The sequence below is a fragment of the Bombina bombina genome, chromosome 5, assembly GCF_027579735.1.
Source record: "Bombina bombina isolate aBomBom1 chromosome 5, aBomBom1.pri, whole genome shotgun sequence".
NCBI classification, from domain to species: domain Eukaryota; kingdom Metazoa; phylum Chordata; class Amphibia; order Anura; family Bombinatoridae; genus Bombina; species Bombina bombina.
The window spans coordinates 313200254-313272342 of record NC_069503.1 but is presented as its reverse complement, the minus strand read 5'-3'; positions in this window follow the sequence as shown (position 1 = coordinate 313272342).

Genomic DNA, 72089 nt, shown 5'->3' with positions numbered 1-72089 from the left:
CATTAATAAATAGTCCCCATAGAATTAACATTGGAGATTTGGAACAGTTTATCAAAGAATTATGCGCATGGATTTGTCTACAAGTTAGTATTTGAATAGATTGTGTTGGGAGGACATGATGTTACATTGGATGGAATTTTGTCTGATTAAAAGTTTTTGAGATTTTTGAGTTGTTTAAAACTAAAAGATGATGTCAAAAGCATAATTTTGCACGTACATATTTTGTTAATTTGTCTGTTTGCTAACTTTGGGTAATGTGAGAACAGCTTTGCATTATATATGTTTTATAAGATTTTAATAAATAATGTCATTAAGTGTCGAATAATGTGATTAGGGGACATACAGGCTATTGGGGGTTATAATTTAAACTTGAGGGATCCTTTTGTGTTAGTACAGAAACAAACCATTTTTTTTCTTACACTGTTACCACAGTTATCACCTGACTATATAGACAAAATTCATATTTTCATTTAAGAGAGAAACTTGTCTCCTATAAAATAAACTTTATTATGAGTCTTGAGACAGATTTTTGAGACAGGTCTTTTTTATTTGTTCTATAATGTCCCATCCCTAACTAATTGATTTTAGTTTCCTTTTTTTAATGTTTAAGGGCTTGTGGCTTTCCAATAGGCTGAGAGCGTTTTGAACAACCTCCCCCATCCAGCTTCCTTTACTGCCTGTCACTTCCTGGTCCCATCCCCTCTGTGATTTCACCTTGAACATTCATAGGAACAGAACCTGCATTTCCATGCAGCGTTTGGAGTGCACCCACTACGCCACCAACTATCATGGCCTGCAGTGATGGAGATCGTCAATGAAAAGAATATGCACTTACAGGCAGAGATTTGCATGAGGAACCATTCTCATCATGGTCATGGAAACTGTTAAATCCCCACAGGAAATTCAGTGTTTAAGTGTTTTAAAAGTTCATACCTTCATATATTTAATATCAACGAATATAATTATAGATTATTTCTGTACAGAAATAACCAAATAATTATTTTAGGAGGTAGAAGGAGGAAGTAGTTTTATTTAGTAAACATTATTAAAGCCTACCTGTTATTTATGGTTTTTATATGATTTTTATGGTTGTCATATTGCTCATAATTAATCATTAAACCTATTTGTTATCTATATCCATATATCCTTTCATTTGCAGGAAAAACACATGGAGCAATGTATGACAATAGATTATACTCTCACATAAATTCTTCTATTTTTTGGAAACATTACCAGGGGGTATGCTGCAAAGTATAGTGAATATTTTCTCAAAGGATATTTTTTTTCTCAGTTAATGTGTATAGAAAATGTTTTTATTTAGTTGTTGTTATATTGTTTATTTGTTGTTTATGTAAATATATTCAACATCATTAGAGATGTGCATGGACAAAAAATTTGTTCCGGACTAATCATTCATTTCAGATTTTTAAAAACTTTTGTTTTTTACACTTTTACTGCAGATTCTTTCTATATTTTTTTATCTTAGGCTATACTTAGCTATAGATTTTTTAAATTTTCTATTATTTATTATTGTTCAATACAATGTTCAATACAATGTACAAACAATGATGATAAGTTACGCAGAGTCACACAGCACAGTAGGCAAGTAGGCAGTCTGGCACACACAGTCACACACACAATAAATGAACTAAATCAATCAATGGCAATCTTACACATGGTTGAATTAGCACATGATTAAAATAGTACTAGTAGTAGTCGAACATTGTGTGGTTAGGTCACTGCTTGAGAGACACACACTGCATATATTTATGTTGTAGTATCTAAGAATGTATACTAGTATGCTAGTTCAATAGACTACTACAAAAAGTAACAAAATATTGTAAAAGTAACTGTAATAATTGGTCCACTACTGCTACTACTAAGTTACTATCATCTTTTTTTTTTTTTTTTATAAATTTTTATTGAGTGATAAGTAGATACAACATCGATAGCACTACATCAATCTTTCAATTGCTTCACATAGCAGGTATGATCCTGGTACACAGTCCAGGAGAAAAACAAGGGGAAACAGGGAAACAAAATAAAGGGAAACATAAAAGAACATAAGGCAAAACTTGTGCACTCATAAGCATTTTCCTAAACATTAAGTTCACAGTGTATTTCCTCAAGCCATAATATCAAAGATCACTTAAAACAGTTATATATATCATTTTACTACATCGAATTGCACTCCTCTCCAGGGTGAGAACCGAACTACACTAAGAAGGCATGGCTTTAATCGGGGTAAATGTAATACTACGGGTCATGTAGTGACCTGTATTCTTCCCACAAGAAGGAAATGGACAAGTAATCATCCAACCTTTTAGATATCACAAAATGGTACTTTTCTAGTAATATAGTGGTGGATACTAAGGATCTCCATTTCTCCACTGTAGGGGGTCTGTTTGTTTCCAGTGTTGTGGGATCAATCTTTTGGCGCTATTGATCAGTATATATAGTAGTTGAAGTCTAAGTTTGCATCTAACTTTTGGGAATTTATTAAATAATATTGTCACCGGGTCTAAAGGTATTGTAATGCCAAGAATCTTATTGGTTTCTTCTATAATTACTACCCAAAAGGAGTGTATCTTGGGACATAGCCACCATATGTGCACAAAAGTGCCCGGTTGCTCACATTGTCTCCAGCAGACGGGTGAAGTGCCCTTAAATATTGTAGCCAGCCTAGAAGGTGTGAAGTACCATCGACATTGAAGCTTAACATTCATTTCACGTATTAATACTGAGGAGGTGTATCTGTTCATGTTTTGAAATATCTGTAACCATTCCTCCTGTGATAAGTGGAGCTGCAGGTCCTCCTCCCACCTAGCTGTGTACGAGGGAAGTTTTCTAGAGTTGTGTGTCAATAGTAATTTGTATGTCAGAGATAGTAAGCCTTTTTTAGGAAATTCCATGTAACACATATTTTCAAAAGCAGTAAGTTGCCTTAAGATATTTTCTTTCTCTTTATGACTAGTGATAAAATGAGTGAGTTGATGATAATGAAACCACTGTCCAAATACCTCATATTGATATTCTTGAAGGTCTGATCTAGGTTTCACTGTCCTATTGTGTAGTACATGATAACACATTGTAGATTTGCATAATGTTGTGACTACAGTTAGGGAGCTAGGGGCCCAAAAAGGCAGACTTGGATTGTGCAGTAAGGGGGTGAGTGGCGATGTGGAGGAGGATATAAGTGGTATTTTCGTAAAGTGTTTGTCCCATAGTTTATATGTCTTTAGTGTTAACTTGGAAGTGCCCTGGGCAACTCGTCTATTCTAAGGGGTGAGCCAACAATAGCTTCCCAGCTGTGTTGCTCCTGCTAGAGCGTGTTCCAAAGAAACCCATTCTTTACTTTGTAAATTTTTGCTCCAGTCGGCTTTTTGGGTAAGAAACACTGCCCATCTGTAAAGTTGCAGGCAGGGTACACCCAGCCCCCCATTTTCTTTTGAGCGATACATCGTAGTTTTAGCTATCCTCTGTCGTTTATTGTTCCAGATAAACGAGTTAATAATCTTTTGTAATATATTTATTTGCGAGTTTGGAATGTATATAGGGAGTGTTTGGAAAGTGTAAAGTATTTTTGGCAGTATCGACATATTAACTGCATGTATCCTTCCTATCCAAGAGAGGGTTTTATTTTGCCAGGAGTTCAGCTCTTGCTGTATACTTTTGATAAGGGGCTGATAGTTAAGTGAGGCCAAAAGGTGTGGTTTACTAGTTAGATTAATTCCTAAATATTTTGTAGAAATTTTTTGGTATTTAAATTTATGGGCTAGCACTATGGTGTGGATATCAGTTTGGGAAAGGCCAATACTTAGAAATTCTGATTTGTTGACATTTACTTTGAAATTTGAATATGTTCCATAATGAGTGAGTTCTTCCATTACAGCTTGTATAGAGCTGCATGGTGATGACAATGTAAGGAACACATCGTCAGCATAAAGGGTGACTTTGTATTCCTGTGAACCTATGCATATACCTTTAATATTCGTATTTTGTCTGATTCTGGTAGCCAAAATCTCCATAGCCAGTACAAATAGTAGCTGCGAAAGTGGGTACCCCTGTCTTGTACCGTTACTTATCGGGAATGGAGAGGAGAGAGCATTATTTAGTACCACTTTGGTGCTAGGGTGACTATAGAGAGCAAATATCTTAGTAATGTATGTGTCTGGAAATCCAAATTTGTCTAGTGTTAGCCGAAGGAAAGCCCAATGTAGCCTATCGAAGGCTTTTTCCGCATCCATAGATGCAAACATAGAAGGTAGGTGATGTGTGGATGCATAGTCTATCAGGGTCATTATTTTAGTGGTGTTATCTCGGGCCTCTCGGCCTGGAGTGAACCCGGCCTGGTTGATATCTATCAATGATGGGAGGACTTTATTCAAAAGGTGAGCTAAGATTTTGTTGTAAATTTTTGCATCCACATTCAGTAGTGATATGGGTCTAAAGTGAGATGCGCAATCAGGGGATTTTCCCGGTTTAGGAAGAACTGTTATGTGGGCTTCCAACATAGACTTAGGGAAGGATCCAGTGTGTTCTGCATGATTAAAGGTATTTAACAAATGGGGGAGTAGGATTGATTGAAAGGTTTGATAATATCTGGTAGTCAGCCCATCGGGACCGGGGCATTTACCTGCATTCAGATTTTTAATAGCTGAAGCTATCTCCGAAGGCGTTATTTGTGACTTCAAATTCTCAATTTGGTCATCAGTAAGCTGTGGGAGATTACAGGAGTCTAAGTATTTCCGTATGTCGCTTTCCTCTCTATCTATCTCTGGCCTAGATTTAGAGTTGGGCGGTAGCCGTCAAAACCAGCGTTAGAGGCTCCTAACGCTGGTTTTTACCACCCGCTGGTATTTGGAGTCAGTCAGGAAAGGGTCTAACGCTCACTTTTCCATACCTCAGATCCCCCTACGCCATTTGCATATCCTATCTTTTCAATGGGATCTTTCTAACGCCGGTATTTAGAGTCTTGGCTGAAGTGAGCGTTAGAAATCTAACGACAAAACTCCAGCCGCAGAAAAAAGTCAGTAGTTAAGAGCTTTCTGGGCTAACGCCGGTTTATAAAGCTCTTAACTACTGTGCTCTAAAGTACACTAACACCCATAAACTACCTATGTACCCCTAAACCGAGGCCCCCCCACATCGCCGCCACTCTATTAAAAATGTTTAACCCCTAATCTGCCGACCGCACACCGCTGCCACCTACGTTATCCCTATGAACCCCTAATCTGCTGCCCCTAACACAGCCGACCCCTATATTATATTTATTAACCCCTAATCTGATGCCCCCAACGTCGCCGCCACCTACCTACAATTATTAACCCCTAATCTGCCGACCGGAGCTCACTGCTACTATAATAAATTTATTAACCCCTAATCCGCCTCACTCCCACCTCAATAACCCTATAATAAATTGTATTAACCATTAATCTGCCCTCCCTAACATCGCCGACACCTAACTTCAAGTATTAACCCCTAATCTGCCAACCGGAGCTCACCGCTACTATAATACATTTTTTAACCCCTAAAGCTAATTCTAACCCTATCCCTAACACCCCCCTAAATTAAATATAATTTTATTCTAACGAAATAAATTAACTCTTATTAAATAAATGATTCCTTTTTTAAAGCTAAATACTTACCTGTAAAATAAACCCTAATATAGCTACAATATAAATTATAATAATATTGTAGCTATTTTAGGATTAATATTTATTTTATAGGCAACTTTGTATTTATTTTAACCAGGTACAATAGCTATTAAATAGTTAATAACTATTTAATAGTTACCTAGTTAAAATAATTACAAATTACCTGTAAAATAAATCCTAACCTAATTTACAATTAAACCTAACACTACACTATCAATAAATTAATTAAATAAACTACCTACAATTATCTACAATTAAACCTAACACTACACTATCAATAAATTAGTTAAATACAATACCTACAAATAAATATATTTAAATAAACTAACTAAAGTACAAAAAATAAAAAAGAACTAAGTTACAAAAAAATAAAAAAATATTTACAAACATTAGAAAAATATTACAACAATTTTAAACTAATTACACCTACTCTAAGCCCCCTAATAAAATAACAAAGACCCCCAAAATAAAAAAATGCCCTACCCTTTTCTAAAATTAAATTGAAAAGCTCTTTTACCTTACCAGCCCTGAAAAGGGCCCTTTGCGGGGCATGCCCCAAAGAATTCAGCTCTTTTGCCTGTAAAAAAAAAACATACAATACCCCCCCCAATATTACAACCCACCACCCACATACCCCTAATCTAACACAAACCCCCCTTAAATAAACCTAACACTAAGCCCCTGAAGATCACCCTACCTTGTCATCACCACACCGGGTCCCGATCTGTCCAGAAGAACCTCCGAAATCTTCATCCAAGCCCAAGGGGGGGGCTGAAGAGTGACGTCCATCCTCCGCCTGAAGTCTGGATCCAAGCGGCGGCTGAAGAAATCCATCATCGGGCTGAAGTCTTGATCCAAGCGGGCGCTGAAGAAGTCCATCATCGGGATGAAGTCTTCTATGAAGCGGCATCTTCAATCTTCTTTCTTCCAGAGCCATCATCTTCCAGCCGACGTGGACCCATCCTTTTCTACCGACGCTTACTCGCCGAATGACGGTTCCTTTAAATGACGTCATCCAAGATGGCGTCCGTCGAATTCCGATTGGCTGTTAGGATTCTATCAGCCAATCGAATTAAGGTAGGGAAATTCTGATTGGCTGATGGAATCAGCCAATCAGATTCAAGTTCAATCCGATTGGCTGATCCATTCAGCCAATCAGATTGAGCTTGCATTCTATTGGCTGATCGGAATCGGGATGTTAGGGTTAGAATTAGCTTTAGGGGTTAAAAAATTTATTAGAGTAGCGGTGAGCTTCGGTCAGCAGATTAGGGGTTAATACTTGAAGTTAGGTGTCGGCGATGTTATGGAGGGCAGATTAGGGGTTAATTCTATTTATTATAGGGTTATTGAGGCGGAAGTGAGGCGGATTAGGGGTTAATACATTTATTATAGTAGCGGGCGAGATCCGGTCAGCAGATTAGGGGTTAATAAGTGTAGGTAGGTGGAGGCGACGTTGGGGGCGGCAGATTAGGGGTTAATAAATATGATATAGGGGTTGGCGGTGTTAGGGGCAGCGGATTAGGGGTACATAGGGATAATGTAGGTTGCGGCGGTGTACGGAGCGGCAGATTAGGGGTTAATAATAATATGCAGGGGTCAGCGATAGCGGGGGTGGCAGATTAGGGGTTAATAAGTGTAAGGTTAGGGGTGTTTAGACTCGGGGTACATGTTAGGGTGTTAGGTGCAGACATAGGAAGTGTTCCCCATAGGAAACAATGTAGCTGTGTAAAGAGCTGAACGCTGCTTTTTTGCAGGTGTTAGGTTTTTTTCAGCTCAAACAGCCCCATTGTTTCCTATGGGGGAATCGTGCACGAGCACGTTTTTGAAGCTGTCCGTGTCCGTAAGCACCGCTGGAATTTAGAGTTGCAGTGGCGGTAAATATGCTCTACGCTCCCTTTTTGGAGCCTAACGCAGCCCTTCTGTGAACTCTAAATACCAGCGGTATTTAAAAGGTGCGGGAGAAGAAAAGCCAGCGTAGCTAACGCACCCCTTTAGCCGCAGAACTCTAAATCTAGCCGTAAGTGTTTCTATCGATATTATATAAAGCATGATAATAATTATGGAATTGTTGCAAAATCTTAGGGGTTGTCTGAACCCTTGTATTGTCTTTTCCGCTTGAGTGTTCTAGCTAAAAATTTGCCTGCCCTATTCTCTTCATAGAAAAATAATTGTTTAATTCGCAAATGGGTTTTTTGTTGTTCAATTGACAAGAAGTCATTGAGCTGATTGCGGATGTTTTTTATGTCTGTTAAAATATGGTTATTGGTGGGGTCTTTTTTGTGGGCATATTCAGCTTGAGTCAATTTAGTGGTAAGTGAGTTGTATAGTTGTTTGGCTATTTTTCTAATGTGGGACAGTTCAATAAGTTCTCCCCAGATTGTACATTTGTGAGCTTCCCACAGGGTGAATGGACTGTCTACAGAATGCATGTTTTTCTCAAAGTACTCAGTCAGGGATTTAGTTATCTTTTCTAAATTTAGGGGGTTATAAAGGAGGAAATCATCTAATCTCCAAATATAAGGGGTTTGTCGAGTGCCAGGCCATTTAATGTTCCCTTCCACTGTAGAGTGGTCTGACCAAGAGCATGGCGTTATTTTAGAGGTGTGAACTAGTGAAAGACCTTCCTGATTGGTCACAATATAGTCTATTCTGCTATAGGAAAGGTTTGGAGGGGAAAAAAAGGTGTAGTCCTTTTTGTCAGGGTACACAAATCTCCATACATCGTACAGATTATTGTCTTTGAAGGCCTTCCAAAGGAAGTTGGCAGTTCTTTTAGAGGACATCGGTTTTGCATTAGAAGTGTCTATGTACGGAGAGAGAGAGAGAGAGAGAGAGAGAGCAGAGAAGGAGAGAACTGAGAAGGAGAGAACTGAGAAAGAATTAGGGGATAAGGAAATATAAGGATTCAGGAATTATTAAGACAAGTTGGGATAAATAGATGGAATTTGAACGAAAAGCAAGACAGGTTAGTATGGATTAGTAAATTAGTACAAAGTGTGCAAAATGTGTTTTTATTTTGGTTCACACATATATATATATATATTGGTTCAAGCTTGAGTGTCTCAAGATAGTTGAAGCCATTTTGTGCCATGAGAAGATAACAGTTGGGAGAACCAGCTCCATTGATTATATTTACAATCCGGTTAAAAATATTTTAGAATTCTTTAACGTTCAAGCGGCAAAGTTGTGGTGCTCCTATGTTGGTGGAACAGGAGAAACTTTAATGGAGCAGCTGGCTGAGTTTCAGAAATCATTATCTATTGAAAACAAGTGCAAGATTGTGATCAACCCATAAAACACTAAATAGGACTGTCTAAAACCTCTCTAACCAAGCTACCCACAGGAAACCTATCAATTTTGAGGGAAAAGAAGATACACATAATTGACACTGATCAAAACATCTGTATTTCATACTTCTAAAAAGGACATCACACACCCTTAGCTTGACGGGAGCTCCATACTCCAGGAAGTTCACTACTATTGATACACCGGAGGTTTCTCCCTCACCAAGGCGGCAGATTACATCATAATTTTGTGGTTCTCTCTAGTAAGTGGGATACCTATCAGGTTTGTTTCTTTGGGGCATATGTATCAAGCTCCGTATGGAGCTTGATGCCCCGTGTTTCTTTGCATTTACTTCCATCTGTTACCACCAACTGTTTTAATAGATTAGTATTATGGATCTGTAATAAGAGACTCATGGAACATTTATTGGTCACTCCTTTTAGCGCTCAAATATCCCTTTTTATACTCACATTTCTTTGAAGTGAGTTCAGGTATTTCATGTTTGATTTATCTCCACTACAAAACTCCTTTGATAGCTGCTTTTTGGTTTCCTCTACTTGTGGTCTATAGGACAAACTATAAAGTGCTGCTTACCACCCTCCTGAAGTATTTTAAGTGGGTGGCATTCTACTTCCTCACATTACACACACACACACACACACACACACACATATATATATATATATATATATATATGTATGTGTGTGTGTTCATGTGTGTGTGTGGGATTGTGGGTATATCTGAACATGATATGTAGTATGTGCTGTTGTGTCTTCTGCATCTTTATGTAAATGTATGTGTAGTATGTGTTAAGAAAAAAGAAAACAAACAGTATAAACATAATTGTTTTACAAGGGGATCTACAAAAATTAGAAGAATGGGCAGGTAAATGGAAAATTAGATATCATCATGAAAAATGCAAGTTTCTACATTTTGGAAGAAAAGATAAGCAGGCAACCTATTATTTAAATGGGACTTATCAAAACAGAGGTGGAAAAAGGATTTGGGAGTAGTAATAAATAACGAGCTAAAGATGGGTGCGCAATGCAGGACAGTGGCTTCTAAGGCTAATAATATATGAGCATGTATTAAAAGAGGCATTGATGCCAGGGAGAAAAGCATAATTATGTCAATATATAAATCCATTTTAAGACCTCACCTTGAGTATAGAGAGGAGTTCTGGGGACCGATCTCATAAAAAGACATTGCAGACTTAGAAAAAGTTCAGAGAAGGGCCACAAAGTTAATACAGGGAATTGATCATTTAAGATATGAGGAGAGGTTAGCCAAACTGGATTTTTTTTCTCAACAAAAAGGCACTTGAGCGGTGACATGAATACTTTATATAAATATATTCAAGGCCCATATACAGAGATGGCAGTAGCTCTGTTTATTACAAAAAAATTGTTTGTGACAAGAGGTCACAATTTAAGGCTGGAGGAAAGGAGATTTAATCTCTTGCAACATAAACATTTTTTTTATTGGAAGAGCAATCAAATTGTGGAACTCAATACCTAAGGAGGTAGTAAATGCCAGTACCTTAGATATATTTAAGAATTGTTTAGATACATTTCTGGCTAGAAACAGAATTGAGGGATATGATTGCTTGTGTTAAATGGATCACCTTTTTAAAAGGATTAATGTAAGCTCAACTGGAGCTTTTATTGTAAGTATATTAAGATTTGTATAGGTTGAACTCAATGGACTTCTGTCTTTTTTCAACCTCATCTACAATGTTACTATGCAACTCAATGTAAGCTACATAAAAATTACCTTTATTCATGTGTTTTTGGTGTGCTCTAAGGAAAACAATCCAACATTTTGGAAGAGGGACCATTATTAGTTATTTGAAGAGTTTATCTGTGTTCAAGTATACTATTACAGGAACTATATTGGATGAAACATTGAAATTATATCATCCCACCAAGTATGAACTGTATCACAAATATACCTATAAAATAACCTTTAGTAAATTTTCCCAATAAACATGTCTTTATATAAAGTATATAGTTACCTTGCTAAGTTAGTTCAAAAACAGTTGGATTTTCTATTTATTTTCAAGGATATTATTAGAAAAAATAAAAAATCTACAGCTCTTAAAGTGCCTATAAACTCAAAATGTAAACCCCCAAAAATGTGTAATTACACATCTTAAAACAAATTGTAATGCATCTTCATTATTTTTATAATCTAACTCTAAAGAGAAGTAATTGTTTATTATGTGGAATGCAGAAGTGTAAGTGTTACCATATAATATCCTACACAGAGATTAATGTATGCCCTTCCTATTGGGCACAAATGAGATAAGATACTTTAGAGGCTTATCAAGGGGTTATCAATGGTTTTACATGCTTTTAAAATATTAGTATTGTGTCAAGTTTTTTGCAATGTGGAATTTGACTGCTAAAATATACTATGCATATATAAATAAATACTTTAATGACCCTTTAAGCCAAATACAGCTGTGATAAAAGTAAAATAAAAAATTATTTATGTGCTACAAGTCATTGCTTTTAAAGATCATTTTCAGTTCTTTTTCTTTGACCCACCAACACAAATCATCTATATTTTTTCAAACTTTAGAGAAAAACTTTTGGCTTGCAGAAATACCCAGAAAAGGCAAACTCTGTTATACAGAATGCAAAATAAAGTTATTTTGTGAGCCATTATTTCCAAAATATTTTAAACACTTAGGGCTCCATGTACTAAGCAGTCAGCGAGCTACCCGCAACAAATCTCGCGTCAAAACTCGCAAACTGATATGTACAAAGTCGTCAACTATGTTCAAACTTGCATCTTTAAAATTGCGAGCGTACTTATCCGCCAAACCTCGCTACCTCTCCATTTTTCACTGTAATTAGACACATTTGACTACCAACTCGCCAAAAACGAATGTACTAAAAAATCTATTTGTCCGCTCGCTACAATTTCCGCTCCCACCTCGTTATTTTTGCCTCGCCACCTTTTAGGTGGCAGGCAAGGTACAAAACAATAGGAATAGTCAATCTAGACGCCAGTCTAGACATATATAAAAGGCAGTAATATCAGCATTGTACATACAGCATAACTGGCGTCTAATTTGTCTCTCATTTCCATGCACATAAATTGCGCCCAATTTGTCGACTGTAATTAAAGAGTAATCTATATTTTAAATTTGTATTGTATAGTTGTCAATCTTTATAATTATTGTTATATTAATATTTATATATTATCAGATCCAGATGAAGCCATATCCAAATTGTAAATAAATATTACAAAAATAACGCTCTGTAATCACTCTTCAAAATTTTTTAACAATAATAAAGTTGTTTAGATAAGTTGAACTTTTATAGGAACAAAATTCTATTCCCATGACTACTAAGATGTTCGTGACACCTTGCATGTCACGTGTTAATAATTGGCCAGACAATTCAACTGAAAGTTAAGTACATCAGCTTAGTCGCGGCGAGCGAGGCGTCAAATTTATCAATAATCCGGCACTGCTCGTGGCGGGCTAGACTTTATTTATTGGGGGATTATTAGTACATAGCGACAGCGGACACCATTTCGCCCGCGGGGAGTAACGGCGAGTTTATCCGCGTCTACAATGACGGATGAATTGACGGCTTAGTACATGGAGCCCTTAAAGGGACAGTTCACCCAAACATTTTCTCCCAATTAAATTGTTCCCAATGATCCATTTTACCTGTTGGAGTGTATTAAATTGTTTACAAGTAGCTCCTTTAGCCCTATTTTAGCCTTTGAAATAGCTGATTTAGCATGTGGTTTCCCAACCGATACTGAAAGTTTTGATACTGGAGTCTCAGCTATTGAATAGCCTAAGTAAACACAGCCAGTAGAAGAAATTACACTCACAGTGGAGTGCAGGATAGTAAAGTCATAAAATGATAATTTTCCATTGTTCTCTCTATGTATTGAGCTTTAGTTTTCCAGACAAATATAAGATAAGGAAGCAAGTGTGTGTACACAAAGTGATAAAATAATGAGATATGGTATTACCAGAATCTCAACCCATTGTAATAGGCTGTGGTTTAAAAACACAAAACCAGCTACTTCATATACACAAATAAACCTGAAAATGCAATTTCTCATACAGTTTATACTCTGCAGCTGGTATAACAAGTCATTGAAAATACATTGATATACAAACAATTTTACAGTGTACTGTTCCTTTAATGGTTCCACATTTAGCATTATTTCACACTCCCAAAACATCATATCTTAGGATTCCTTATATATATTTTCTAATAAATACTAATTGAAATTTAGAAGTTAAATGTAGTTTTTGTTATTTTGTAATACAAATAAGGGGCAAGATTATGAGTGGAGCGTTAATTACCATTCCCGCTTGTTCGCTAACACTGCTCGATGTTTGCTCTTTGTGCAAGTCGGGTAGTGCTTAAATTACAAGTTGAAAGTAAATGTTTATTGCTTGAGCGCTAACCCGACTCGTGCAAAGAACAGAAAGTAGAATATTGCAATCACATTAATGTACTCTCCCATGGACTTCAATGGAGTGAGAACAGTGGGGAAAAACACACCCATACTGGCAAGCTAACCTGAATCATCATAAGCCCGTTACTCTAAAAAAAACCAAACCACTACATAGCCCACCATAAAGTAACCCACTACACTTATAATTCCTAAACCACCACCCCCCACACATTTCAAACGACCCTTCTACGCTAGTAACCACTAAACTCCCATACCCCTCACATTGTAAACTACCCTTCTACACTATTAACCCCTAAACCACCACACACCCCACCGCAAAGATAAACACTAACATGTAAAGCCCCTAACCTACCTTTACAAACAGAAGGAAAAAAAAGTTTATCTGAAAAGTAGAAAAACCAAACTAACCTTACCTTTACAAAAAAAAAAAATACCATTACTTAAAAAATCAACCTAACATTACTTAAATAATAAAAGATATGAAGATGGAGACCGGCCGGAATGAAGATAAACCACCGCTGGGATGAATATAAGAAGATCACCGCTGGGATGAAAATGGAGCGCCGCAGCCCTGATTCATCTTTGGCAAGTACCATCTTCGGGGTTTAGTAATAGTTTTTTTTAAGATGGGTTTTTTTTTCAGGTGGGTGGGCAGTTAATGGTTGAGGTTTTTGTGTTTCTTTTAAGAGAAAGAGGTAAGGCACTTTAGGGCAATACCCTACAAAAGTCCCTTTTAAGGGCTTTAGTTGCAGTTTAGGGTTAGTATAGTTCTTTTTCTATTTTTATGTGGGAGTTTTTTATTGGCGTCTTAGAATAGTCATAACGTGTTTGTTATTTTTTGTAATGATAGGTTTTTTATTCTTTGAAAGTTTTTGTAGGTTGTTTTTATTTTTTAATGGTAGATTTATTATTTTTCAAATAATGTTAGATTTTTTTAAGTAATAGTAGGTTTTTTATTATTTAAGTAATGTTAGGTTGTTTTTTTTAAAGGTAAGGTTAGTTTTCTTTAATTTTTCCGGTATTTTTTTTATTATTTTTTTAAGGTAGTTAGTTTTTTGTAAAGGTAGTCTGTTTTGGGGTATCTTAGGGGGTGTTAGGTTAGGTGGTTTAGATGTTAGTGGGTTAATTTGCAGTGAGGGGTGTAAGGTTTAGGGGTTAATAGTTTAGAATGTTACTTAGCATTGTAGGGGTGAGGCAGTTTAGAAGTTAATATTGTAGATGGGTAGTTTGAGATGTGGGGTTGTGGTGGATTAGGGTTAATAGTGTAGTTTAGTGTAACTGTTTCTTCTGGACAAACTCTTTTGTGACCTTTAAATTCACATAAAAGTTTGAGCGGTAAATGCCATTGCAGTCGAGCGATAACATTTACTTTCAATACTTTTCAACTTGTAATTCGAGCGCACATTACTACTGAACGTTTCCCATAGAAAATATGGTGAGCATAAATTACTGCTAAAAAAATTGTGGTAATTTCAATAGCTTGCCGCTTGTAATATGGATTTGAGTGTAAGGAACACCGTGATTGCATTTAAGCTACTCGCGCTAACGATAACTCTCCACTCTACTAAAATTGAATACAAATAATGTTTATATATGTATGCATACATGTGTATTTATGTGTTTATTTGTGTATATATGTATACTGTGTACATATATATATACATATAAACATAAACATATATAAACATATAAACATAAATACAAATGTATGCACACATATACGTATATATATATATATACTGTATATACACATATACATTATATATATATACAGTATATATATATATATATATATATATATATATATATATATATATATATATATATATATATATATATACACACACACACATACAAACACATGTACATGTATGTATGTAGCCATTATAGCCCTTTCCATTCAAATGCCTTGTCATATACTAAAATTAAGAATATAATATTTATATGCTTAATTTTTATTAGATATAGTATGTATGTAACACTTTATTTTAATACATTAATGTTGTGTTTAATGCAACTTTTTATTCAGTCCTAACCCTTTACATGAGGTCTTCAGTCTCGCTAACCCCACAAGAGCAAATTTATTTTGTGCTTGAGTTTACTTTCAACTTTTAATGCATGAGCAAGTAAATGTGGGCACTATATTTAATTATTGTGTGCACCACTTATAATCTAGTCCATTATAGACAAAATGTACTATCCCTGCAGGTGCACAGATTTGCAAGTATTGAAAAATGGTAAAATGCTCTCCAGAAGCCTAAAGAAAATTGTGTTATCAGAGATATATCATCGTAAATACCACACAGATCTATTTGATCTACAAACAAGGTAGCAAGCACTTGTGAAGAGAGTAAATTGGCCAAAGAAGGAAAGAAAGTGTGCTATGTAAGAGAATCTGGCCACAGTTACCCATATTTTAATTAAACACCTGGCCATAGGTAGGTTTGTAACAAAGTCTACTTTAGCTAGGTCCATAATATTGCCCAATTGTAATGTCAAGCTGTAGTAATCATCAGTCCAGGTGTGAACTTAGAGAAATCGTGGTTATTCAGGTACACACTGAATGAGACCCTAGTGATAGATTTCCAGGGTCCTTTGGGAATGACAATGGGCAAATAAGACATGAGCTTTATTCTGGTCCTTTTGTTTTGACCACAGTTATTGCAGTCTACATTTATATCAAAATCCACAACTAAGAAGTTACAGGAGACAGTAGCATCTATGAAGGCAGAAATCATTTCTGTAAGATAGTCAATTTAGGATTCAAGATATTGCAAGTGTGTTGGGTGTGCACTTTACATCTAGCCTTGACTAGTTCCATAATATTGCCTAATTGTAATGTCAAGCTGTAGCAATCATCAGTCCAGGTGTGGACTTAGAGACTGTGTAGTGATTCAGGTACACACTGGATGAGGCCCTAGTGATGGATGTCCAGGGTCCTTTGGGAAATAGACAATGGACAAAGAAGACATGAGCTTTATTCTGGTCCTTCTTTAGTATTAGAGACCAGAGTAGGTCACCACATTTAAGAGTGAAGACTTTGTAAGACTTCTTGATGCCATAGTGCTAGAAAGTAAAACTTCCATGAGCCTAAAACAATATATCTTTATAAAGAGATTGTGGAACCTAGAAGAGGCAAATAGGAGGAGAACAAGCTGAAAGTAAATGTTGTTGGGTCTTTTGAAGTTGCTTAATTATAGTAGTTTAAAATTGAGCAGTAACTTTGTCAGAAGGTATGATTTTAACTTCCCGTGAGCTTCCTCTTTAAAAAGGGAATTGATGGGATAAAGCATCCATCTTAACATTTTTAGACCCAGGAATACAGGATGAAGTGAAAGCAGTGAAGAATAAATTAAATTTAATTGTCAAAATTCTGGAAAATTGCTGCGGCAATAACAAATCCATAAGGAATAACTAGGTAACTCATTGTTCCCAATTGTGTTAAATGCAGCTTTCCACTCTTCACCATTTCAACTCCAACTGAATACACGATAGAGGGTAATAATTATTTACATTCATTTTATTTAATTTTATTTAAAGCCACAAAAAATAAACAATCTAGCCCCTGGTGATGAGAAGGGTATAATAGAACTATGCTGGAAATATCCAAAACATATTAAATTATGGTATAAATATATTTATTTTACTTTACTTTGTAAAGGTTTTCAGTTGAAGATAATATCATTTTGGTGTATTATCATTGTTTTTTACTAGTTTATAAATAGCTATTGCATATTCCTAGCTTTTAGAGGCAATCGGCTAGATTTAGAGTTTTGTCGGTAAAGACACGCGTAGCTAACGCAGCTTTTTTTCCCAACGCACCCTTCCAACAACGCTGGTATTTAGAGTTGTCTGAATGGCTGCGTTAGGCTCCAAAAAGGGTGCGTTGAGCCGAATGAACCGCCACTTCAACCCTCAATACCAGCGTTACTTAAGGTAGCGGTAAGCTGGCAAAACGTGCTCGTGCATGATTCCCCCATAGGAAACAATGGGGCAGTTTTGGATGAAAAAAAACACCTGCAAAAAAGCAGTGTTAAGCTCCCAACGCAGCCCCATTGTTTCCTATGGGGAAACACTTTCTAAGTCTGCACCTAACACCCTAACATGAACCCCTAACCTTACACTTATTAACCCCTAATCTGCCACCCCCGCTATCGCTGACACCTGCATTATACTATTAACCCCTAATCTGCCGCTCCGGACAACTCTGCAACCTACATTATACCTATGTACCCCTAATCTGCTGCCCGTAACATCGCCAACCCATATATTATATTTTTTAACCCCTAATCTGCTCCCCCAATGTTGCCGCTACCTTACCTACACTTATTAACCCCTAATCTGCCGACCGAACCTCACCGCTACTCTAATAAAGTTATTAACCACTAAACCGCCACCCTCCCGCCTCGCAAACCCTATAATAAATAGTATTAACCCCTAATCTGCCCCCCCCAAAGTCACTGCCACCTAACTTCAAGTATTAACCCCTAATCTGCTGACCGGACCTCGCCGCTACTCTAATAAATGTATTAACCCCTAAAGCTAAGTCTAACCCTAACCCTAACACCCCCCTAAATTAAATATAATTTTAATCTAACGAAATAAATTAAATCTTATTAACTAAAGTATTCCTATTTAAAACTAAATACTTACCTGTAAAATAAACCCTAATATAGCTACAATATAACGAATAATTATATTGTAGCTATTTTAGGATTTATATTTATTTTACAGGCAACTTTGTATTTATTTTAACTAGTTACAATAGCTATTAAATAGTTATTAACTATTTAATAGCTACCTAGTAAAAATAATTACAAAATTACCTGTAAAATAAATCCTAACCTAAGTTACAATTAAACCTAACACTACACTATCAATAAATTAATTAAATAAATTACCTACAATTACATACAATTAAATAAACTAAACTAAATTACAAAAAAAAAAAACCCCCACTAAATTACAAAAAATAAAAAAATAATACACGAATATTAGGCTAATTACACCTACTCTAAGCCCCCTAATAAAATAAAAAAGCCCCCCAAAATAATAAAGGTCCCTACCCTATTCTAAATTAAAAAGTAACCAGCTCTTATACCAGCCCTTAAAAGGGCTTTTTGCGGGGCATGCCCCTAAGTAATCAACTCTTTTGCCTGTAAAAAAAAATACAACCAACCCCCCCCCAACATTAAAACCCACCACCCACATAACCCTACTCTAACCCAAACCCCCCTTAAATAAACCTAACACTACCCCCCTGAAGATCTCCCTACCTTGAGTCGTGTTCACCCAGCCGGGCACCGATGGACCAAAAGAGGACATCCGGAGCGGCAGAAGTCTTCATCCTATACGGGCAGAAGAGGACATCCGGACCAGCAGACATCTTCATCCAAGCGGCATCTTCTATCTTCATCCATCCGGAGCAGAGCGGAGCCATCTTCTTCCAGCCGACGCGGATCCATCCTCTTTAACCGATGCCTACTCGCCGAATGAAGGTTCCTTTAAATTACGTCATCCAAGATGGCATCCCTCGAATTCCGATTGGCTGATAGAATCCTATCAGCCAATTGGAATTAAGGTAGGAAAAATCTGATTCAAGTTCAATCCGATTGGCTGATCCAATCAGCCAATCAGATTGAGCTCGCATTCTATTGGCTGTTCCGATCAGCCAATAGAATGCGAGCTCAATATGATTGGCTGATTGGATTTTTCCTACCTTAATTACAAAAAATAATATATATTTTTTTTTTTTGTAATTTAGTGTTTGTTTCTTTTTGCAATTTAGTTTAGTTTATTTAATTGTATGTAATTGTAGGTAATTTATTTAATTAATTTATTGATAGTGTAGTGTTAGGTTTAATTGTAACTTAGGTTAGGATTTATTTTACAGGTAATTTTGTAATTATTTTAACTAGGTAGCTCTTAAATAGTTAATAACTATTTAATAGCTATTGTACCTAGTTAAAATAAATACAAAGTTGCCTGCAAAATAAATATAAATCCTAAATAGCTACAATATAATTATTCATTATATTGTAGCTATATTAGGGTTTATTTTACAGGTAAGTATTTAGTTTTAAATAGGAATACTTTAGTTAATAAGATTTAATTTATTTTGTTAGATTAAAATTATATTTAACTTAGGGGGGTGTTAGGGTTAGACTTAGCTTTAGTGGTTAATACATTTATTAGAGTAGCGGCGAGGTCCGGTCGGCAGATTAGGGGTTAATACTTGAAGTTAGGTGGCGGCGACATTTGGGGGGCAGATTAGGGGTTAATACTATTTATTATAGGGTTTGCGAGGCAGGAGACATTTTTCTTTCATGATTCAGTTAGAACATATAAGTTTAAGCATTTCTCCAATTTACTTACCTATTTTTTTATAAAAATTTACTTACCTATTTTCCATGTTTTCTTGGTATCCTTTGTTGCAAAGCAAGAAGGTTAGTTCTGGAGTGTGCATGTGTCTTCAGTACTATATAGCAGCAGTTTTATAACAATGTTATACATTAACAAAAGCACTAGATGGCAGCACTATTTCCTCTAATGTAGAGTTTCAGAAATGTGCACGCTACTTATCTAGATATCTCTTCAACAAAGAGTAACATGAGAGAAAAAGCACATTTGATAATAGAAGTAAATCAGAAACTTTTTTCAAATTGTATTATCTATCTGAAAAGTGAAAGAAAAAAATCTGTGTTTCATGTCCCTTTTATGCCCATCTTGCATTTTAATGAAAACCCTAAAAATGTTTCTCCCTTCTGTGACAAATATATGTGGTAATATGAGAGAGATCTATATTAGATGCATCTTCTCAGTAATTTACTCACAGATTAATCTTTTACCAGCAAAAGGGTAATGTTTTTAATATAACAAAAAGTAAAATATATGCTATCCATTGAAAAGAAAATAATTATAGATTTGTAATACAAATCAGACATTCATTTTTTAACAATGTAATTTTAAATTAAATTATATTTTGATTTTACTAACATCAATAAAAAATTTTTTTGCATATTGATTTTGTTATTTATGGCATTTGCATTTATAAATTATGCATTTATCAAAAAGCTAATCCTGTCGAGTAACTAATCAAGAGATATGTAGTGCAAATATAAAATATGTGATTAAAAGAAGGTACGGAAAATCTTATGCAAAGAACTGAGGACCATAATAATATTGCCACTGAATGGAGATGTGAGGACTTCAAGCTCACTTTAATTAGGTCACTGAATGAAATCCCTAAGGACCGACAAGAATTGAGCAGCTAATAATCAGTTTGTTCTTTACTGATTACCAGCTAATCATGTCCCAAACACAACCTTAGTCTTCCTTTAATTATGAATATATTTGCAAGTCTTTCCTAATCATCTAACTTCAAGAGTTTTAACAACCAGCATCTTTAAGAGCCCACCTATAGTTCATGTACCAAATATTTATATCTGATTTTTTTAATTTAGTAAGCATGTTTTGCCAGAGTAAATGTTAATTAGAACTGTGTAATTCATGTACTGGAAAATGGTAGTGCAGATCACAGCTAGGTCTAACTATGGTTTTCATGGATTTGTTGTACAAATACAATTTCTTTAAGTCTAAGTAGGAAAAAACAGCTAACAAAACAGCAATAAAAAAATAAAATCACACTATAAATGCCTTCCTGCAGAGGCCCCAGTCTCCTTGTAGGACTGTGATAGAACATAATGGACACTGTACTAATAAAGTTAAAAAAAAGGGGGGAAAATGATGAACAATACATATTGCAGTTATTTCTATTAAGTATAAGCCCATACATTTTTTTTATTACAACTATGAAATAGACTGTTTCATGTCCTTTGATGTTATAAAAACCTACAAAATTACATTTATGCATATAAATGCAATTTTGACAGAAAATAAGAACCAACAACTTATCTAACCTGTCTTTATATATTGCTCTAATGTGTGCTTGATTAATTAAGGATAGCTGTATGCACATTATAGGCTTTATACAGCTACCTATTGTATCTCCTTTTCCAAAACATCAGAATATCTGGACAAAAACATGTATTATTTAGCAAAGTGGCAAGACTCTCAGCCAATTAAACTGCCTGTCTGCATTTGGGACAAGCTACCTGCAGTTATCATTACACACATTTTTACTTGTGCCACCTACTATTCCTGCTTTTTTCACAACAAATTGCACAAAAGCATGACTTGACAATTATCAAAGATGAGTCAGTCCAATATGATTTATGTCAACCACCTCTGAGTTAATAAACAGCTTCAGAAACAGTCCTTGGCTTCTTGTGTCATAGTTTAAAAGTGTGGTGAGAATACATTTTCTATTAATAAAGAAAAAATCTGTTTATTGGTATTTGAACTACTAAGCTTGAAACAGACGAAAACAAGTTTTCAATGGGTCAAGGATAAAGAATTTGAAAAGTGCAAATATCCTGTAAAAGACTACTATCAACTTGTTATCTGGTTGATTATTGCTGATTTCTCCCCATACAAGGTATTTTGGTGTTATAACATAAGTGCATTCCACACTTGTGTTAAGTTGGTTTGCAAATTAATTTCAGAAGGGTTGGAAAGGCTTAGAATTTTAAACCTCCATACAAGGCACATTATTTTTGTAGCCACAGGACCCCTTGAAAAGTTTCTTAAATATTGTTAATCTTACATCCTTTGCTGTGGCCAATAAAGGACAGATATAAATGAACTTTGTTGTTTTTCAATAAAACAGCAAGCATTGTGGCTAACACAGTTGTCAGAAGCAAGTCTATGGGCTCCATGTACGAAGCAGAGAGCCTGCTTCCTACAATGTAAGAAGCAGAGATCATTAGACTGCTGCTTCTTACACTATTTGCCACCTTAGAGGTGGCAAAGAGAAATCACTAAGAGCTCGCTCTCGGTGATTGACAGTCCCTTCACTCACGCAAATGAAGGGGCGGGCATAAAACACTCATCAGAGTGTGTAATGATACATACTGACCAGTGGACGAACAGATCCTCTGCCTGTATGCAAGTTGAGAAGCTGTCCACCCGCCTTTTAATACATTGGGCCCTAAGTAGTGGTCTCTCTCACTTGAATTTGTACCACTGGCGCATCTAACATTTAGAGGATTTTGTTGGTGTGGCTTCACAAAAGGGAGAGCACTACAACTAATTGGCTCTCTTCTATTAAAGGATATTATAAATGTGGTTGTACTCCTTGCAAAAGTTGTTCATACCCCAACAAAAGTCTAACTTTTACTTAAACCCAAACTAATAAAGTGTAAGACATTAAAAAAAGAATTGATTGTACATCAACACATGTTATATAAGTTATTACATGTAAGCTTTGTTTTCACCAGTATGTAGGAGTCACAACACGTCCCCTCAAAGACAGAATTAGGGAACACCTAAATTTTATCTATGAAAAGATATCAAGAACTCCTGTAGCTGAGCATTTCCACCTACATGGACAAGGCACCATGAATTTCTCTTGAATGAACATCAAACACATAGAGAAAGATTCATCGGGAGGGGAAATACTTAAGAGGTTATAAAGGAGGAAGGTGTACTGGATTTTCGCACTAAAAACAAGAGTACCAAAAGGTATCAATCATAATATATGATGTGAATCTGTTTGTAGATTAGACACAGGATAGATAATATACAGATAATAATAGGTAATCAGTATACAACTTACTCCATTATATACATATATATTTACATGATATATTATCCATTATCTATCATAATATATATTTACATGATATATTATCCATTACCTATCATAATTCAATAATCACATTGCCTTATTCCAATACACCACATATCATCTAACATAACCTAATAACAATAATGTCCCACACATGATTAAGAATTACGTTAACATACTCTGTACCTCATTAAATAGATATATAAATGAATGCAGTTCAATAGAATACATTATGATAAATCAGGCCTAATTTAAGTTTCCGTAGCCTTTACAAATTAGGTATGTAAATTTGGAACAAATGAGACTATGGGGTATATTAATGTGCGAGCGGACATGATACAATGTAGCGTATCATTCCCGCCGCATATTGATATATGCCGACAGCATACGCTGTCGGCATTTATCATTGCACCAGCAGTTCTTGTGAATTGCTAGTGCAATGCCGCCCCCTGCAGATTCCAGGGGGTGTCAATCAACCCCAGCGTATTCGATAAGGTTGATTTCTGTCCGCTGCCTCAGAGCAGGCAGACAAGTTATGGAGCAGCAGTCTTTAGACTAACATGTTGTTGGGTTTGTGCACATGAAAACAAAGTTATTTTAAGGTGTCTATTTGCAATATGACATATATAATATAAAAAAAATAATAATAACACAGGCCTGCAACATTGACGGTCATGAACACTTTTTTCAAAAGTTATGGTGTGGTTTTATATAAATTTGTGGTGCTAAATGCAAAAATGACCTAAGATTTGCTCCATCGCGTACACTTTTTTTCAAAACGGGCTTTGACTAATTTATGTTGGATTATGAGACTGAATGAAATTAGTAGTGCAAACTTAACACATAAAATCTATTTTTTGGCCAGTTCTGAATATATTTATTTTCCAAAAAATATACAAGTTTGTTATTTACATCTTAACAAGTCAAAAGGCTTAGAAGTCTCTTTTTCTTTTGCCAGTGATGCTGTGTCTGTTGCTTTTCTCTTCATCATCAGCATCTAATCCTGCATTACTAGGCAAATCTTCCAATGTTTCTGGTGGCAGCGAAACTGGAATTTCTAGACTATGAGGAACAGACCATATAGCTGATGATAGATTTTGATAGACAATGGTTTTTCTTATTTTTTGAGTTATAGCATTTAGCATCACAAGAAGTCGTCACAGTGATTTTTTGGCTCCCTCCATATTGGTGTTTCAAATCTGAATGCTTTCTTTTTGCCTTTTGACCACTTCCTTAGATTCTCTATGCAAATAAAACAAACATTGTGGGGAGCATATGGTTTGTCTTGATCTCCTAGTTTTTACTCCAAAGTACACATTTCTAAAGGTGTTGCGTTACTTTCATGTTTTTTGATCACCAACCAAATGTGACAATTTATATCTGAACTGTTGACATATCCATGGCTAGCCATATTTCACAATAAATTAAAGTATGCAGGACACAAGAGTCTCACTTTTCAGAATCCTAAAAAGAGAAAGAAAGGGGTGAATTTCTTCAAATAGACATTCCAAAGACTTTAATTAGCTTCTACGAATCACAGAAATTAGTTCAAAATAACAAAACATCAAAATTGTGCAAAACAATGTGGGTAGCAGAACCAAGTACTTGGTAACAAAATATCCAAACTGGGCAAAAACTGTGGGTGATAAGACATTTTATTTTTTATTTTCTAATTCAGCAGCCAAAAATACATTAAAAACAGTTAACAGTTTGCAAAAAGTATTTTCATTGCAGACGTGTAATTATTAAATATTATTACAGGGAGTGCAGAATTATTAGGCAAATGAGTATTTTGACCACATCATCCTCTTTATGCATGTTGTCTTACTCCAAGCTGTATAGGCTCGAAAGCCTACTACCAATTAAGCATATTAGCTGATGTGCATCTCTGTAATGAGAAGGGGTGTGGTCTAATGACATCAACACCCTATATCAGGTGTGCATAATTATTAGGCAACTTCCTTTCCTTTGGCGAAATGGGTCAAAAGAAGGACTTGACAGGTTCAGAAAAGTAAAAAATAGTGAGATATCTTGCAGAGGGATGCAGCACTCTTAAAATTGCAAAGCTTCTGAAGCGTGATCATCGAACAATCAAGCGTTTCATTCAAAATAGTCAACAGGGTCGCAAGAAGCGTGTGGAAAAACCAAGGCGCAAAATAACTGCCCATGAACTGAGAAAAGTCAAGCGTGCAGCTGCCAAGATACCACTTGCCACCAGTTTGGCCATATTTCAGAGCTGCAACATCACTGGAGTGCCCAAAAGCACAAGGTGTGCAATACACAGAGACATGGCCAAGGTAAGAAAGGCTGAAAGACGACCACCACTGAACAAGACACACAAGCTGAAACGTCAAGACTGGGCCAAGAAATATCTCAAGGAAATATCTCAAGGTTTTATGGACTGATGAAATGAGAGTGAGTCTTGATGGGCCAGATGGATGGGCCCGTGGCTGGATTGGTAAAGGGCAGAGAGCTCCAGTCCGACTCAGACGCCAGCAAGGTGGAGGTGGAGTACTGGTTTGGGCTGGTATCATCAAAGATGAGCTTGTGGGGCCTTTTCGGGTTGAGGATGGAGTCAAGCTCAACTCCCAGTCCTACTGCCAGTTTCTGGAAGACACCTTCTTCAAGCAGTGGTACAGGAAGAAGTCTGCATCCTTCAAGAAAAACATGATTTTCATGCAGGACAATGCTCCATCACACGCGTCCAAGTACTCCACAGCGTGGCTGGCAAGAAAGGGTATAAAAGAAGAAAATCTAATGACATGGCCTCCTTGTTCACCTGATCTGAACCCCATTGAGAACCTGTGGCCCATCATCAAATGTGAGATTTACAAGGAGGGAAAACAGTACACCTCTCTGAACAGTGTCTGGGAGGCTGTGGTTGCTGCTGCACGCAATGTTGATGGTGAACAGATCAAAACACTGACAGAATCCATGGATGGCAGGCTTTTGAGTGTCCTTGCAAAGAAAGGTGGCTATATTGGTCACTGATTTGTTTTTGAATGTCAGAAATGTATATTTGTGAATGTTGATTTGTTATATTGGTTTCACTGGTAAAAATAAATAATTGAAATGGGTATATATTTGTTTTTTGTTAAGTTGCCTAATAATTATGCACAGTAATAGTCACCTGTACACACAGATATCCCCCTAAAATAGCTAAAACTAAAAACAAACTAAAAACTACTTCCAAAAATATTCAGCTTTGATATTAATGAGTTTTTTGGGTTCATTGAGAACATGGTTGTTGTTCAATAATAAAATGAATCCTCAAAAATACAACTTGCCTAATAATTCTGCACTCCCTGTATAAATACTGTTAGCAATTCTAAATAATTGATAGAATTTATATATATATTTAAGTTTCTATAATAATATTTAATAATTCTTATTAATATTTATGTGAACCTAACACCACTTTAGACCTAAAGCGAGAAACATGAATTGTGATACTCACAGGGGCCCATTTATCAAGCTCCGTACAGAGCTTGTGGGCCCGTGTTTCTGGCGAGTCTTCAGACTAAAGACCGCTGCTCCATAACCCTGTCCGCCTGCTCTGAGCAGGCAGACAGGAATCGCCGGAAATCAACCCGATCGAGTATGATCGGGTTGATTGACAGCTCCCTGCTGGCGGCCCATTGGCTGCGAGTCAGCAGGGGGCGGCGTTGCACCAGCAGCTCTTGTGAGCTGCTGGTGCAATGTTAAATGTGGAGAGCGTATTGCTCTCCGCATTCAGCGAGGTCTTGCGGACCTGATCCGCACTGCCGGATCAGGTCCGCAAGACCTTTAATAAATAGGCCCCATAGTTTCCATTCCTATGATCTTCACATAGAAAAAAAAAGTACTATTTATTATTAAATATATATATATATATATATATATATATATACAGTATATGTGATAATGTTAATGCTTCTATCAAAGTTTATTCTCGAGCAGGAGTGCTGAATAATGCACCACTTATAATCTAACCCAGAATGTTTGGTAGCATAAATTGTGTAAAAGCATAAAATAGGCTTAAGCATTTTAAATAATTCATCACGTTCATTGGCGTTATATTTTATTGAATTCAGCTATGACACATTTTTTTTTAAAAAACAATGCAGAAATCTATCTAATCCATTTGAAGTATGAATGTTTTTAATCCATATGAAAAAAATAATAGTATCATGCCATAGACTAACATATCTTTGTTACACTTAATTAGGTTTTATAGAAGTATTTTCTCTGTAACCTTTGAAAAATTTGGGAACTTGTTAATACAACATTTAGGTGGGTATATATCAGAGTTGTGTTGCTGACAGATCTATCTTTTGCTTAATATATGCCTTTCCTTGCCTTCGCTGTCTCAGTTTAATGGGCTTGAGAAAATTGAAAAAAAAAAATGCTGACATTTTTAAAATGCAAATGAGAAAAACAGCAGAATCAATTATTGTTTGTATTCATCTTAATAGTTAAACCTTTAAATACTGTGAAATAAGTTCTTCTTAGGAGTTTAAAATACTTGAGTGTGCACCTTTTAAATTAAAAAATACAGCAATATTGGTAAAGTTCAACTGTGTAATTTAAAAGCAAAATCATGATCTCTTAAATCATCATTATATATAAAAATAATGGTATTGTGTGTAGTTTCATAGCTTCAGTAAGTAAATGATAATTTTATAGATAAAAAAAAATACAAAATACACTAAAACTTTTTTTTTAAATAAACAATAACATTTGTGAAATTATTGCTGCATGTAAATTTACTTTTTTTTAGTCTTGACTATATTAAAGTTCTCATTTTAATTTTGTATAATTCTGGTTAATTGGAAGTGGTATTTATAATCCTGGGCAGAGTTAATGGTAACACGTGTTAACAATACTAGTTATAATAATACATAAATGAATCCATATGGAAAAAGCTCTGATCTAGGGCCAGATGATAAAACAATCGTCAGACCCACAAGAAATAACATTTCTTTCATGTAATTGGCAAGAGTCCATGAGCTAGTGACGTATGGGATATACAATCCTACCAGGAGGGGCAAAGTTTCCCAAACCTCGAAATGCCTATAAATACACCCCTCACCACACTCACAATTCAGTTTTTACAAACTTTGCCTCCTATGGAGGTGGTGAAGTAAGTTTGTGCTAAGATTTCTACGTTGATATGCGCTTCTCAGCATTTTGAAGCCAGATTCCTCTCAGAGTACAGTGAATGTCAGAGGGTTGTGAAGGGAGTATCACCTATTGAATGCAATGGTTTTCCTCACTGGAGATCTATTTCATAGGTTCTCTGTTATCGGTTGTAGAGAGTCATCTCCTACCTCCCTTATTCAGATCGACGATATACTCTCAAATTCCATTACCTCTACTGATGTTTCAGTACTGGTTTGGCTATCCGCTATATGTGGATGAGTGTCTTTCGGTAAGTATGTTTTCATTACTTAAGACACTCTCAGCTATAGTTTGGCACTTTATGTATTAATATAAAGTTCTAAATATATGTATTGTACTTATATTTGCCATGAGTCAGGTTTATGTATATTTCCTTTTTTTGCAGACTGTTAGTTTCATATTTGGGAAAAGCATATTTTTAGGAAAATATATATATTTTTTTTTTACCTGGGGTATAGTCTTTTTTGAATTGACTGTTTTTTCATTTCAATTTTGCGGGCAAAATTAGGCTTAGGCTTGCAAGGGCTCAAAATGCCAACGTTTATTGCGTCATTCTTGGCGCGAGAATTTTTTTGGCGCGAAGATACATCCGTTGACGCAAATTCGCAATTTCCAGCGTCTTACTTGATGCCGGGTTCCTTACACAAGGTTGCGTCTACAATGACGCGAGTGTGTCATTTCTTGAAGTTGTTAGCGCCAAAAATTTTTCATTCTACGTTGTGCGTCATACTTGGCGCCAAATAATTTCTTATTTAAAAACCCCATTCCTATATGCCTCTTGCCTTTTCTTCTTTCAGAGCGCTATGCTGTTTGCATTTTTCCCATTTCTGAAACTGCCATATAAGGAAATTGATAATTTTGCTTTATATGTTGTTTTTTCTCTTACATTTGCAAGATGTCTCAATCTGATCCTGTCTCAGAAACCACTGTTGGATCCCTGCTGCCTGATAACAGTTCTACCAAAGCTAAGTGCATTTGTTGTAAATTTGCGGAGATTATATCTCCAGCTGTGGTATGTAATAGTTGTCATGATAAGTTTTTACATGCAGAGAATGTGGCCATCAGTAGTAGTGCAATGCCTTTTGTTCCTTCAACATCTAATGTACAAGATATACCTGTTAATTTAAAAGATTTTATTGCTGATGCGATTCAGAAGGCTTTGTTTGCCATCCTGCCTTCTAATAAACGTAAAAGGTCTTTTAAAACTTCACATAAAGTTGATAAGAATTCTATCAAATAGAACAAAAGAAAACTACACATATAAAGGTTCACTCGGTAAGGCTGTATAATCAAAGTTCATATCCATGAAAGAACCATATAAAGTAAAACAGTCCAAGTCCAGATAATGTAAGCAAGTGAATAAATACAATAGAGACAGTCTTACCGCGTCCGTTCCACGGGTGCGATAATGTGACGATTCCTGTCCTCAGACTTATAGCCCGTGCCGATAATTTCTTAAGGAATTGCCCTCCAATCCTACGGTATCCAGGGACTCCAGAACTCCATGTGTCGGCCAGGAAGGTAGTCCCGTGTAGATCACAACCTCCTCGGATGCGTGCAGTACACTCTATTGGCTGCAATTCCCGTGATGTTGCTGCCTTGCTTCTTGTCGGACCAATCCGGTATAGAGGGGGGAGGAGACTCTCAACAGCCCATTAGTGTCTACGTCCATGCTCACTCTGGGAGAATACACAGAACATTCAGAAAAAGAGAAAAGAGTCGGGAGCACCGGTAGATGAATCAGTAGTATTTATTCCGACATAAATAACTACAAATAAAACATCTGTTATATTAGGCTGACAAAAAAACAGCAATGTGTCAGCATAAATCGAGACTTGACAGCAGCTGGTTGGTCAATCAGGGAAAAAGGTGATAAACAGCTGTTTTGATATGTAATAAATACAATTTTACTTGCTAATCTCTCTTTCTATTTTCTCCACAGTTGCTGTTGTGTTTTTCTCCTTTTTTGAGTGTTCCGCTGATAACTGCCTGTTTTTGGCCAAAAAACGGGCAGTTATCAGTGGAACACTCAAAAAAGGAGAAAAACACAACAGCAACTGTGGAGGAAATAGAAACTACCCAAAGTGTACCCAGGTATCCAAGTCGAAGGACACAATGGAAGAAGAACAACAACAAGAACATCAATAGTGTACCCAGGTATCCAAGTCGAAGGACACAATGGAAGAAGAACAACAACAACATCAAATAATTAATTTGTCCTCTAAGAACTTGGGGCCACATGAGAAATCTGTATTATCGAAGGGACTAGGTTTTTCTCCTGCACGAGACTTTAGTCTATTTGATACGATATTGGACATCAATAAGTTCATACATAAAATAGCTTTGAAAAAACATTTTGGTGCCACTACTGAATCTCAAGATGTGGAGGATGATATGAGAGACACGATTGCCATTAGTGATAATTGTAACTTTAAAGAATTGTGTGATGTTGTGACACTTTGTGAGTTACAAGGTGATGGATCTTGTTCTGGAGGTGTATCTAAACAACAACCCATGTTGAAACCTAAGTCTACTACTTTTTATCCAGTACAGGCATGAAATTATGTGATTGAGTTGTTTCATTCAATTCTAGAACAAGATCTAGTAGAACTATCTATGAAATTAAATAATGATACAACTAAGAATACATATAAGTACAGTAACCTAAATTAAAAAGAAATTTCTGCATTAAACCAATTGAGTACCAATTCTGACCTGATGATAGTTAATTCGGATAAGGGAGGGTCCATAGTTGTGTTAGATATAGCAGACTACAACAAGGAAGTTTATCGTCAGTTGGGGGATACTGAAACTTATAAGAAGCTCACCTTCAATCCCACTATCAATTTTCAAAGGGAACTTGAACATTTATTAGATCTGGGGATAGAAAATGCTGTACTAACTAACATGATAGTTGATTCAATATTTGTTGAACACCCTAGGGTACCAGTGCTTAAGTATTTACCTAAAATACACAAGTCCTTGGTCAATCCCCCGGGGAGACCAATAATTTCTGCTATAGGCTCTCTGGGGGAAAGACTAGGACAATGGGTTGATGCACAGTTACAGCCAATAGTTCAATCACTGCCAGGGTTTTTGAGAGATACTAAACACCTACTAAGGTCCATTAAGCATTTTGAATGGAAGGAAGGTTATGTATTCTCCACAATAGATGCAGTTTCCCTATACTCCTGCATACCGCATGACCAGGGACTAAGTGCTATTAGAAGAATGCTTCTTAGGTATTCTGGGTATGATGATAGACTAATTGAGTTTCTAATAGAAGCTATTTCATTTCTTCTATATCACAATTATTTCATGTAAAATGGTGAGTTTTATTTACAACTTAGAGGGACAGTGATGGGGGCAAAAATTTGCCCCCCTCGTATGCAAATTTATATTTAGCTGATTTTGAAACAAGGAAGATCTTTGGTAATGATAACCTTTATAAAGATGACAAGTTATATACCAGGTACATTGACGATATTTTGATAGTTTTGGGGGGTGAAATAAGTAATCTAAAGAGGTTTGTTGATAATCTTAATCTGAATGATAACAACCTCGGTTTTACCTATAATGTTTCCAGTGACAGTATATCCTATTTGGATGTACTTATAGGACATAATGTGAACTCCATTGTCACTGAAGTCTATAGAAAGGAGACCTCTGGGAATACTATCCTGAGTGGATTCATTACACCCTAAACATCTGAAAAAGGGAATCCCTAAGGGCCAATATATCAGGCTAATGCGTAATTGTAGTTCATTGGATAGTTATTGGAAACATGCTAATGAATTGACTACACGCCTGGTAGATAGAGGTTATAATTCAGGAGATCTAATTAAAATTGCCAATTTAGTTTCTGGCTTCGATAGAAGTAAATTGCTGAATGACAAACAAAAGCCCAGAAATAGGGGTGGGACCCAGGTTAACATTGGTGTCAATTTCATAACTAAATTCAGTAACCAATATGATGCCATTTGTAATATCATTAAGAAAAGATCACCTCTATTAGAAATGGATAAAGATCTCAAGATATTATCGAGAAATTGTAAATTTATCTCCTATAGATAAGATACTATATGGGACAAAATTAATAGGAATTCAAATTCCAGATCGAATGCCAACACTTTAATGGTGACAGGTAAAGCTAGCAATTGGCTATCAAAGAAATGTGTTTATTTACAAGTGTGGGGTGAGGCCATGCAAGAGTTGTGACTTTGCTCTGGTAGGAGATACTTTGCCTTCAACAAACACTAATATAATTTACAATATTAGGGAACGTATTAATTGTAACTCTACATTTGTGGTTTACCTCATCACCTGTTTGCACTGCAATTTTCAGTATGTGGGTCTCACCTCTAGGGGCTTAAAGGATAGGATCAGAGAACATCTTTTGTCCCTAGAGGCAGAGGTACCAAAAACTCCAGTGTCAAAGTACTTTTTTGAACATATTGATAAATTCAGGTATTTCCGGTTTCAAGGTATTGAACAAGTGAAAATGAACACCAGAAGTGGGGACAGGTATAAGGCTCTCAGTAAGAGAGAAATTTATTGGATTTACACTCTAAAAACAGGTTCCCCTCTAGGGATCAATAAAATAAGTGATATTAAATTGTTCATTGATGCTTGAATTTTAAATTTGTGTTCTAATTATTAGTGAATGTACAACATGAGTTTAATCATATGATCGAGATTTAGCTGTATGAATATGAGCAATGTGACTCTATGTGTTAACATACTGGAACATTTCTATTTGATGTTACACATATTGTCCTTATATTAGTATCAAATAAATAAATATTCTTTGGTCTGTTAATACACAACTAAATTCTATGGCTGATCTCTGTGTAATGTTTCTATGTTAAGTTGTTGCATTGTAACATATTCCTGCATTTGCCATAACAGATTATTGCTTGCATTTTACTTTTATATTGTTTTGGCTATATCTATGCAGGAGTGTGTTAGTTAAATGCAACAACAGATGCACAGACTTTTAGCCAAAGGGTTCCGTTATTCTGAACTTTGATCAAATTACTCATTTTAGAAAAAGTGTTCTGCTTAGTTTTAATGATCTTTTGTTTATTTGTGTTGTTTAGAAAGATTTTGTATTATTTTTTGAGATAGTTAAAACTGAAATGTTTATAGAGTGTTTAAGGTTGAGTCGAAGGTGAGATCTTTGTATGCTGATTGGCTACTCACCTTTGTTACCTGTGATTTAACAGCTGTCTGTAACACTTTTCCTCCCAGCTCTGATGAACCGCTTGTGAAGCGGGAAACGCGGCAGCGGGGTCTGTTTGCTGTGCCTGTTATGACCTGTACGTTTTGATATGTAATAAATACAATTTTACTTGCTAATCTCTCCCGGTCATCTTTTCCACCACTGTTACGGAATTTGTTTCTTTTCTGTGACTTTGCAATTAGAGGTTTGGAGAGCCCCAGCAGCAGTGGGAGTATACGCCGTAAAAAACGGTATTATACTGGCATTTAGGAAGGCCCTGGATTGTAGCTCTCTGTACATACTGTCGCTCGGTGTTAGAAGGGGACACAGGACTGCTTTAAATTTTGCAACTGGAGATAAAGAGATCACTCTACACTGAGAGGGCACTATCTGGGTGAGACCTTACCTTTTTGTTATTTATACTTCGAATATTTACATATACAATATTGAACAGGTGACATCCGCCTTAGTGGGACTCATTGACAGAGTCGGTTTCACCTTATGTACTTTTCGTATATCATGAATAAGTATGTGTACTGCATAAATGCTGAGAAGTCTTTCCCTTTGATTAAACATGAAACTACCCAGGTACCTCTCCAGGTCCAGGGATCCTCAGGCAGAAGCAGTGGATACGTTAGCAGTCCCTTGGTGTTATCAACCTGCTTATATTTTCCCACCTCTAGTTCTTCTTCCAAGAGTGATCTCCAAAATCATCATGGAACAATTGTTTGTGTTGCTGGTAGCTCCACCATGGCCTCACAGGTTTTGGTATGCGGATCTTGTTCGGATGTCCAGTTGCCAACCTCGGCCACTTCCATTAAGGCCAGACCATCTGTCTCAAAGTCCATTCTTCCATCAGGATCTCAAATCATTAAATTTGAAGCTATGGAAATTGAACGCCTAGTGCTTAGTCATAGAGGTTTCTCTGACTGAGTGATTAATACTATGTTACAGTTAAAGGCTTGTAAATATGTTTCTAGGAAGATTTATTATCGAGTTTGGAAGACTTATATTTCATGGTGTTCTTCTCATAGATTCTCCTGGCATTCTTTTAGAATTCCTAGAATCTTACAGTTTCTTCAGGATGGTTTGGATAAGGGTTTGTCTGCAAGTTCCTTGAAGGGACAAATCTCTGCTCTTTGTGTTTTATTTCACAGAAAGATTGCTAAGCTTCCTGATATTCTCTGTTTTGTACAGGCTTTGGTTCATATCAAGCCTGTCATTAAATCAATCTCTCCTTTTTGGAGTTTTAATTTGGTTTTTGAAGGCTTTACAGGCTCCTCCTTTTGAGCCTATGCATTATATGGACATTAAACTACTTTCTTGGAAAGTGTTGTTCCTTTTGGCCATCTCTTCTGCTAGATACGTTTCTGAATTATCTGCTCTTTCTTGTGAATCTCCTTTTCCGATTTTTCATCAGGATAAGGCAGTTTTGCGGACTTCATTTAAATTCTTACCTAAGGTTGTGAATTCTAACAACATTAATAGAGAAATTGTTTGTCCCTTCTTTATGTCCTAATACTAAGAATTCTTTGGAGAGATCCTTACATTCTTTCGATGTGGTAAGAAATTTGAAATATTATGTTGAAGCTGCTAAAGATTTCATGAAGATTTCTAGTCTATTTGTTATCTTTTCTGGTTCTTGGAAAGGTAAGAAGGCTTATGCCATTTCCTTGGTACCTTGGTTAAAGCTTTTGATTCAGCATGCTTATTTGGAGTTGGATCAGGCCCTGCCTCAGAGAATCACAGCTCATTCTACTAGATCAGTCTCCACTTCATGGGCTTTTAAGAATGGAGCTTCAGTTGATCAGATTTGCAAAGCAGCAACTCGGTCTTCTTTGCACACATTTACTAAATTCTACCGTTTTGATGTATTTGCTTCTTTGGAAGCAGTTTTTGGTAAAAAACAGTTCTTCAGGCAGCTGTTTCAGTTTGATTCCTCTGCTTATGTTTTAAGTTTTTTTTCTTTCATTTATGAGAAAACTTATTTTTTTGGTTGTGGATTTAATTTTTTTCAGCGGAAAAATGGCTGTTTTTATTTTATCCCGCCCTCTCTAGTGACTCTTGTGTGGAGTTCCACATCTTGGGTATTACTATCCTATACGTCACTATCTCATGGACTCTTGCCAATTACATGAAAGAAAACATAATGTATGTAAGAACTTACCTGATAAATTCATTTCTTTCATATTGGCAAGAGTCCATGAGGCCCACCCTTTTTATGGTGGTTATGATTTTTTTGGATAATGCACAATTATTTCCAGATTCCTCTGTTGATGCTTTTTACTCCTTTCTTTATCACCCCACTACTTGGCTATTCGTTAAACTGAATTGTGGGTGTGGTGAGGGGGGTGTATTTATAGGCATTTTGAGGTTTAGGAAACTTTGCCCCTCCTGGTAGGATTGTATAACCCATACGTCACTAGCTCAAGGACTCTTGCCAATATGAAAGAAATTAATTTATCAGGTAAGTTCTTACATAAATTATGTTTTTTGTCATGCCAGTTTCGCAATCCATGTGCCCAGTGATATTTTATCAAAAAGTGCACTGAACCTCTCTGTCCTGAGGAGTGGCAATGTACCTTCCATAGGAAACAACAGGGATCACTGTCAGCTAGATTACGAGTTATGCGCGCTATAGGGAAATTAACGAACGTAACAAAAGTTGCGTTATTACAATTTTTCAAACAGCCGGCTTGTGTGTGCGATATGGTGCTTTTAAGCTCCATACCACACAAAATACAAGCGCTGTTTTGACGTGCTTGTGCATGTTTCCCCATAGACATCAATGGGAGAGCAGGTCGGAAAAAAGTCTAACACCTGCAATCTCAGAAAGAAAAGCTCCGTAATGCAGCCACATTGATGTCTATGGGAAAAAAATAACGTTTAAACCTAACACCCTAACATAAACCCCACGTCTAAACACCTCTAATCTGCCCCCCACCGACATCACCGCCACCTACCTAGAGTTATTAAACCCTAATCTGCCGCCTCCGATATCGCCACAACCTAAATAAAACTATTAACCCCTAACCTGCTGCTCCCGATATCGCTACCACTATACAAAAGTTTTTAACCCCTATTCCCCTGCACCCCAAAATCGTCCACACTATAATACATCTATTAACCCCTTTTCCGCTGCTCTCCGACATCACCGCAACTAAATAAAGCTATTAACCACTAAACCTCTGACCTCCCACATCACTACCAATAAATACACCTATTAACCCTTAAAATGCCAGCCCCCCACATCCCAACAACCTAAATTAAACCTTATTTACCCCTAAACCTAACCCTAACACCCCCTAACTTTAACATAATTAAAATATAGCTAAATTAAACTTACAATTATTAACTAAATAATACCTATTTAAAACGAAATACATACTTACCTGTGAAATAAAACCTAAGCTAGCTACAATATAACTAATAGTTATATTGTAGCTAGCTTAGGTTTTATTTTTATTTCACATGTAAGTTTGTATTTATTTTAACTAGGTAGACTAGTTAGTAAATAGTTAATAACTATTTAATAACTACCTAGTTTAAAATAAATACAAACTTACCTGTCAAATAAAACCTAACCTGTCTTACACTAAAACCTAACATTACAAAAAAAAAAGAAAACCTACCATTACAAAAAATAACAAACGAAATTATACAAAACAATAAAAATTATTCATATTCTAAAATCCTTTAAAAAAACAAAAAAAAAACACCCCAAAATAAAAAAAAATCTAATCTATAATAAACTACCAAGGGCCTTTAAAGGGGCCTTTTGGGGGCCCTTAAAAGGGCCTTTTGTAGTGCATTCCCTAGAGTTAACAGCTCTTTTGCTATAAAACAAAACAAACACCCCCTAACAGTATACAAACCCCCACCCCCCAAAACCCACAAAATAAAAATAAAGTAAAACCTAATCTACCCATTGCCCTGAAAAGGGCATTTGTATGGGCATTGCCCTTAAAAAGCCATTTAGCTCTTTTGCTGCCCAAGCCCTAATCTAAAAATAAAAAATAAAAACCCACAAAAACGAAAAAAAAAAAAAATACATTACACAAAATAACAAATTATCTAAAATAATAAAAATAATTTTTATTCTACCCATTTAAAAAAAAAACACCCCAAAATAAAAAACCTGATCTAGAATAAACTACCAATAAACTACCAATAGCCCTTAGCTCTTTTACCTGAATTTTTTTTACAAAGACCCACTAACATTACAGTCGGGGGGATTTCTATAAGGGTTTTGTTTTTTACATTAGGGTTTGGGCAGCAAAAGAGTTAAATATCCTTTTTAAGGGCAATGCCCATAAAAATGCCCTTTTCAGGGCAATGGGTAGATTAGGTTTTTTTTTTTTTTTTTTTTTTTTTTTAAATATTTTTTTATTGAGATTTCAAATACAAACAGCAGCAAAAACAAACTTTTGTCCATTTACATTAACATAAGTTACACATAGTATATGTAAGTTGACATGGTATGTATTAAGCTTTACAAGGCGTTTGTGAAACTGAGACGTAGGGATCTGTAAGAACTCATTTGCAGAAACGTTTACATATGTAGAATTATAAATGACAACCTTTGTTGAACAGCCAAATAAGCGAATGGACTAGATTTAGTGAAATCTCTTTTCTTTTTTAACTTTAACACTTAAATTCAACCATCCCTAAAGCTAAGGAACAAGTACAGGATTTGATATATAGCGTGGGATGTAATGGATTCTGTGCTATAAAGTAGGATGAGATATAAACTCCCCTAGAAATGTCTGTGAACCATAGGGCAGCCTTCTAACTATCAAATGGGGGCACCTCCAAGTTTTATTCTGCTTTCTGTGGTCATAAGGGAGGCCCCTGAACAATTATTTTTAATAATGGGGGCTTAGATGGTAAGCTTTGGTGATCAGACCTGCTGATCCGGGTAGAAGGGAAGAAACCCAGGCTATGGCATTGTGTAAAAGAGAATGAGAACTAGGGGAGTGGTAAAGGTACGGTATAAGCGAGAGAAACCGCATAGTTAGTTCTCCTATTGCTAGGGGACTCATTACATGGGGGGGGGGAGGAGAAGGAGGGTATAGATTGGTCGTGAGGAGTTGCAAGTATAAGAAAGCGCACAAACCAGTCCTGCCGCTAAGGTAGCTTAAGCCCATCTTGAGATTGAATTTATCAGTGTAACATATACCTAGAAGGGAAGAAATATGCTGTGCTTCATCTGTGTACATATAGATAAAATTATAATAGGTAGATTCTCGAGAGGAGACTATTGGGCTGGAGTTTCATAAACCAGGGTAGTGTTACCTCAGTGTGAAAAAACTATGATGTTTATCTCTGCAACATTCAATACTAATTTTCTATTCTCTATATGAGTATATTAGACCTGCTAGCAGGGTACGGCCCTATACCCCACAGCAGGAGCCTATTCTAAACAATGCGAGAGCTCTAGTTTAAAGGGCAGCACTCATGACTTTTAGGCAAACAACGGTTCACTAAGCAAAACTATAACTCCTAAAATTGTGATTATAACAATAGGGTAATAGTTAAGAGTCTTGAGTGCACATGGATAAGTAAAGTATAGGAGAATCTAATCTAATTCTAAGTCTATACACTCTACGATATAGGTAACTAAATAGCTAAGGCAGAATTCTGCATGAAGGTAATACTCCAGAGCCTCTACATAAGACCTTGATAGTGCAGAAGATAAAGGGTGGTGTTAATGTTAACATGATAGAGCTGTGTGCAGATTAGGTTCGCGAGAACTAACTAAATGGGAGGTGTAAGAGTATATTCAGCATGAGGAGTAGAGCAGTCATAAAAGTTAGCAGCCAAACTCTTTGCCATTGTCATGTTAGGGAGAAAATTAACCATTTAAAAAAACAATATGGAACATTAGAGACCTATGTACTTATAGCGGCAGCTCCACAAGTCTAAATCATAATCATAACAAAGTCTCTTAGGTGTAATAGCGCCGTAATAAGATAGATTCCTGCCATGTCTGTCCCATCACATAGTGTATTTCCAGGAACTTGTGGTTATAATAGACAAACATAACGTTAAGTTTAACTATCACAAAGCATGCTAAACAGTTTGGTAAGGCAAGGTATTTATATGAATAATGGTACTTTCCTAAGTTAATTAAGAATAAAACATAGATCGTACTTTAATACATGAGCACTACGTTAAGCTGGAACTGTAACAAAGCATGTTAAACCTTTGATTGAGCACGCTAATATTGTGAATACTTGCACTTTCCAAACTAATTTTAACAGGAAAAGCATAGGTTATACGAGAGCAATACTGAAGCGTTCCTGAGAAAAATTACTGTATGGAGCACACAGCAGTAAACTGGGTGAATAGGGAAAACATAGGCACAAACCAGTCTGTAAAGATGTGCCAAAAGGCTGCACTCCTTGCTCTTATTGACAGCCCGTAGGTATTGACTGGGTTAGCCTATGCCTCCACGGAGGCCACAAGGAGCATACTGCGTTGGCTGCAAAAACTCCAGCACTGACCGCCAACCCGTAATGCAGTCACTGCTCAATATAGGGCCCACTGGGAAACTGTCGCATTTACGGTCCTGTGCTCTTCGGCCGTTTATCGGCAGTACCCTGGAGCGGTATAAAGTGTAAGTCCAGCTTCTCCTTATTAACCTGTAGCTCTGTCATCTGTGCGGTGATCTGGGTATTATTGTCGGTCAGCAAAGTGGTTGTTTAGGGCATCTGACTTACGGTCATTAGGAATTGGCAGACTGATCCGCACTTCATGAGAGACAGAGTATGATCCTGAGTCTTTAGTCTCCTTCGTGGAAGCTGAGATGAAAGAGCCCGTTTGCCTTGGTAGGTGATCATTCGTCTCTTGCGGCTCTCCTGCACGGCAAAGAACAGGGTGTAATATGGATGACTCCTCTGTGCGCAGTTTGCGGGTAAGGTGTGGGAGGATTCAGTGTAAGTGGAGTACAGATCTGAGTTCGTTCACATACTGGAGGAACTGCTGCTTGGTTAGCCTTAGGATTGGTAAGTCCCATGCTGCCGCGGGCTCCATATTGCGTTGCAATAGCGTTCTAAGATTAATGCCTGTATTATTAGCGGTCCTGCTCCAAATTGTTCCCTCGACAGCTGAGAGGGCAGTGTGCTTTTCCACAGTCTATTTCCTCGACAGTTAGGCTGGATTACGATTCAATACCCATGTGTTAAAGATGATGGTCGCTTCCCATATTGAATAGGTTGTAGGCCTATGATCCAGATGGTAGAGTCTGTTCATCAGGAGGGTATTCTACTCCCTCACTGCAAACACCGATATCACAAGGGCTCCTGTGTTACAAAAGATTGTGTTATTTTGGAAATCTGAACGGTCAAAAGTATTATTTTTCAAAAGTTTAGCCGGAGCTACTGTAAGATGCGACCGTTCAGTTCCATAGTTGGCTCCTCCCCTCAGAATTAGGTTTTTTATTTTGGGGGGGGGGTTGGTTGGGTGGTGGGTTTTACTGTTGGGGGGGTCTTTGTATTTTTTTTTTCAGGGAAAAGAGCTGAACTATTGGTAGTTTATTGTAGGCTAGGGTTTTTTTATTTTGGGTGGGCTTTTTTATTTTTATAGGGCTATTAGATTCGGGTGTAATTCTTTTTTATTTTTCATAATTTCGATTGTTATTTTTCATAGTTTAGTGTTGTTATTTTTTTGTAATTTAGTATTTTTTATTTTTTGTTATTAGATAGTTTTGTAATTTTTATAGTAGTGCTAGAATTTTTTTTTATGTGTATATTAGTTTTATTTAATTGGTAGTTAGTTTAATTTTAGTTTAATAATTATCTTAGTTTAATTGTTAGTTTAAACTTAGTTATTTAATTTGACAGGTAAGTTTTCATTTAATTTAAGCTAGGGAAATTGTTATTTTAATATAAAGTTAGGGGGTGTTAGGGTTAGGGTTACATTATGGTTAGGGTTAGTTAGGTTTAGGGGTTACTAGTTTCATTTAGTTTATTGCGATGTGGGGGCTTTTGGTTTAAGGGTTTATTGTTTACTTTAGTATATTTTGTTGTGGGGGGCTTGCGGTTTAGGGGTTTATAGGTTTATTATAGTGGCGGCCGTGTAGGGCTTAATAACTTTAGTACAGTAGGGGCGATGTGGGCGGGCGGCAGATTAGGGGTTAATAATATTAAATAGTGTTTGCGATGCGGGAGGGTGGCAGGTTCAGGGGTTAATAACTTTACTATAGTGGTGACGATGTTCTGGGGTATCGGTGGAATGGGGTTAATAATTATTTTAGTGGCGCGATGTCGGGAGTGGCAGATTAGGGGTTAATTACTTTAATATAGTATTGGTGATGTGGGAGGGGCCTCATTTTAGGGGTTAATAGGTAGTTATGGGTGTTTAGTGCTCTTTGTATGCAGTTTAGTTATGAATTTTATGTAACAGCTTTGTAGCGTAAAACTCATAACTACCGCTTTTAGATGCGGAACAGATCTTGTCGGTATAGGCTTGAATGCAAGCTTTATTAGCCTCACCGCAAAACTCGTAATGGCAGCGCTATGGAAGTACCATGAAAAAAAGTAATTTTTTACGTGTGCGGGACTGATGTTGCGGTACAGGCTAAAAGGCTTGCGTACAGCTATACCGACAAGACTTGTAATGGCTGCGGTGGCTGTTTTTTCAGCGTAAAACACGAACGCAAAACTTGTAAATCTAGGTGTGTATGAGCAAAAATCCATTAAAATCAACAGTAAAACTTGAATCTCGGCAGTGCATATTGGGGGTGTATTAAAAGCATGTTACAACACATAGAATGTGTGTTCACTAAAAAATAAAATGTAATAATACCCATGTAAACTAAGTTTCACTGTACATTCCGTAGATTTCTTACAAATAAAATCTTGCCACTGAAAGACTGGGAAGGCTGGTATGGTGGAAAGGGTGTCTCTAAAAAGGAGGATAGTCCTTTTTAAAATTAGAAACTCCATAAAAGTTTATTAAAGTTAAGGTTACTCCTATGGAATAAATATATATTTGCTATGTATTTGATCAACATGTTAATAAAGAACGGAAAAAAACTTAAATAATAAACCTATAGGAGCTGGAGCATTATGGGTATATTGGCATATAGTTTATTATATGTATTTATTTTACTGTAAAATACGTATAAGTATGTATTACATTTTTTTTGGTGATTGAATAAAAATGTTAACTTTGGATGTGTTCTTTTCTTTTAGAAGATGATGTTGTGTACAGGATTTAAATATCCCCTTGCTATTGTCCTTTTTTCTTGGGATGTGAATAAAGAAGATTGTTTTATACTAATCTGCTGCTTCTATTGTGCTGTGGAGTCGAGAGCAGAGACTTCTAAGTTGCACCTTTGGGGACCTGATAGTCCTGGGCTGATAATATTCCTTAGAAGACACTGGCCATGGCTTTTTCATTTTACCAAAGTGTGTTTTTTTCAGCTGTAAAATGTGTTTGTTTGAAATTGACAGCTTTTTTTTATAATCTATTTTAATATTTTAGTTTTACTTCTAATATTACGGTTACACTGTAAAAACAGTGCAGTTTCAATTTTAAAAGTATAACTCATTCAGTACAGTGTTCTTTATATTGACTATAACAATAGCATATTAAAAGAGCTATCAATTCCAAACAAACAGCAAGATTACGAGTTTTGCGTTATGAGTGAAAAAGCATTGTTATGCTTCATAACACTGCTTTTTCCCTAACGCCGCTATTACAAGTCTTATAGGTATAGGTGTACCGCACACCTTTTTGGCCGTCACGCAATGTCAGTACCCGCATTTTAAAAAAAAATCCTTTTTCAATGAGACTTCCATAGCGCCGGGTATTACGAGTTGCCTGGGAGGCCAAAAGTGATCCGTACCGCCATCTAAATTCAGTAGTTATGAGTTTTTTTTTTGTTTTTTTTTTTAATCTTTTATTTATGTGAAGAACACATCAAACACAATAACATCACTGAGAAGTACAAGGATAGTCTTTGATACAAAGTCCACTGTTTCCTTCATACTAAAAGGAAAACAATATACAGAGGTGCAAGATGGAAAAAAAACACACAATATTCTGTACAAATGAACTAAGAACTGATACTCTCCTTTAGGTCAGACCGCAGCCTTCTTGCAGTCTCTCCCGTGTGACTGTGTATAGATAGATAGTAGTAGTAGATGGCGCCTGGTCTATTGAGTGATTTTCTCTAGTAAGTGAAGAGAAAAAAGGCTTGATGCATATATTGAAGCCAATTTAATATGGGTTGCAGTATACTCACTCCATAAGATAAATCTTTACAGCTGAAAGGGAACGTAGCGTCAGATGGCAAGAGTTCCACAGGTTCCTGGAGTCAAATACTGAATTTTCAGGTTTATCCAAAAGTAGACTATAATGAATAGAGACCCAAATGACAAAAGTATCCGAGTGTATAATTGAAAAAATGTAGTAACTACTCCATAAATAAGGAGATTCCAGCTCAGCACAGCAAAACAAGATCTTGACAATCTTTCAACAAAGGATAAAAGGTTTTATTTGCTCAACCCGTTTCAACGTATTACACATCTTTATCAAGAGCATACATTAAAAAAATTGAAACAGGTAAGTAAAACCAAGTATTGAGGTGTGTTTGCTGTGGCTACAGGGCTGGTTTATATACATGGTGAACAATTAGTTCCAATTTCCTGTTGAGCACAGGAAATTGGACTCACAAAAAACTTCATAAAATGTTTAATACTATATATATCATCAATAGTAAACTATTCCTGAGAATAAAAATGAAGAAAAAAATATTTTAAAGAAAATTATTAAAAAACATCAAAGTTTAAAAATAGAGGCTTAGTTTAGTATTGATACGTTATTTAAACCAATCAAAACACTTCTTGAATATTTAGACCAATGAACAGACAGTAGTATAAAGTCCTCAATCAAGTAGTCCGTTGTGTAACAGTTCCTTTTTCAGGTCTGATCTGTGGTCCAAAATGCTTCTCTTGTCCAATCAGAAGACGGCTGTAATCCAAGGGTGAAAGCATCAATCCGGAAGAGTCAAAATTCTGTGTACTAATAGAGGGAGTGTCCTGAATGACATCAGACATACATCTCAAGCCAAGATAAATAATTCTGAAACAAAAGCAGGAAAAAAGTGACATTGTGAGAGCCCACAGATCTAGTAACATGATTATAAATAAATATTTTTGTTTAAGGAAATTTCATGGTAAGAGTCCACAAATCTAGTAACATGATTATAAACTAAATATTTGTTTAAGGAAATTCATGGTGAGAGCCAACAGATCTAGTAACATGTATATCATTAAATATTTTGTTTAAGGAAATTTCATGGTGAGAGCCCACAAATCTAGTAACATCGGTTGTGAATAAATATTTTGTTTAAAGAAATTTCATGGTGAGAGCCCACAGATCTAGTAACATGATTATAAATAAATATTTTGTTTAAGGAAATTTTAAATATTGTCTCTAACATAAGAAATAATAAAAATAAATAGATATGAGTGCAACATTTGAATAGTGAAAATTTAATTGAGCTTATTTACTATAGAAAGTCCCTATACTAATACATTATTATTAATAATGAAATGAATAAAAAGAAATAAAAAATGAATGAATAAAAAGAAATAAAAATGTGATATATTGAAAGTGAGATTATTAATTTAATACACTATTCTTGGCACATTATTAAATTAATGCTACACACATAAAGTATTAGGTACATTAGGTATATCATCAACACTTCACACATACCATTTACACTTATGTTATACTTTAGGATTAAATTAATATTAAGACATCACATTCACTTTCAATATATCACATTTTTTATTTATTTTTATTCATACAGTTTTATTTCTTTTTATTCAATTTCATTATTAATAATAATGTATTAGTATAGGGACTTTCTATAGTAAATAAGCACAATTAAATTTTCACTATTCAAATGTTGCACATATCGTATTTATTTTTATATTTCTTATGTTAGAGACGAATATTTAAAATTTCCTTAAACAAAATATTTATTTATAATCATGTTACTAGATCTGTGGGCTCTCACATGAAATTTCCTTAAACAAAATATTTATGTCACAACCATGTTACTAGATTTGTGGGCTCTCACCATGAAATTTCCTTAAACAAAATATTTATTTATAATCATGTTACTAGATCTGTGGGCTCTCACCTTGAAATTTTCCTTAAACAAAATATATTGCAGTAAGGATTCCCTTTTTGAAATATGAATGTAGTGTATTACAAATGTTTCAGATCCATTCTGAAGAGCAAATACTGGTCACTTTTTTCCTGCTTTGTTTCAGAATTATTTATCTTGTTTTATTGGCTGAGATGTATGTCTGATGTCATTCAGGACACTCCCTCTATTAGTACACAGAATTTTGACTCTTCCGGATTGATGCTTTCACCCTTGGATTACAGCCGTTTTCTGATTGGACAAGAGAAGCATATGACCACAGATCGGACCTGAAAAGGAACTGTTACACAACGGACTACATGATTGAGGACTTTATACTACTGTCTGTTCATTGGTCTAAAATTCAAGAAGTGTTTTGATTGGTTAAATAACGTATCAATACTAAACTAAGCCTCTATTTTTAAACTTTGATGGTTTTTAATAATTTTCTTTAAAATATATTTTTCTTCATTTTTATTCTCAGGAATAGTTTACTATTGATGCATATATATAGTATTAAACATTTTATGAGTTTTTTGTGAGTCCAATTTCCTGTGCTCAACAGGAAATTGGAACTAATTGTTCACCTGTATATAAACCAGCCCTGTAGCCACAGCAAACACACTCAATACTTGGTTTTACTTACCTGTTTTAATGTATGCTCTTGATAAAGACGTGTAATACGTTGATACGGGTTGAGCAAATAAAACCTTTTATCCTTTGTTGAAAGATTGTCAAGATCTTGTTTTGCTGTGCTGAGCTGAATCTCCTTATTTATGGAGTAAGTTACTACATTTTTTCAATTATAACACTGGATACTTTTGTCATTTGGGGTCTCTATTCATTTATAGTCCACTTTTGGATAAACCTGAAAATTAGTATTTGACTCCAGGAACCTGTGAACTCTTGCCATATGACGGCTACGTTTCCCTTTCAGCTGTAAATATTCATCTTATGGAGTGAGTATACTGCACCCATATTAATTGGCTTCAATATATGCATCAAGCTTTTTTCTCTTCACATTACTAGAGAAAATCACTCAATAGACCAGCGCCATCTACTACTACTACCATTTCCTTCATACTAATCTGGTATTTAAACATAAAATACATTTTGATTCAACATGTCTTCAATTTTCCACATTTTCTCTCCTCCGCCTACTACAGTCTAGCCCCTGCCCCTGAGGGTCAGGACGCTAGTTTACCCAACATTACAATCCCCCCTATATCTAGATTTTCAGAGTCTCTTTTCTTCAGGTGTGGAGAAATACAAGGAGTGCAGAATTATTAGGCAAATGAGTATTTTGACCGACATCATCCTCTTTATGCATGTTGTCTTACTCCAAGCTGTATAGGCTCGAAAGCCTACTACCAATTAAGCATATTAGGTGATGTGCTATCTCTGTAATGAGAAGGGGTGTGGTCTAATGACATCAACACCCTATATCAGGTGTGCATAATTATTAGGCAACTTCCTTTCCTTTGGCAAAATGGGTCAAAAGAAGGACTTGACAGGCTCAGAAAAGTCAAAAAATAGTGAGATATCTTGCAGAGGGATGCAGCACTCTTAAAATTGCAAAGCTTCTGAAGCGTGATCATCGAACAATCAAGCGTTTCATTCAAAATAGTCAACAGGGTCGCAAGAAGCGTGTGGAAAAACCAAGGCGCAAAATAACTGCCCATGAACTGAGAAAAGTCAAGCGTGCAGCTGCCAAGATGCCACTTGCCACCAGTTTGGCCATATTTCAGAGCTGCAACATCACTGGAGTGCCCAAAAGCACAAGGTGTGCAATACTCAGAGACATGGCCAAGGTAAGAAAGGCTGAAAGACGACCACCACTGAACAAGACACATAAGCTGAAACGTCAAGACTGGGCCAAGAAATATCTCAAGACTGATTTTTCTAAGGTTTTATGGACTGATGAAATGAGAGTGAGTCTTGATGGGCCAGATGGATGGGCCCGTGGCTGGATTGGTAAAGGGCAGAGAGCTCCAGTCCGACTCAGACGCCAGCAAGGTGGAGGTGGAGTACTGGTTTTGGCTGGTATCATCAAAGATGAGCTTGTGGGGCCCTTTTCGGGTTGAGGATGGAGTCAAGCTCAACTCCCCAGTCCTACTGCCAGTTTCTGGAAGACACCTTCTTCAAGCAGGTGGTACACGGAAGAAGTCTGTATCCTTCAAGAAAACATGATTTTCATGCAGGACAATGCTCCATCACACGCGTCCAAGTACTCCACAGCGTGGCTGGCAAGAAAGGGTATAAAAGAAGTAAATCTAATGACATGGCCTCCTTGTTCACCTGATCTGAACCCCATTGAGAACCTGTGGTCCATCATCAAATGTGAGATTTACAAGGAGGGAAAACAGTACACCTCTCTGAACAGTGTCTGGGAGGCTGTGGTTGCTGCTGCACGCAATGTTGATGGTGAACAGATCAAAACACTGACAGAATCCATGGATGGCAGGCTTTTGAGTGTCCTTGCAAAGAAAGGTGGCTATATTGGTCACTGATTTGTTTTTGTTTTGTTTTTGAATGTCAGAAATGTATATTTGTGAATGTTGAGATGTTATAATTAGTTTCACTGGTAAAAATAAATAATTGAAATGGGTATATATTTGTTTTTTGTTAAGTTGCCTAATAATTATGCACAGTAATAGTCACCTGCACACACAGATATCCCCCTAAAATAGCTATAACTAAAAACAAACTAAAAACTACTTCCAAAACTATTCAGCTTTGATATTAATGAGTTTTTTGGGTTCATTGAGAACATGGTTGTTGTTCAATAATAAAATTAATCCTCAAAAATACAACTTGCCTAATAATTCTGCACTCACTGTATGAGTGTCCATGTGGGACACTGGACAATGTAACAGCACTTTTGAGTATAGTCATACAGTCGAAAACAAACACAACAAAGATACCTATCCCCACCACTGCTTTATCCCGCGGGGGTCTACATAATAATATTCGGAGGACAGGTGTACAACACACAGGATGATGGGAAGAATCGGCTTGGTAAATATTATTCTGTTCCCAAAGCTTATTTATCTAATGCAAAATGATACCATATGTATTGCACAAAGCAGACCTACGGTTCTGGAGCTCACTATTTTTTTCATTCACATAGGGCGTCTAAGAAACATAGAATCAAATATACTTGTATGGTCAGTTCGATTGAGGTGGGTGGCTTTGCCGTACCTAATATAGAAATATAAAGCTGGGCGACACAGGCTAAGTTTGTTCTGGATTGGATGACAGTACAGGACCCACTTTACAATTCCAGGCCTAGAGCAACAGGCAATATCCCCATTAACTTGATCTAGTAAAAGTTATATTTTAATTTTCCCATTTTTTGTACCAATAAAACGTTCATAGAGTGCTATATTTGTACCCTTTTGTCAGTTTCTCACTGATTTTCTGTATAATATCCCCATGGTCCCTTCAAGCGCTCCCTTATGTAAATGCATCCAAGGCAGATAAGTATCTTGAGGCATATCCCATGCTCCAGCAACCAGTACATGCCTGGAGAAAAATTTGCCACAAACTAGCAGTGAACCATGAGTTCATCAAATACCTACCTCTTCAGGCAAACTCCAATTTTATACCAGGCTTTACTACGCACACGTTTAAACTGTGGAAATCATTAGGTTTAGACACGATAGCGAAATTACTGGACATAGGTGAGGGCTCAATTCTTTCCTTTGCTCAACTTCAGACCTCAAAAGACATATCGAGAAACCATCAATTTGCATACCTACAGGCGAAGCACTATGTAGCAGAGATACTGAACTCCAAGCATCTTCCTAAAACAGACTGCAGTTTATATCGCATCCTGTCCACATACATGCAGGGGAACACATCGATCTCACAAATATACAAGTCGCTGATAGCAATGGAAAATGTATGCACACTACAACACATGAGTGACAAATGGACGGGAAAGCTAGGCACAGAAATAGGCCCTGAGCTAATTAAACAAAGTGTAGCTAAAGTCAGAAAAGCCACCTTATCTGCTGATATTAGAGAGTCACATACAAAAATTCTAGAGTCAGCATACATCACGCCTAGAACGTACAAACAATGGGAGGCAAACCAGGAAGGGAAATGCCCAAGATGGAGAACTATGGTAGATACGGGAGCGGGCAGCGCCTAGACCTATACCTGCTGCACTATAAGGAAGACCCCCTAATAGGTCTGAGAAGAAATACAATTGTGGATATATAGGAGCACCAAAAGGCTAAGGTATCTGTCAGGAACCAGTACTTGTAACAATTAACAAGAATACTACTCACAGTAAAAATGATATACAGTTTTATTACATAGTCATAAAATCAAAGCTAAAAGTGCTCCAAATGAATTAGGACCACACAAGTAAAATCGCAAATGGGTATAAGACCAGAGGGTATATAAAAACAATGGGGATATTTAATCACAGTAAAAAATCACAATAAATGTTATAACATCATGAGACAATTGTTAAAATATCACGGAATATGCTGAGAATTAATACACATAAAATGAGGGGGGGGGGGGTGACTCCACTATCCAACTCAATAAAATCAATAAATCACTATAATATGTCAAACTCCAATGAGGTGATGGTGAAATAGTTCACCATATACAATAATGATGATCAAGAGGAGCTTATAGTAAAGTGCACAACAAATACATATCAATACAAATAAACAAATTTGGTGTAGGATCACAATGAATCGAGGGGTGTAGGGCAAGTGAAATAAATCAACATGTGAAAAAATGAAACAATGTCAAAATGAAACAATGTTAAGCATATAAGTGTAACAAATGTATATCAATTGTGTATGGGTGCTCCAAAAAAGAAAAATGAAAACGTTTTCAAAATCAAAAAGTGGCAATAGTGAAAATAAAAAATTGAAAAAATATATAAAAATATAAAAATGGGGTGGTCCAAGTTGAAACTAACTGTGTATACTATAGTGTATCAGATGGAGTGATCGAATAAAGTGTACAAACAACTTACAAAAAATGACATATAAAAAATTACAACAAATTGGACAAATATCGAATCACAAATGGTGGATCAAATAAATAACCAAAAATGTCCTATAAAGAGTCCATAATTAAATCCAACTGGTGGGAAAACGATCCTAAGAACTTGTCCTGATCCGGTATCCTAGTTTGACAAAAACATGGACCTGAAATCAGAAAAAAAGGAAAAAACTCCTCAACAAACAGGGGCCTATGGGGTGTAGCTTATCGGTAAATAAACTTACCCCCAAATGCCGATGGATCCTGGTGAAATATGAAGCCTCACAAATCTCTTGGTTAGTCTACGCATTTCGGCCCAACAATAGGGCCTTTTTCAAGACATGATGAGGCTTTAATATCACTGACCTTATATATCTAATGGTGTGGGAGTGTCTCTAATGAAAGTGGCGCCAAATTGACTTACAGATGGTTAAGTTCCCGCCAAACGCTTACCGCGTTGTCATGCCACTAACCGGATCTCTACTTCCGGATCACTTCCGGTTTCGTCATTTCCGGTTTTTCCGAACAACTTCCAGTAACAGTATTTCCGGTGGTAGCGCGGCCATTTTGCTTATGGGCTAGAAAGGGGCGCTTATGGGCTAAATATTGTTGCTATATCAAAATATGGAAATGGTCCATGACTAGATTTTAGGCTCATAAATACCAGGATTTACATATTTACAAATTACAACTGAGGTGTATGACAAGAAATTTAAAAACAAAACTGTACACTGGCAACATCTAATCTAACTATGTGGTAACATAATGTTTTAAAATACTCAAAATATGTAAGGAATCTACAATATGTAATTAGTATACGGATTTTACTGGAAGTTTTATAACGACAGGTAAGGCTGAACATTCGAAACATGTGAAATAAGGCACCTATTTGAGTTTATCAAATGTTGTATCTTGTCCTAGAATACAATTACTAAAATCGATCAAACATATACATAAATACTAGGTTCCGTGAAGGAATTTAATAAACTTTAAAAACACATGTATTTGGGGGAACTGATGGGCTTGGGCTCTCTAAAAGTGTATCTAAGTAGAGAACAGGGGGAACCACAAAAGATATAACTCAATGTGGAACGGGAGGTGTTTAAATTACTTCGTTTATTCATGGAATAGATGCACTATTTCAAAGTTGGCATTATGTCCTTTGGGGTAGATGCAGTCCAGATTAAATATCCATTTCGATTCTATTTTTAACATTCTGGATTCCATGTTTCCACCCCTCCAATCCTTGTTCAATTTGCATATTCCCATGAATTTAAAACTTTTGTTTACTTCCTCCATGTATTTCTTTAAAATGTTATAAAGAGGCAGATCTGTCTTTCCCCATTTTTATCTGCAGTAAATGTTCCCGGATTCTGTCTTTCAACTTTCTAGTTGTCTGTCCGACATACTGCAGACCACAGCCACATTCAATTAAGTACACCACATAATGATCTGTGCATCTTAGAGTTTGTTCGATTTTAAATACCTCATTGGTAACTTTGGATTTAAAGGAGCTGTTCTTGATGCCATGCTTGCAAGCCTTACATTGGTGGCAAGGGTAAAATCCACATAGTTCCTTGCCTAGAAACTCCTATAGGTTTTCTTGTTGCATTGCATCTAGGGACACTAGGAGCTAAGATTGACTTCAAAATTATTTGCCTTTCTGTAGATGAAACATGGTTGTTCAGACAGATGTTCACCTATGATGTCATCGTCCCTAAGTAGGTGCCAGTGCCGTTTTTATTATATCCTCTATGGTCTTCTTCCTTTCATTGTACTGGGTTATGAATGGGATTTTTAAAACTTCAGAGGCGATCCTGTATTCTGCTTAAATTTATATTTGAGGAGGTTTTCTCTCTTCATATTATTGACATCCGTTATGGTCTTATCTATATGGGATTCATTATAGCCCCTTTCAAGGAATCTGTTCTTGAGTATTTGGGATTGTTTTATCCAGGTCTCTTCCTGAGAGCAGTTTTTCTTTATCCTCATAAGTTGTCCCTTCGGGATATTTGATATCCATTTTTTATGATGACAACTAGATTGATGGATATAGTTATTAGAGTCGACTTTCTTGAAATGAGTCGAGGTTTCAACTCTCCCATTTTCAACCCTAATGTCAAGATCTAAAAAAACTGATGTGATTCTTGCTGATGGTACTAGTAAACTTCAAGTTGGATTGGGTTCTTATTCATTCCTTCTATGTGTATTCGAGGTCTTCCTGACTTCCTTTCCAAATGATTAGAAGGTCGTCTATGTATCTTTTATAGAGGACCAGGTCCGCGCCCGCTGGGCAGGACTCCCAAAATATGGTTTCCCACCTGCCCATGTATAGGTTAGCATAGCTGGGCGCGAACCTGGTCCCCATAGCGGTCCCACATATCTGGCGGTAGAATACTCCGTCCCAACAGAAGTAATTATGTTTTAGAATGTAATCTATCCCATCCAATATAAACCTCCTTTGGGATTGAGGCATTACATCATCTTTATCAAGGTAATTGCTGATAGATTCCAGACCTCTCTCATGTGGGATGGAGGGTATATAATGATGTCACATCGCTAGTTACCATGATGTAACTATCATCCCCATTCCATATTTCTTAATAGGTTTAAAACTTCTGTCGAATCTCTTAGATAGGAAGGCAACGTCGCACATACGGTTGTAGTTGTCTATCAATGTATTCTGATAAATTGCTTGAAAGGGATCCTATGCCCGATATGATCGGTCTCCCAGGTGGGACTGACCAAACTTTTATGGATCTTGGGCAGATAGTAAAAGACAGGTACCTTTGGATGTTTAATAGATAGATACCTGTGCTCCTTATCATTTTAGTATGCCCATCTCGTTAGGCTTCAGCCAATAGATCATCCAGTGTTCTTTTGTAGTTCCCCGTGGGGTCTGAGTTTAAAATTTCATATGTTCCTTTTCATCAAGAATTCTCTTTGGACTCTTTCAATGAGTCTGTGTTTTATTCAATAGAACCACACCCCGCACCTTTGGTCAGCCGATTTGATCACCAAATCCTGATTCTTTTCTAGTTTTGATATTATCTGCAGTTGTTTGGCATTCAAATTTCTTTTGTGTGCTTTAATAGAATTAATTTGCTTATATCACTGCACACCATAGCTTCAAAGGCTTCAATGGCTGGACCCTTGCAATGGGTAGGATAAAAGTTGATTTGGGCTTTAAACCCGGAGTGCTTGAATAGGTCTTCATTGGGGGGTATTGGTGTGGTTGTTTATACTTCTTTCTACTGAGGTTTTTAGGAAATATCTCTTTAAAGTGAGTTTTCTTATCGAACTCCTTGGTGTTAAGGGTACGTTTGGAATTTGGTTCAATCCTTTTGATGGGAGCATAAGAGAGGCCTAGCCCCAATACAGATAACTCTTCTGAGTTAGGTTAGTATCACTCAGATTGAAGATTCCTTTTATGTTGTCAGTTGATTTGTTCAGCTTCCAGATTGTTTCCAATGTTGGTCCGCTCTTTTACAGAGCTAGCTAATCCTGACTTGGTCTTAACTCTGGACCCTGATCTACGTCCCTGATATATCTTCTTTTTATGGGGGTGTCCACATTTTCCAGCGTCACCTGTTTCCTTTTTCCTTTTTGTTCCCTCAGTGGTGGGTTGTTCTGACCCAGTCCTAAAAAAGGAGATGATGAAGATGCTTCCAATTCTTCCCTTGGGGTGTTGGGGGGCTCTCTGGGGTTAGGAGTGGCAAAGGGGGAAAACCTGTTAGGCATTTCCCTGTAGTTGTCTTTCCAATCTTGTTGTCGTCCCCTGAGGTTTCCTTGGGGATGATTGTCAACCACATAGTCATCGTGAGGTCTTGGCTTATAATAATTCCTTTGTTGCTGAATTCTATAGTCGCCAGAGTTCCTAGACCATTGTTGCTGTTCTCCATAGCTTTCTCTTTCAGAATAATGGTGATACGGTCTAAATTGGGGTCTGTAGTTCCAAAGTTGTGGGCGGTAACCCCTTCTACCTTCATATTGGTTGGAATTATATGGTCCGTAATTTTCATATTGTCCTTGGGTGTAGTTTGAATCATCATGCCAATTCCCTCTATATACGTGGTTTCTTCTATAATTGGCAGGTTGTCTTTGATAGTTGATATTTCTATTATTATGCCACTCTTCCCTCACGGGGTTCCCTTGACGTTCTGCATTAGCGATCATCCTCTGTTGTGGTCTATTAGTCCCATATGGTGGACGATCATCATAATGGTTTTTAGGCCTAGGTCCTTCTCTGATTTCCATATGCCTATTGGTGTAGTGTTCATTAGAGAGTACCTCTTTTCTGTCTTCTCGACTCTTCTGGTGTGTAGGAGGTAACTGTTTTGTTAACTCTGGATTGGTCGAGTCACATCCTTCATTCCATTGTTTTCAAAATTTTCATTCACTGCATTCAGGTCTCTGTTTATTTTCTTTGTTTTCTTTGCAATGGTGTCATCTTTTAGTTTATTGATTTTCGTGTATAAATGTTCTTGTTTTTCTTTAAATGTTTGGGAATCCTTAAACACCTCCATATTTTCTTCTTCAGTTTGTATCTCAGAGTCTATGTGTGTAAGAAGGAGTTCCCTATATTTGATGATAAGTTTCATCAGCTCCCGAGAAGCTTCAATTATAATTTTCTTCCAATTATCAGAAAACTCTTTAGAGTTGGTATTAAAAGAGCATTCTTTTGTTATCATCAATCCTTTGGGAACAATGTTCAGTTCCAAACATTTCTTCAGAAATGAAATCTCAATTTTATATTTAGTTTCGGAAATTAATAACTTTTCCAGATTTTTAAAATGGTGTTGATGTCCAGGACAGTGTTAGTGCCTGTAGGGTTATCTCTATTGAGGGCTATGTTAATATCAGAGCTCACATCTGCCCTTAAATTCCTAATCGATAATGTAGATTCCATTTTGCAGTGAACCAAACCCTAAATGAATGAGATTAGTGTAGTGACTGTATATATAAAACTGTATATCATTTTTACTGTATATCATTTTTACTGTGAGTAGTATTCTTGTTAATTGTTACAAGTACTGGTTCCTGATAGATACCTTAGCCTTTTGGCGCTCCTATATATCCACAATTGTATTTCTTCTCAGACCTATTAGGGGGTCTTCCTTATAGTGCAGCAGGTATAGGTCTAGGCGCTGCCCGCTCCCGTATCTACCATAGTTCTCTATCCCTTACCTATTTGGGAGCGTAGCTGCCAGACACAGGTCCACTACTTTATATTTACCACTACACTAATCTCATTCATTTAGGGTTTGGTTCACTGCAAAATGGAATCTACATTATCGATTAGGAATTTAAGGGCAGATGTGAGCTCTGATATTAACATAGCCCTCAATAGAGATAACCCTACAGGCACTAACACTGTCCTGGACATCAACACCATATTTAAAAATCTGGAAAAGTTATTAATTTCCGAAACTAAATATAAAATTGAGATTTCATTTCTGAAGAAATGTTTGGAACTGAACATTGTTCCCAAAGGATTGATGATAACAAAAGAATGCTCTTTTAATACCAACTCTAAAGAGTTTTCTGATAATTGGAAGAAAATTATAATTGAAGCTTCTCGGGAGCTGATGAAACTTATCATCAAATATAGGGAACTCCTTCTTACACACATAGACTCAGAGATACAAACTGAAGAAGAAAATATGGAGGTGTTTAAGGATTCCCAAACATTTAAAGAAAAACAAGAACATTTATACACGAAAATCAATAAACTAAAAGATGACACCATTGCAAAGAAAACAAAGAAAATAAACAGAGACCTGAATGCAGTGAATGAAAATTTTGAAAACAATGGGAATGAAGGATGTGACTCGACCAATCCAGAGTTAACAAAACAGTTACCTCCTACACACCAGAAGAGTCGAGAAGACAGAAAAGAGGTACTCTCTAATGAACACTACACCAATAGGCATATGGAAATCAGAGAAGGACCTAGGCCTAAAAACCATTATGATGATCGTCCACCATATGGGACTAATAGACCACAACAGAGGATGATCGCTAATGCAGAACGTCAAGGGAACCCCGTGAGGGAAGAGTGGCATAATAATAGAAATATCAACTATCAAAGACAACCTGCCAATTATAGAAGAAACCACGTATATAGAGGGAATTGGCATGATGATTCAAACTACACCCAAAGACAATATGAAAATTACGGACCATATAATTCCAACCAATATGAAGGTAGAAGGGGTTACCGTCCACAACTTTGGAACTACAGACCCCAATTTAGACCGTATCACCATTATTCTGAAAGAGAAAGCTATGGAGAACAGCAACAATGGTCTAGGAACTCTGGCGACTATAGAATTCAGCAACAAAGGAATTATTATAAGCCAAGACCTCACGATGACTATGTGGTTGACAATCATCCCCAAGGAAACCTCAGGGGACGACAACAAGATTGGAAGGACAACTACAGGGAAATGCCTAACAGGTTTTCCCCCTTTGCCACTCCTAACCCCAGAGAGCCCCCCAACACCCCAAGGGAAGAATTGGAAGCATCTTCATCATCTCCTTTTTTAGGACTGGGTCAGAACAACCCACCACTGAGGGAACAAAAAGGAAAAAGGAAACAGGTGACGCTGGAAAATGTGGACACCCCCATAAAAAGAAGATATATCGGGGACGTAGATCAGGGTCCAGAGTTAAGACCAAGTCAGGATTAGCTAGCTCTGTAAAAGAGCGGACCAACATTGGAAACAATCTGGAAGCTAACAAATCAACTGACAACATAAAAGGAATCTTCAATCTGAGTGATACTAACCTAAACTCAGAAGAGTTATCTGTATTGGGGCTAGGCCTCTCTTATGCTCCATCAAAAGGATTGAACAAATTCCAAACGTACCTTAACACCAAGGAGTTCGTAAGAAAACTCACTTTAAAGAGATATTTCCTAAAAACCTCAGTAGAAAGAAGTATAACAACCACACCAATACCCCCCAATGAAGACCTATTCAAGCACTCCGGGTTAAAGACCAAATCAAACTTTTATCCTACCCATTGCAAGGGTCCAGCCATTGAAGCCTTTGAAGCTATGGTGTGCAGTGATATTAAGAAATTAAATTCTATTAAAGCACACAAAAGAAATTTGAATGCCAAACAACTGCAGATAATATCAAAACTAGAAAAGAATCAGGATTTGGTGATCAAATCGGCTGACAAAGGCGGGGGTGTGGTTCTATTGAATAAAACAGACTATTGGAAAGAGTCCAAGAGAATTCTTGATGAAAAGGAAACATATGAAATTTTAAACTCAGACCCCACGGGGAACTACAAAAGAACACTGGATGATCTATTGGCTGAAGCTAACGAGATGGGCATACTAAATGATAAGGAGCACAGGTATCTATCTATTAAACATCCAAAGGTACCTGTCTTTTACTATCTGCCCAAGATCCATAAAAGTTTGGTCAGTCCACCTGGGAGACCGATCATATCGGGCATAGGATCCCTTTCAAGCAATTTATCAGAATACATTGATAGACAACTACAACCGTATGTGCGAACGTTGCCTTCCTATCTAAGAGATTCGACAGAAGTTTTAAACCTATTAAGAAATATGGAATGGGATGATAGTTACATCATGGTAACTAGCGATGTGACATCATTATATACCTCCATCCCACATGAGAGAGGTCTGGAATCTATCAGCAATTACCTTGATAAAGATGATGTAATGCCTCAATCCCAAAGGAGGTTTATATTGGATGGGATAGATTACATTCTAAAACATAATTACTTCTGTTGGGACGGAGTATTCTACCGCCAGATATGTGGGACCGCAATGGGGACCAGGTTCGCGCCCAGCTATGCTAACCTATACATGGGCAGGTGGGAAACCATATTTTGGGAGTCCTGCCCAGCGGGCGCGGACCTGGTCCTCTATAAAAGATACATAGACGACCTTCTAATCATTTGGAAAGGAAGTCAGGAAGACCTCGAATACACATTAGAAGTAATGAATAAGAACCAATCCAACTTGAAGTTTACTAGTACCATCAGCAAGAATCACATCGTTTTTTTAGATCTTGACATTAGGGTTGAAAATGGGAGAGTTGAAACCTCGACTCATTTCAAGAAAGTCGACTCTAATAACTATATCCATCAATCTAGTTGTCATCATAAAAAATGGATATCAAATATCCCGAAGGGACAACTTATGAGGATAAAGAAAAACTGCTCTCAGGAAGAGACCTGGATAAAACAATCCCAAATACTCAAGAACAGATTCCTTGAAAGGGGCTATAATGAATCCCATATAGATAAGACCATAACGGATGTCAATAATATGAAGAGAGAAAACCTCCTCAAATATAAAATTAAGCAGAATACAGGATCGCCTGAAGGTTTAAAAATCCCATTCATAACCCAGTACAATGAAAGGAAGAAGACCATAGAGGATATAATAAAACGGCACTGGCACCTACTTAAGGACGATGACATCATAGGTGAACATCTGTCTGAACAACCATGTTTCATCTACAGAAAGGCAAATAATTTGAAGTCAATCTTAGCTCCTAGTGTCCCTAGATGCAATGCAACAAGAAAACCTATAGGAGTTTTAGGCAAGGAACTATGTGGATTTTACCCTTGCCACCAATGTAAGGCTTGCAAGCATGGCATCAAGAACAGCTCCTTTAAATCCAAAGTTACCAATGAGGTATTTAAAATCGAACAAACTCTAAGATGCACAGATCATTATGTGGTGTACTTAATTGAATGTGGCTGTGGTCTGCAGTATGTCGGACAGACAACTAGAAAGTTGAAAGACAGAATCCGGGAACATTTACTGCAGATAAAATGGGGAAAGACAGATCTGCCTCTTTATAAACATTTTAAAGAAATACATGGAGGAAGTAACAAAAGTTTTAAATTCATGGGAATATGCAAATTGAACAAGGATTGGAGGGGTGGAAACATGGAATCCAGAATGTTAAAAATAGAATCGAAATGGATATTTAATCTGGACTGCATCTACCCCAAAGGACATAATGCCAACTTTGAAATAGTGCATCTATTCCATGAATAAACGAAGTAATTTAAACACCTCCCGTTCCACATTGAGTTATATCTTTTGGTGGTTCCCCCTGTTCTCTACTTAGATACACTTTTAGAGAGCCCAAGCCCATCAGTTCCCCAAATACATGTGTTTTTAAAGTTTATTAAATTCCTTCACGGAACCTAGTATTTATGTATATGTTTGATCGATTTTAGTAATTGTATTCTAGGACAAGATACAACATTTGATAAACTCAAATAGGTGCCTTATTTCACATGTTTCGAATGTTCAGCCTTACCTGTCGTTATAAAACTTCCAGTAAAATCTGTATACTAATTACATATTGTAGATTCCTTACATATTTTGAGTATTTTAAAACATTATGTTACCACATAGTTAGATTAGATGTTGCCAGTGTACAGTTTTGTTTTTAAATTTCTTGTCATACACCTCAGTTGTAATTTGTAAATATGTAAATCCTGGTATTTATGAGCCTAAAATCTAGTCATGGACCATTTCCATATTTTGATATAGCAACAATATTTAGCCCATAAGCGCCCCTTTCTAGCCCATAAGCAAAATGGCCGCGCTACCACCGGAAATACTGTTACCGGAAGTTGTTCGGAAAAACCGGAAATGACGAAACCGGAAGTGATCCGGAAGTAGAGATCCGGTTAGTGGCATGACAACGCGGTAAGCGTTTGGCGGGAACTTAACCATCTGTAAGTCAATTTGGCGCCACTTTCATTAGAGACACTCCCACACCATTAGATATATAAGGTCAGTGATATTAAAGCCTCATCATGTCTTGAAAAAGGCCCTATTGTTGGGCCGAAACGCGTAGACTAACCAAGAGATTTGTGAGGCTTCATATTTCACCAGGATCCATCGGCATTTGGGGGTAAGTTTATTTACCGATAAGCTACACCCCATAGGCCCTGTTTGTTGAGGAGTTTTTTCCTTTTTTTCTGATTTCAGGTCCATGTTTTTGTCAAACTAGGATACCGGATCAGGACAAGTTCTTAGGATCGTTTTCCCACCAGTTGGATTTAATTATGGACTCTTTATAGGACATTTTTGGTTATTTATTTGATCCACCATTTGTGATTCGATATTTGTCCAATTTGTTGTAATTTTTTATATGTCATTTTTTATAAGTTGTTTGTACACTTTATTCGATCACTCCATCTGATACACTAAAGTATACACAGTTAGTTTCAACTTGGACCACCCCATTTTTATATTTTTATATATTTTTTCAATTTTTTATTTTCACTATTGCCACTTTTTGATTTTGAAAACGTTAATAAGTGTAGGCAGGTGGAGGCGACGTTGAGGGGGGCAGATTAGGGGTTAATAAATATAATATAGGGGTCGGCGGTGTTAGGGGCAGCAGATTAGGGGTACATAGCTATAATGTAGGTGGCGGCGCTTTGCGGTCGGCAGATTAGGGGTTAATTATTGTAGGTAGCTGGCGGCGACGTTGTGGGGGGCAGATTAGGGGTTAATAAATATAATACAGGGGTCGGCGGTGTTAGGGGCAGCAGATTAGGGGTACATAAGTATAACGTAGGTGGCGGTCGGCAGATTAGGGGTTAAAAAAAATTATTTGAGTGTCGGCGATGTGGGGGGACCTCAGTTTAGGGGTACATAGGTAGTTTATGGGTATTAGTGTACTTTAGAGCACAGTAGTTAAGAGCTTTATAAACCGGCGTTAGCCCAGAAAGCTCTTAACTACTGACTTTTTTCCTGCGGCTGGAGTTTTGTCGTTAGATGTCTAACGCTCACTTCAGAAACGACTCTAAATACCGGAGTTAGAAAGATCCCATTGAAAAGATAGGATACGCAATTGACGTAAGGGGATCTGCGGTATGGAAAAGTCGCGGATGAAAAGTGAGCGTTAGACCCTATTTTGAGTGACTCCAAATACCGGCGGTAGCCTAAAACCAGCGTTAGGAGCCTCTAACGCTGGTTTTCACGGCTAACGCCAAACTCCAAATCTAGGTCTTAGTTTTTTGTTTAAATTGAATCCTGTTTTTAAGTCATCAATGTTTTTCTCTGCTAATTTAACACAATTCTGTACACTCGATACTAAGGATGGCACAAATGTGCATTCATTTTTCCTAAATCAAATTCCCAAATTCTCTTCATTTTGACTATTAGTGTCTGAACTTAATTTTTGTAATTGTTCATTCTAATTTTTACAATTGACCTGTTGTACTTTTCTTAAAGGAGCATTCCTGTCAAAATTTAAATGCACATAGATTAACTACATATTTGAATAAGAACATATTTACAACATACATTATTATTAGTAATGGCAAAAATGCTTAATTTAAAAGTTACCACTGTTTTAGTGTTACATTTTTTCACTGCACGTGCATGTGAAGCATAGCTAGATATTCTCAGTCCATCAGCATTTTAAATACTGCAGCTGCTCATAGCACCACTGGGGCTCGTATCATGTCAGCAATTAACAAATCGAGTCATTACTAGATAATACAAGTATCCTAGGCTCTCTGAGCAAGTGTTGCGCTTAAAATGCTGGTGCACGGAGCATATTTAAATATGCTGTAGAAACAGCTATAATTTTTGTTAGAAGCATTATTGCTAATACATGGATATTGCAAAAATGCTTCTATTCAAAACAGAAATGCATCCATGTGGATTCCAATTTTGGCTGGAATGTCCCTTTAATATAAACTTCTTTGCAAACATGCAGCTATCTTTAGCCATTAAACGTATTACACTTAGATGTTGGTATAAAAGTCAGTCCCTTTTTTAGTAGTAGGTTCTGTTTATATGTTTTTAATTTTTTTAGATACATTTACTACCTCATATCTATTTGTTTTGGGTTGTTGTTGATTCCTAAAGGGGTATCTGCCCTTGTCTGAAGATTCCATTTTTAGTTCTCTCTCACCTTATCATATTCTGCTTTCTTGTCTCCATCCTAAAAAACTCTTCTATCTACTGAGATTCCTTAAAGGGACACAAAACCCAAATTTGCTCTTTCATAATTCAGCTAGACCATACAATTTTAATCAACTTTCCATCTTTCGTTCTGTAGATATCCTTTGCTGAAAAGCATACCTAGGTAGGTTCAGGAGCTCAGGGCTAGCTGCTAATTAGTGACTGTACATATGCCCCTTATGATTGGTTTACCAATGTATTCAGCTAGTTCCCCATAATGCATTACTGCTTCTTCAAGAAAGGATGCCAAGAGAATGAAGCAAAATTGGTACTATAAGTAAATTGGAAAGTTGTTTTTTTAAATGTATACTCGGATTCATGAAAGAAAAATTGGGGATTTCATGTCCCTTTAATGCCTTTCTGTTTCTTTTTCATTCTCTGAAACACCAAATTCAGAGCTGCTTGTTCATTTCAGCAGATATAATTATAAATTATACCTTTTTAGTAGTCTCCCTAATCTCTCTGAAATTTTCATTTTTTGTCTACATTTAATATTTTCCTTAACTCAATTTTTCTTAAATCCATCTACTTATTATATTCTTCTGTGTCATTTCAAGCATTACTATTTATGTTTCAGTTAATTCCTTAGTAACCTTTTGTAACCTCAATTCATTTTCTTTCAACTTTAGTCTCATCCAATGAAATGAACAGTCAATGGCAAAATCTTCTCACATTTTTCTAAACTTCTGTGCTAATGGGTCATTAAGATTATTACCTTTTCATATGCATAGGGGATGATTTATCAAGCTCTTCGGCAGACTTTCACCTGCCTACGACTGCAGGTTTTCACAACCTGCACACAGTATTAATCAAGCAGTGGTCATCAGACCGCTGCTTATCTACCCTTTCGCCACCTCTTAGGTAGTGAATTTCAATCTCCCCGGTCTAGTCCGACCTGGGAGATTGAAAGATCCTTCCCGTGCGTGATTGGCTGTGCAAGGGCAAGGGGCAGGATTGCAAAATAGCGCTCGTGTGCAATGCTGAATTCCACCAGGGGAATTCAGCCCACCAGAGGCGAGCTGCGGCAGACAGGGGCGCGTATGTGTGGCTGTGCAAGGGCAAGGGGCTGGATTGCAAAATAGCGCTCATGTGCAATGGTGAATTCCGCCAGTGGAATTCAGCCAACCAGAGGTGAGCTGTGGTGGACAGGGGCGCGTATGTGTGCCCCTGTCCGCTTCAACTTGATAAATTGCCCCCATAGACTCCTATGTATCATTTTATTTTCAATATATTTAGGCAAATATCAGCTATTTAACCCTTTCACTGTTAAGCCTTTTTCACCTCACTGCTGAGCCAATTATAAGCTTTTTTGGCTACCTACGTTTAAACTCTATTCTGAGTTAAATTTCAGTGAGTGACCCACACAAATTATATATTTTTTCAGCAGGCCCAGCAAATTCACAGTATACCATTATTATATTTAAAATTCATGGCATGTGAGATAGCTGCAGCAAAAAAAAATTTTCCATAGATTTTAGTAAATAATATTGAAAATGGTCCAGTGACCGCAGTTGTTACGGTAACTGCAATCAGCTGAATTTGAAGTATATCTGCCACAGTCTAAAGAAATTCACAGACCTGCATATTCCAGCTGTCCCACTACCCTCTGCAATCAGGTAGCCTATTTCCCTACATGGATACCTCTCTTATCTCTGTAATTGTGAACTTTCCCTGTGTTTTTTGCCTGAACGACCCCTAGCTCATATGTCCATAAATACCCCCTCCCTTAACTTTTTTTGCAGGCCCATCAAACACTAATATATCTCTCTTCCTCAGCTAAATTTACATTATATCTGCCACAGTCTAAAGAAATTCACAGACCTGCATATTTCAGCTGTCCCACTGCCATCTGCAATCAGGTAGCCTATTTCCCTACATGGATACCTCTCTTATCTCTGTAATTGTGAACTTTCCCTGTGTTTTTTGCCTGAACGACCCCTAGCTCAAATGTCCATAGATACCCCCTCCCTTAACTTTTTTTGCAGGCCCATCAAACAGTAATATATCTCTCTTCCTCAGCTGAATTTACAGTATATCTGCCACAGTCTAAAGAAATTCACAGACCTGCATATTTCAGCTGTCCCACTGCCCTCTGCAATCATGTAGCCTCTGGAAGATAGTTTCCCACCCACCCCAAGCTCATTTCCTCATTTATATAGATAGTCTCCCACACAGCTTTCATTCTCCTAAACTGACAGATGCAAACACTGATCAGCACAGCCTTCCATTCACTTAACCCTATAGAATACATACCCTCTCTCCCTACAAATAGCTATATATCCCACATCAATAGTATATACTTTTATTTCTTTTTTTTTTAAATGTTGTACTATTTTTGTTTTATTTTCATCTACACACCTCATACCACTAACATGAATCCAAATATGACCATACCGATATTCGTGATAACACTTTTCTCACTCCAATTTTTTATTCAAATCATTACCGCCATAAGCACACATCTCAAACTGGAAAACAAATTATCAAACACCATGGCCTGCTCTGTTGCTGTAACTTATCTGCTGAGTGCTGGAGGAGAGTTATAAAAAATAACCCTCCTACCCCCACCTCACAAAATTATAAAGTATCCCATTCACTATATGGCCAAACAAAAACTATGTCCAAATTCCTATTCCTTAGGTTACTTGCCCTTGCAAATGATGTAGAGTCTAACCCTGGTCCCCCAACAAATTCCATTCCTAGCCTTCCAGCTAAAAAAGGCCTCTCCTTTGTGCACTGTAATATCCGCAGCTTACTACCAAAAATCGATGAACTGCAAGCTTGGTGTTTACAATACAAGCCCAAAATCATTGTGATCTCTGAATCGTGGCTAACTGCAAAAATACCTGACTCTGTCAATGCAATACATGGGTATTTATGCCATAGAAATGACAGAGCAAAGAGAGGAGGTGGCATTGTAATTTATGTTGACAATTCCACAAAGTACACCCCCTTACAAAAATCAAGCTCTCCTGCCACCTTTGATTTCCTTTCTGGCACAATTGAGATCCCGTGCAGTAAATCATAGCTCCCCTGTGCATTCCATCTCTGACATAGCACATCTCCTTAGTGAAACCATAGCTCAAAACCCAAAAAGTGAAATTTTGTTTTTTGGAGATTTTAATATTGATTGGCTGAATCAAAAAAATAATAGTTGTTGCTCGCTGTTTAAATCTTTGCAGCTAATGCAATTAATCTCCTCCCCAACTCGCATAAACATCGAAAGCCTTAATCACACCCTGCTCGATTGGATTCTCTCCACTTCTCCCAACCGAATCCCGGAGGCAGGTGTTCTCCCTAACAATTTCAGTGACCACTGCTTAGTGTACTGCGTGAGCAAAATAAAGGCAACTAAATCCTCTTGCAAGGTTAAAATCACCAGGTCCTTCAAAAAATGTAATCTTCAATCATTTCTAAATTACATCAAGACGTTCCCGTGGCACAGATTATACCTAATCCCAGATCTAGACTCTGCAGTTGAATTCTTTCAGTCTGAACTCCTACAAGTTTGGAATTTACATGCCTCGCTGTGTAAGGTGAGAGTAAAAGGAGCACACTTGAATTGGATCACAGCTGACCTCATTCAAGACTACCAGTTTCGGGATTCATTGTGCTCAAAAGTTCAAGCATACTGGCTCTATGAACGATTACTGTGTATAAAGACAATGGCAAAATATATGCACTAAACAAACAAAATTGCCCAAGGCCCAATATTTCTGTGAAAATCAGAACAATAACATATCAAACCCTAGAAAGTTTTGGAAAGTCATAAATAACTTACAAACTCCACTAATCATCTCCCAACCCTCCACTGTCAATGTGGACAACCAAACCCTGTAACTCCTCTTAGAAGTAGCATATGCCTTTAACAATTATTTTGTTGGATGCTCCACCACCCTGATTGACAAACTAATGAATTACACGCATCCTGAAACTACAAATATGAATCAGGCCCCACTAAATCAACACAGACCCAATATAGAGAAGCTCAATTTAGACCTGTACTCATCAGTGTCATTAAGAAACACCTTAATAATCTAAAAATTAAAAACCAGTCTGGACCTGATCAAATCCCAGCAATGCTGTTGAAGCTCAGTGCGCCGGCAATTGCTAAACCTGTCACAACCCTAATTAACATATCCTTGATGTCTGGATACATACCCAAACTTTGGAAGACTGCAAGAGTAGTGCCTATCCATAAAAGTGGGGAGTTAACCTTAGTTTCTAACTATCGCCCTATATCATTGTTCCCAGTATTGTCAAAAATCTTTGAAAAATGTGTCCATGTGCAATTAGGTGAGTATTACCAACAATCTAACTATCTGACCCCTGATCAATCAGGTTTTCGCCCAAATCACTCCACTACAACTGCCCTCCTAAAATTTTGCAACAACATCCAAACTGTAGCTATTTTCCTTAATTTTGCAAAGGCCTTTGACAGAGTAGACCACGACATACTACTGTTCAAACTGAAAAAAACTCAGGTATAGCTGATAGTCCGTTAACATGGTTTTGATCATATGTATCGGATCGATAACAATATGTCTCCATTTCTGACAGCGATTCCCTCCCTCTCCCAGTCATGTGTAGTGTTCCCCAAGGTTCCATTCTCGGCCCCCTACTATTCACATTATTTCTAAATGATCTGCCTAATGTCTGCAAATCCTCAACTGTACACATGTACGCAGATGACACGGTAATCTATGCAAACAATTCCGATCTGCCGCAGCTTGAAGCAGTGCTCCAAGACCAGTTCACAGAGGTAGAAAAGTGGATCTCAAAAAACAAACTCTTCCTAAACACTGACAAAGCTGTCACAATGGTCTTTGGAATGGGACCTAAATTACACAAACTACAAAATTCCCATCTATGCATCAAAACAAAATCAAGTTGCACACTGACCGCAGTCCACTCTTTCAAATATTAGGGTATGTTGTTAGACCCCAATCTATCTTTTGGCCTCCACATAGAAAAACTTGCATCATAGTATATGTACCTGCACCGGAAACTGACCTTAATAAGCTTAATACATTGGCCCCTATTTATGAAAGTCTGGCGGACCTGATCCGACAGTGCGGATTAGGTCCGCCAGACCTCGCTGAATAAGGCGAGCAATACGCTCGCCGTATTCAGCATTGCACGAGCAGCTCACAAGAGCTGCTGGTGCAACACCGCCCCCAGCAGACTCACGGCCAATGGGCCGCCAGCAGGGGGGTGTCAATCAACCCGATCTTACTCGATCGGTTGATTTTCGGCGATGTCTGTCCGCCTGCTCAGAGCAGGCGGAAAGGTTATGGAGCAGCGGTCTTTGTGACCGCTGCTTCATAACTGCTGTTTCTGGCGAGCCTGCAGGGGCATCAAGCTCCATACGGAGCTTGATAAATATGCCCCACTGAGTAACTCGTTCTGCCGCTTTGTGCTACAATGTAATTACAGGACCCACCATTGTGACATGCTAAAATAACTTAACTGGCTGTCGCTGGAATCCAGACGCACCCTCCATCTTTCCTGCCTTGTGTTTAAGAGCCTTTATGGGAAGCTCCCACCCTACCTGAGCAGAATGCTCCCCCCGGCTATTCCCACCTCCTATAACCTCCGATCCAGAACCAGCACATTATTTTGCTGGTACTGGTGTTTGATACTTCTGGCCTTTGGCGCCCTCTTTATCCTTAAGCCTAGACAGCTTAACATTTGTTATTCTGACATTTTGACACATTGTAGGGATAGTGTCTTTTAGAGAGGTGTTTAGTATCTTCCTTCTTAGCGCACTCCTATCTACTCTTAACCACATTATTTAGCTTGCCTCAATACAAAAAGAAAGCAGCTCGATCCTCCTTTTCTTACAGAGCACCACAATTATGGAACGACCTCCCACACACTTTCAAATCTTCCCCAAGCCTAATATCCTTTAAGAGATCCCTCTCTACATATCTCAAAACAGAATGCACCTGTCATGGTTGATTAAATATTTCCTGCCTGTTCGCAAGCCTTTCGACCCACTATGGCTGCAGGTCCTCACAAGAGAACCTGCACGCCGTATTTAACAAGCAGCGGTCACAAGACCGCTGCTTTCCTAATCTTTTGCCACCTCTAAAGTGGTGAAATTCAATCTCTGTGGTCTAGTCCGACTGGGGAGATTGACAACTCCTGCGCGGGCAGGGGGCGGGATTGCACGCGAGCGCAAAATAACGCTTGTGTGCAATGCTGAATTCCACCAGGGGAATTCAGCCCGCCCGAGGCAAGCTGCGGTGGACAGGGTAGCGTATGTGGACCCCTGTCCGCCTCAGCTTGATAAATCGCCCCTCTTAACAGTCATGCACTATAACTTTCAGACTCATGCACAAATGCACACACACAGAAACACATGCACACACATAACAGTCATGCACAATAACATTCAGACTCATGCACACAGACACACACAAACATACAGATACACATGCACACACATAGCAGCCATGCACAATAACATTCAGACACGTGCACACAGACACACCCACATAACAGTCATGCATTTTAACTTACAGTCTAATGCACACAGAAACACACACACAGATACACATGCACACTGACTTTCAGACTCACATGTACTGACACACATGCAAAATAAGTTGCAAAACACATACGTGCACAGTCACAGACATCTACATGTACACTCATTCACACACACACACACACACCCTGAAACATATACACAATCAACATTAGCGATCCATTAGAAACATACAAACTGGCATATGCAATATCAGTTTTAAACACATGCTCATGCACAGTATGCACACTCATCTGCAGATTCATTTACACACATACATAAATATACACACCCTGAAACATATGCACACGCTCTATTTGCAGACTAGAGTAAACATTAAAAATGAAATCCAAAATCAATTGCAAACACATGTGCACACACATGCTAACTCACACACACAATCACACATGCAAACTCACACACACACATGCAAACTCACACACACACAATCACACATGCAAACTCACACACACACACAATCACACATGCAAACTCACGCACACAATCACACATGCAAACTCACACAATCACACATGCAAACTCTCTCACACACACACACATTCAAATTCTCTCACACACACACATGCAAACTCGCACACACAATCACACATGCAAACGCACATACACACGCAAACACACACAATCACACATGCAAACTCACACACACATGCAAACTCACACAATCACACATGCAAACTCACACATTCACACATGCAAACACCCACAATCACACATGCAAACTCACACATGCAAACACATGCAAACTCACACATGCAAACTTACACACACATGCAAACTCACACACACATGCAAACTCACACACACACACACACGCAAACTCTCACACACAATCACACATGCAAACTCACACAATCACACATGCAAACACACAATCACACATGCAAACTTACACACACATGCAAACTCACACATGCAAACTCACACAATCACACATGCAAAATCACACAAACACACATGCAAACTCACACATTTACACATGCAAACTTGCACAATCACACATGCAAACTCACACAATCACACATGCAAACTCACACACACACATGCAAACTCACACACACACGCAAACACACACACATACAAACTCACATACAGACACACACATGCAAACTCACACATGCAAACTCCCACACACACACATGCAAACACACATGCATGCAAACTCACACACACATACACATGCAAACACACACACATGCAAACTCACACACACACACACGCAAACTCACACACATGCAAACTCACACACACACGCAAACTCACACACAATCAAACTCTCACACACACACACAATTAAACTCCCACACACACACAATCAAACTCACACACACACACAATCAAACTCACACACACAATCAAACTCACACACACACAATCAAACTCCCACACACACACATGCAAACTCACACACACACACATGCAAACTCACACACACACACACACACACGCAAACTCTCACACACAATCACACATGCAAACTCACACAATCACACATGCAAACACACAATCACACATGCAAACTTACACACATGCAAACTCACACAATCACACATGCAAAATCACACAAACACACATGCAAACTCACACATTTACACATGCAAACTTGCACAATCACACATGCAAACTCACACAATCACACATGCAAACTCACACACACACATGCAAACTCACACACACACGCAAACACACACACATACAAACTCACATACAGACACACACATGCAAACTCACACATGCAAACTCCCACACACACACATGCAAACACACATGCATGCAAATTCACACACACATACATATGCAAACACACACACATGCAAACTCACACACACACACACGCAAACTCACACACATGCAAACTCACACACACACGCAAACTCACACACACAATCAAACTCCCACACACACACAATTAAACTCCCACACACACACACAATCAAACTCACACACACACACAATCAAACTCACACACACAATCAAACTCACACACACACACACAATCAAACTCCCACACACACACATGCAAACTCCCACACACACATGCAAACTCTCACACACACACACATGCAAACTCTCACACACACACACATGCAAACTCTCACACACACACATGCAAACTCACACAATCACACATGCAAACTCACACACACAAACACATGCAAACTCACACAATCACACATGCAAACACACACACACATGCAAACTCACACAATTACACAATGCAAACTCACACAATCACACATGCAAACCCACACACACACGCAAACTCACACAATTACAGTCTGCAAATGGTGGCTGCATACCTCCCAAACGTCCCGCATCCTGCGAGATTGTCACAGGTGGCAAGGAATGCAATCACCATTTGCAGACTAATACTCCTATAAAGTCTGACTCACATGCACAGTATTTTAGAGGGTGCACCAGGTACTGGCGGGGGTCTTACCTTTTACTACCTACTATACACGCTTTTGCAGACTTATGAACACATACACTTAAACTCACAGATATGCAAACTTAATTCTTGCAACCAAAGGTGTAGGTAAAAAATCCTGACCATTTGAACACCCCAGAACGCCAACAGCCAGCCCCTGGAGTCACAGTTCATTCTATTGACAAAACTTATTTTACCATAACAAAACAAACATTTTACAATCAAGTTTACATAACCAACTAAAGCTGCTATGACTGATTTTATATCCTTATTTGATTACAATTAGATTTAAACACACATGGAATATGTTTCACCATAATATGACCATCAATTCTATATTTATTCTTTATTTTATACATTGACCGGCCTTGTCGGTAAAATAACAGCTAGGTAGCAACCCTGCCTCACGCACGTCTGTAAACCTCGGCCATTGTTTTCACACAAGAATGCTGATGGATTGGAATGGTGCCA